This window comes from Durio zibethinus, chromosome 11 (genome assembly GCF_047325235.1).
Source record: "Durio zibethinus cultivar Kanyao isolate XHJ-2024 chromosome 11, ASM4732523v1, whole genome shotgun sequence".
In the NCBI taxonomy this organism is placed as follows: Eukaryota; Viridiplantae; Streptophyta; class Magnoliopsida; order Malvales; family Malvaceae; genus Durio; species Durio zibethinus.
In genome coordinates, this window is record NC_143172.1 from 17,380,105 (window position 1) to 17,452,193 (window position 72,089).

The following is a 72,089-nucleotide window of genomic DNA, read 5'->3' on the forward strand; positions in this document are numbered from 1 at the left end:
TAAAAGTTTTCTAATGAGAATCTTTAAAATTTTGGATGTGAAGCTATAAAGTTTTTGAAAGAGAACCTTTGAAATTTTGGATGTAAATCTATAAAATATTTTAAATGTGAATCTTTGAAATTTTGGATATGAATCCCTAAGTTTTTTTAATAAAACTTTTAGGTGTGAATCTTTAAAATTTTTGAATAAAAATCTTTAAATTTCAAATGTGAGCCTTGAAATCTTTGATGTGAATCCATAAACTTTTCAAACATGAACCCTTAAATTTTGGATATGAATCACTACTAAAAATCTTTTGAATGTGAATCTTTGAAACTTGCATATGAATTACAGTTTGTGAATCTTTAAATTCTTATGAATCTAAGTTTTTACAATTCTTGCGAATTTAAAAACTCTTTCGAAACTAAAATTTTTACAAATTTTAAATTCTTGCGAATCTGAAAATTTTTGCAAAACTGAAATTATTGTGAATCTTAAAATTATTTTGAATCTAAAACTTTGGCAAATTTGAATTCTTACAAATGTGAAAATCATGCGAATCTAAAAATTTTTATGAATCTAAAAATTTTTGTGAAACTAAAATTCTTACGAACCTAAAATTCTAAGAATCTTGTGAATCTGAAACCTCTACAAAACTTAGAATCTTACAAATCTAGAATCTCTGTGAAACTTAAAATCTTTATGAATCTGAAACCTTTGAGAATCTTGAATCATTTATAAACTTTTGAAATTTTTGCAAAACTTAGAATTCTCACAAATCTAAAAACCTTTGTGAATCTTGAATCTTTACGAGTTTTGGAATCATTACTAATTTTTGAATTTTTTACGAATCTTGGAGCCTTGGAATCTTTCAATTCTTGTTATAGAGTTTTGCATATCTTTGAAATTTCGTAAACCATTGAATTTCCAAATTGTGAATATTTCAATTTCAGGTTTAAAATTTTTTTTATTTTTCTAGACCCGAACAAAATGGATGTCTTTTTTCTTTGCACAATTCCTATTTCACAAAAATTGGGTAAAGAAGGGCAGTTGCAGACATCCCAATTTGTTCAAGAATTTTTTCAAAGCCGAAAATGGGTCTTCAACTGTGAAGTGGGCCAAATTGAAAATTTTTGGTCCCAAATAATTAAAAACCCAAAATTTTGATTTTAGTTTTAATTTTGGTTTAATTCAATTTTAGTTTTAATTTTGATTTTTGGTTTCTAATTTTAGTTTTTATTATTTTTAAAGTCAAAGGTTAAAATAATGTTAAAGTTTTTAAAAAAATTTTAAAAAAACCCAAAAAGATGGGATTTTTCACCAAGATTTAGATCCTGGAATCAATCCTTGAGGCTTAATGACCAGTGCACTTATGGAAAGTTTGGGGGCTTAAATCATGCAAAATCAAACCATAGAAAATTAATTGACAAACATCAAATCAAATAAAAATCAAAATTACAGATTCGGTGGAATTTTTTTCCAAATTAAAATAGCTTCAAACCCTATATTAAGGATTGAAATTTATGGTCAAAGGAGGAGGAATCACACAAAAATCATAAAGGAAGGAGAAAGAAATTTAAAAACAAAGGTTCAAATTTTTTGATTTGAGGGTCTTTTTATTCTCGGTTCTTTCTATAAAACTAAATGCTCAAATCATGATCAAACATTTAGATGGTTACTCAATTTAAAACTAAACATTTTAATTTGCACAAATAAGAATCAAACATTATTGACTTGTAACAATGTAAGATTTATTTCAACGAAAAATGGGATGTGCATGTTACGTGTCGTTAAATTGCCCATTTGTAAAAGCCATCACAAACAAACATGATGTGAAATTAATTTATCCAGGTGTAACGATAGACTAGCTAAGATTTTGACTATTTTTCTAGGCTTATTCTATTTTTATCCTGTTCTTCTTTATCTCTTCTGTCTGTAATAATGTTAAAGAGCTTGAGCTTTGGGTTTTATCATTTCTAAGCAAGTTTCTTCTTGTTTTTCACCATAAATTAGGAAAATTTTTTTATTGAAATAATATCTAAACATATGTTTTCTTCAAAAATTAGTTGATCCAGCAACATAAATTCAAGTTGGTATAAATTTTGGGTTTTTCTCATGCTCTAATTTTTTTTTAATATGTTCTTTAAAATATTATAATTGTAAGGTTTTTAGAGAAGAGTCTTATGATATAAACACATGTAAGTTAATTTTAGCTAGTTACCCTGTAGAATGGGACTTTGAAGGAAAACTCATTTTTTGTTGCTGCAATAAAAAGGTAGCTAGGTTGATTTCATGGACGAATAGCAATCTTGGTAAAAGATTTTATGGATGCCCACATTATCCAGTAAATTTACTAGTATTTCTTTGGTTTTTTGCTTGTATTTTTTTTATATTTTTTTAGTGCAATTACTGAAATTTGTTTGCTGATATTTTTTTAGTTTAGGGTACTGTTTATGGATTTTATTTATGGCATGATTCTAAAATTTCTAAAAGAGCAAAAAAGATTATTCTGAAGCTAAAAAAAAAAAAAGAGAAAAATTTTTATAGTCATGTTCAAAGTTTGAAACATGAATTTCAAAGTTGAAGGAAAATGTTGGTGAAGCTAATGTTATTGCAGAGAATATGCAAATAAGGAGAAAAATTATTTTTTTAGGTTGAAATTGAAAAAAAGTAATAAAATTGTTGGTAGTGGACATGGTAGAGATGGCAACTTTGATAAGGGTTGTTGTAGAATAATTGAACTTTGATAAGAGACTTGTTCTTTCACCAGTTATCTCATAAAGTCTCACTTCTTCATTTGCAAAACATCTGCCAGTAGATCTTGTTTGCCTTTTGGACTTCAGTTTTGCATTTTCAATAGAAACAAAAGCAACAACATTGACTGAATTTGAAACTAGATTTGTTGAAGTTAGATTTGAAATTGGATTTAAAGTTTATACAGATGCAGTTGTAATTGCAGATACAGTTGCAATTGCAAATGCAAAACCATTGATATTAGTCGAAACAGATGCAGATGCATAACTAGATTTGGATGCAAAAACATAAGCTAATGCAGAAGCACCATAAGCAGTAGCTGAAATAGTAACATGGTTACTTGGATCGTGTTCAGCTTCAATAGGATCTACAGTACTTGGTGTACCTTGATCCATGTTTTGGTATTTAGATCTAAGTATATGATAATCTTACTATCATGGAAAAAACAATAAAGTTGAGTTGATGGGTTATGGCATTTTAACAAAAAAAGATCCATAATAGTATAATGTTTATAATAATAAATAAAAACAAAATAGAATGAAATTACTTAATTGCCTATCATAGGACAATCTCTTTTGTTATGGCCTGGTTGATGACATAGTTTACATGTCATTATCATGCTCTTCTTAGATAGATTTATTGAATTATTGGGCTTCTTTTTCTTGGGCTCATCATGATCCTTTCTTCTACTAGTTTTGAGCCTACTTGGTATTTTCCTAAACTCTGAGGGCATAACATTATCTTCTGTCCTTAGTTTGGCTCAATCTTTTCTCCCAGGCATAGGTTGTAAAGTATTACTATAAGTGTACTGATACACCTTCTTATGGTACCAACTAGACACAAAATCTTTAATATTTTCACCTAAATCTCTAATTACACATATGGCATATGCACATGGGATACCAAAAAGTTGGTACATTCTACAACTACATGTTTTTTCTTCATGCAAACAATGAACCTATCTACGCCCATATCTATTTCATATCCATTATCTTTACTACATGCAACTATACATTGTGATGCTATAGCTGTATTTTTTCTATCACTTTTACAATGTTAAGGACCTATCATACCTCTCCACTTAGAGTATTCTTTTTTTTTCTTTCTAATGCTTATCATCAAAGACCTTTTTATGTCTTTAAATAAAGAAATCACCGATTTCTTTCTTGCATCTAGCAATGTCTCATTGAATGCTTCACATAAGTTGTTGTCAACCAACTCACATCTAAAATTCGTGTTGAAAAAGGCTCTACACCATTATTAAGGTAAGGCTTTTATTATGTTTATAGCTGTAATTTCACTTTTTTCCCACAATGTCCTCATGTTTTCTTCAAATTGTCTGACTGTTAAAGACTTAGCAATTGTCTAAAAAGCTTTTTTCATCTTTTTACCCCTATGTCTCCTCTTAGCCCAATTAACATATACATGCCTAGCATAAAATCTATGTTCAGCATCTGAAAGTAATTCTGAATTGCATTATCAAGGCCCAACAAGTGGTCTGAAAATAATTAATAATTAGTTAAAGTATTTAATGCATAATTTAATTTAAATCAGCATATAGATATTTGCCTTTTGTTGATCTGTCATGATTGTCCATTTTATACCATTTCCTAAAGACTCTAGGTCTGATTTCAACAAATCAAGAAACCATTTCCATGAAACTATACATTTCACTTCCACTAATGCCCAAGCCACTGAAAACATTTGATTGTTTCTATCTCTACCAACAACACATAGCAACTCACCCTTAGTCACACTGTTAAGCCAATAACCATCTAGTCCCAAAAAGGTTTACAACCACTCTCTAAACATTTTTTAAGTGCCTCGAAACATATATAATACCTTTCAAATACAGGTAAAAAACTTGGCAATGGCCTATGAACTTGCATCTTCATTATGCTGCCTTCATTAGTTTCTCTAATCACATCAGTATAACCCCATAAAAGTCCAAACTCATCCTTATAATTGGTAATAACTTTACCAACCACATCTTTTTTAATGATTCTTACCATGCGAATATTCACCCATGTATCAGGCTCTTTCCTAACTAACTCCTACATTTTTGCATTTTTAATAAAAAGATCCTTGATAATTTATTTGTGTACAACTCATCCAAAATAGCTTGACTCATCCTTGGGTTTTTGAAAACCTTATTGCATTCATGATTATTATTGTAAGTCTTCACTTGAAATTATTACAACTTTCTGTCATATGTTGCATAAATTATCTAAGGACATTGTTTTGCAGCACACTTACCTCTAACAAAATTTTCATGGTTATTTGCTCAAATGATACCACCTATTTATCCTAATAAACAATAGAACATAGCATATTTAAATTGTTTTGAATTCTCAAACAACATGCCTAACTTAATGTAAGGGGTTTTTATTTTGAGATCATACACTTGAAACTTACTTCTTATCCTAATAACATCATTAACCATTTCATCCTCATCACTAACAGGGTCACCATACTCATCAAAGTCATAGTACTTACTCTAATATCCCTCATCAACATCATTATTGATTGATGATTTTGAATCTAGTTCCATCCTATGAGTCATCCCCTTCATTACTATTTTTACTAGCTGCATCTTCAACTTTTACCCTAGCCACATCTTTATTTTCTATCCTTATTGCCTTTCCTACCCCAACCACATTTTCATTTCCTAACCCTGTTGGCTCAACATCATTTTCAATTTCTACTCTTGTTGCTTCAGCTATATCTTTATTATTTACCATTGCTTCCTTAACCACTTCTTCAATTCCTATCTTTTTATTCCTTACTACCTCATTTACATGTTGATTTTTTACCTTTTCATTCCTTACTCCATCAATTACATGTTGATTTTTTATCCTTTCATTCCCTACTACTTTAGCTACATTTTCTGTTTCAGGTCCTGTTAACAGCTCATGAGCTAAAATAGCTTCATTTATACTATGTACTATATACACATTAGCTACACCTAATCTACCATATACCTAATCATATTAAAAGTGCTTCTATCATCATTTACTACCGTCAGGCTATCAGTTATTTTTTTCATATTTTAAATACAATATCTCATTAAAATTCATATACCCAGGCTCATTACAAATGTCTAACAACTCATAGTAAGATATCTGATTAGAATCAACTGCCAAGTCCTCTACTATCTCATTTATATACATTAGATTACACCATTACCAATAAAAGCCCTTGCATAGTAAAATCATAGAACACAATAATCAAAACTCATATTGCAAAACGAAGAAAATTAAATTCTGTCATAATAAACCCTAAATTCTAACAACATTTGATAAATGCTATAAGAATCATTTTCAGCAAAAATTTATGTTCTAAGTGTTATAAGAAACCCTAAATCCCTGACAATGAAAATTGTAGTTAGTTTAACTGTGCATGTCCCTTACATTGTTATCTAATTTCTGTTATAAGCTTTTACTTTGTTATAAAATTTCTATTATAAGCTTTTACTTTGATATAACCAATGGTCTTTCTTTGAAATGCAAATTTTTTTTACATTAAGTCTTTTATGTGCACATCCTGGCTTAAAAGTTTAGCATATTTTTTCTTTGTTATTTTGTTCTTAGAATTAGAATTCACATGATTGACTTGATGCTGTTATTTGGTAATGTTTTTGGTAAGATAATTTATAAAGTGGACTTGAAGTTGTGATGATGCTTATACTTAAGCTTGATTTTCTTTCTAGTGATTTTGTAGTTGGTTTTATAGCTATCTTTACATAATTTGTTCTTAAACTGCTATAGTTGATAATTATATTGGACTTAGCTAAAAATTTGGAAGATGTCTTGAAAGTTAAGTTTTTTGTGTATATTTTTGGAATTTGTTTGGTCAAGTGGTGAGGTGGAGATTTAATTCCAACCTTTTGACATAATAGCTTACTTACTAAACAAAATTTAGGTTGTAAATATTTTCAATCATAAATTTAACCTTATTTATAATCCTAGTTGCCATGAATTGTTGGTTTCTTTTTTATTTTTATGAAACAACATTTATGTTTTATACTGATTAATTGGCTTCACTTATGCTATAAATTAAGGTAACAGTGATGGGTGATCACTTATGTTAGAACTAGTGAAAGCCTAAGTGATGGGCAAGAATCAAAAGGCTATAAAAATAATTAAACAATTATGATTAGCCACATATCAAAATATGCCTAAATAGCCAAAAACCCTAACTTTAAATTCAAGGAATTAAGAACAACAGTAGAAAACTTTAACTATAAATTCAAGCAATTAAGAACAACAACATAAAACCTTAACAATAAATTTGAGTAATTAAGAACAACAATAGAAATCCATAAATCAGAATATGCCTAAGAATGAAGAACTGCAAAAAACCCTGAACCATGAAGAACTTTGAAGAACAACAGAAAACCCTCAACTACAAAATGGCTAACTATGAAGACTAACAGAACCCAAAATATACATACATATTATTCACTATATTGTTCACCTTATACAAATTTTTGAAGCCTAAACGATTGAACCCTAAACAGAATCAATTCTTGAAGCGTAATCAGTTGAATCGAATGTTGGTTACCCTAAAATAGGCTATTGAATAATGTTTACTTCACAAAAATTAACAAACAAAATTGAATCAATGATTGAAATAACTTTTCTAGGTTATTAGGGTTAATAATGATCTAATTTGGGTTTAGGGATATTTTTACTTTTTCTAATTTCGGCTAAATGTAGATTTTTTTCCTAAACAACTTTTCATTTCTTTTTTTTTCCAAAATAGTAATAAAATATCCAAATTAGCATGGAATTTTTCTAATCTATTTATTTGTATTCTTTTTATGCATTATTACGGCATGTAACACACACATCTTATTTTTTATTGAAATAAATCCTACATTGTAACAAGTTAATAACATTTGATCCATATTTGTACAAATTAAAATGTTTAGTCACGAATTGAGCAACCACCCAAATGTTTGATCTTGATTTTAGCATTTAGCCTTTCCAAAATTTCTAGGCTTGTTTGATTTTTTTTTATTATTATTCTGAGGTTCTTCTATGATTGGTGTTTGGATTTCTATTTTTGGGTTTCAATTTTAGAATCTAAAAAGTTCTGAAAAAAGTTGTAATTTTTTTGGGTTTGGTGTTTGAATTTTGGAATTTCTAGGTTTTTTAGTTCGAATATTTGAATTTTCTGGTGAAAGTTTGAATTTTTCAGCAAAGTATACGATAGCCTAAGGGAATTCACGATGGCTAGAATTTGGGTTCATTGCATTTTCTAGAAAAGATTGAATTTTCTAATGGCCATTTGCATTTCCCAAAGCCAAAATTTGGGAATCTGGCCTACTATTTGAATTTTTTGGTGATAATCCTAGAAAGAAAGCAGAGTATTTCAAGTTAGAGAGAAAGAGAGGAAAATAGCCATTTAAGAAGAAAGTTTGATTTTCTTTTTTTGGTTTTATATAACACTGAAACAGCATCATTTTGGAAGAGTCTCAAGATTCGTGTGAACCCATCAAGACGCACATGCTGACCTGCTTACAACCTAACCTAAAGTGTAGGTTTTTTATTTTATTTTTTTATTTTGATTTCTCTTTTCTTCTTTGGTTTAGTTTTTTTTTTATTTTTTGTTTTTTTATTATTTAAATTGTTCATTAAATTTGAAAGCATGAGATGAAGAAAAAGAAATTTTGGTAAGATTATTTATGATGTTTATATATATATATATATATATAAATATTTCGCATGATTGTTAATTAATTGCATGATACTTTATTATAATTGCTTGATAATTTATATTATTTGCATGATATATTATATTATTACATGATATTTATATTATTTGCATAAAATTTTTTGTTTATTTTAATTGATTTTCCTCAAAATAAAAAGAATTTTCAAAAAAAATAAATTTTCAATCTTGCCAAACTATTACAGGTTTTAAATTTTAAATTAAATCTTACCAAACTATTGGAGAACTTAATAAATTTTCTTGAAAAAATATATTTTTTTAAAAATCCTACCAATATATTGGAAGATAATTCTTGACAAAAAATCTTACCAACATATTGGAAGATATTTTTTAAAATAAATTATTTTTATAAAAAATAGATTTGTGAATCTCCGATAACGGAATTACTAAAAGCGTTGCAAATAGCAATCTTTATGTAAATTCTTATATGAGAAAATCTTTTCTAAATTTTACCAATATATTGGTGAATTTAGATAAGAATTTTTGATATCAAGGTTCTAAATCTCATTTGTTATCACAAATAAGGTTTTAATTAAATAAATCTGATGACAGTGCCTTTTTGGAATGGGACACTAGTCTTTATTGATACTCCTGAGATAAGAAAATTATCTTAAATTACTCCAATAGTTACTAAACTATTGAAGCAATTTTAGGATCAATTTTTAATAATTAAATTATTTGGTAAAATTATAAAAATATTTTTAAGACTTGGATAACTTGAAATCAAACTGGTACCATCTTTTGGATGGGCGTTATGAAGGGGCTATAACCTTTCTCACCTGTAACCACATTATCATACCTAAATCTAGTTTAATATACTAGAATCTAATATTTAAGGACATCTAAGTCAAGACTCCTTTTTAAAATGAGACAGATTCAATTAGATGATCAATCACATCTAAACAAAAAAGATTGGTTGTGACATCTAAAGCTTAGATCTACTAATAGATCCATGAATCTATATATTATGACACCCCCAAATGATGTTGTACTCTCCTTATCCAAATCATTTTTTCAAGTTTTCAACTTAAATAAACCCCATTTTGATTTAAACTGCCCTTTCAAGATTTCGATTTGAACCCTTTTTTTTGTTGTCTTTTTATCTTTTTTTCTAAGCAAAGTACTTCTTCACGGCATTTGAACTTATGGGGTTGGGTAAATCATCTCCATCCATTTTTGTTAGAATTAATGCTCCACCTGAAAAAGCTCTTTTTCACAACATATGACCATTTCCAATTCGGGGTCCACTTTCCTCAGTTGTCATGCCGATTTAGTAGAATTCTTTTCAACACCAACTCTTTTTCTCAAAATTTATGAGGTGGATCTTCTTGTCATGACCTCTCATCATCTTTTTTTGATATAATTGACCATGGCATAATACTATCAGTCTCTTCTTTTTACTAAAATTTAATTGCTTATAGCACTTTTGGATCCATTCGACTTCTCTCAATCCACTTCCCTTAGGACTCTCAAATATGAGATTTTTACTTTTACCTGTAATATAACTTCTAACCCATAAACCAAAGAAAATGAGGTTGCCCCAGTAGATGTGCGTACTGACGTTCGATGGGCAAGTAAGGCAAAAGGCAACTTCTTATGCCAATCTCTATAAACCTCGATAATCTTCTCAAAAATCTTTTTAATATTCTTATTCGTAGCTTTTACTACCCCATTTATTTTTGGATGGTATGGTGCCAAGTTTGGGTACTTAATCTTAAACTAGGCACATATCTCTTTCATCATCTTACTGTTTAAATTTTTGGTATTATCTGAGATAAACCTCTCTGAAAGTCTATATTTACATATTATTTCCCTCTTTATAAACTTGCAAACCACCAATTGTGTCACATTTGCATATGAGGCAACTTTAACTCATTTTGTGAAGTAATCAATCTTCACAAAAATGAATCATTTTCATTTAATGCCTTTGGAGTAATAGGCCCAATAACATCATGCCCCACATAGAGAATGGCCAGAGTAGTGCTAAAACATATAACATAATGGGTAGAGCATGAATCTTGTCGGCATACATTTAACACTTGTGGCACTTTTGAGCATAGTCGATGCAGTCACTCTCCATTATTAACTAGTAGTACCCAACTCTTATGATTTTCATTGCTATTATATATCCATTAGCATGTGCCCCACATATCTTATCATATACATTCTCAATAATCTTTTTTGCCTCAATTGCGTTTACACATCGTAACAGAACATGATCTTTATTACTCTTATAAAGAACATCATTGTTTAGGAAAAATCTCATAGCCAATCTCCTTATGACTCTTTTATCATTCTCTATCACTTGATATGGATATTGTTCATGCCATAAGTATTGTAAGATATCATAATACTAAGGCTTTCCATATTCTTCCTCTTCCACATTAGTGCAATGTATCAGCATATCTTTGATATCTAATTTAATGGGCTGAATCTCAGTATTGTTATCAACTCGGATCATCACAGCTAAAGTAGCCAAAGTGTAGACACCTCATTTTATCCAGGGTTCTTTGTTAATCAAAACCAGCTCAAACTCAATTATAGGGATTTTTATTCATATTTATCATTTTTTTATTTTTTTTATTTTATGGTCTATCTATTGTTTATTTCCTTTCTTCATTATCTGATCAATTTAAAAAAGAGAAAAAGCTGAAAGATTGAGATTAGGATTGGTGATGATCAAAAAGCATAATTAGATGTTAATCTTTAGCTTCAGATGTTAATTAGAATCAAACTGAAACTCTATCAACATGGTTTTATATATATCATTGCAATTCATAGCAAAAGAGGACAACATCAAAGGTACAGAGATTAGGAAACAATTACAAAGAAAAATTCAAAAAGTTCAACCATCGAGCAAAATTGCCAAGTTCTTCAAATTTGAACCTCCTTCATTCCACCATTAAAGTACCATCTGCAACATACCACATTGCCATCTTTGCCAAAGCCAAACTTTCACCATTGCTGTCAGAGCCATCTTAGACCAATCCCCTGCAAATCCAGAAAGCACCATAATTATACGGAACTAAAAATCGTAAGCCACTAAGCAAACTATAAAAACCAGCCAGTCATTATTTATGCTGAAGTAATAAACCCTAAAATGCAAAACCAATCCCCAGCCAACCCGCACAGCACGAATCAACAGAAGGCACGACACAAACCAGCAGTGAAAAACACACAAAACAAAGAAAAAAACCCAAAAACAAATAAAAAAAATCAAAAATAAAAAGAAAAAAGTAGAAAATCAAAAGTAGAAAAAAGAACAGATAGATCAAAAACACAGCAAGCAGAGAGAAGGAAAATTTTAGAGTTTTGTTAAAAAGGAAAAAAATTCTCAAGAAAGTTTTTGGAAAATTTCTAGATTTCGACGAAATTTTTCGACATTGGTGAAATTTTTCGATGAGTTTTTCGACGTCGGTTGAATTTTTCGATAGGTTTCCCAAATTTTAGCTTAGATTTCACCACCGATTAAATTTTTCAGTGAACTTTTCGATGACCCAACCTAGATTTCGATGATAATTTTTAAAATCCAGTTGATATTCAACCGATGTTCCTCCAAGAAGAGAGAGAATGGAGAAAAAAGAATAAGAAAAAGAGAGAAAAAAAAAAAAAGAGAAGATCTAAAGTAGAAAGAAGAAATTTGGCTTTTTATAGGGCCCTAAAATGGCGTCATTTTGGAGTTAAGCGACTGCCCAGGATTCGTGCCTTTTCATTTGGGAGACCCAACCCATAGTGCAACTCGTTTTTGACTCGAGTTTGACCTGCACCTCAGCCAATCTTTCCAACTGAGCTAAGCCGCCAAGCCACATCATCCAAGTCGTTGTCTGTACCTGGAGCCAAGCCACGTCGAATTCCCAGTTGAGCTTTTTTTTTCGTATTTTATTTATTTTATTTATGTGTTTGTTTATTTTTAAGAGTATTTTTGCATGAATAAATTTAAAAAAGAATAGAAACAAATATAAAATAAAATTTTTAAAAAGCATTTTTGAGGAAAAGTTACAAGTATCAATTTTTTTTAAAAGTAAAATTTCTAAAAATACAAATTATCAAGAAAAGTATTTTGATGAAAAGTTGAAAGTATCAATTTTTCTTAAAAATAAAAATTATCAAGAAAAATATTTTAAGGAAAAGTTGAAAGTATCAATTTTTCTTGTATAAAAACAATGAGTTTTCATTTTATAAAATGAAAAGAAAATGATTTATATCAAAAGTGGAATAATTATTCCTCGTTTTTATTTTGTTTCTTTTTTTTCCTTTCTTTTCTTGAAAATTTTTTAATGTTAAATAATCTGACGATGGAGTCTCTACAAGTGAAATAGTAGTTTTCTGGTATACTTTTGATGTGAAGGGATTTTTTTTAATTTTCTACCAAAAGTATTGAAGTTAATTAAGAATAATTTTCAATAATTAATTATTTGGTAAAATTTTAAGGCTTATTGGATAACATAAAATTAAGCTGGTACCATCTTTCGATGGGCATTGTGAGGGTGTTATAACCTTCGTCACTCGTAACGAACTCCAAACCCTATTTTGATTTATAGACCCGAACCTATTCTTTCAGGAACCCTTAAGCTTATGTGTTCCTTGAAAGGATAGATTCCTTAGGTGACCAATCGTACCTAAATAAAAAAGCTTGGTGGCGACTCTTTAAAGTTAATGTCTAGCAATAGATCCTCGGATCTAGACATTATGATAGTTTGGTAACTTCACTGGGGACAAGCTGAGAGTCAGGTCAACAAATAAATCTGTGTTATCCAAAAAAGCCTAATAAAATAGAATTCTTAGTAAGGATTTTTTTTTTGTTTTTCTTTTTTTTCCATTCATTTTATTTATTTATGTTACAAATTATGACATTCATATGCATGTGCATGACATGAGTTCTATACCTGAACTCCATCCCTCTAGGAGGGAGTAAAGTTCTTATGCTTTCGTGAAGTTTTAATGCTTTTACAGTGGCTAGCGAAATACTCTCACTCAAATTGAACCTTTTTCGTTCGCAACCTGTAATGGGTAAAGATTAGGGTGTCTTATTAGTCTGTGATGGATAATGTTGTAAAGAGTAATTTGAGAACCTTTAGACTTTAGCTTTGAACCACATATAGTGTACACTTAAGAGGCCAACCCTAAGATAGAGCCTTTCCTACCTAATGATAGATATACCCTGAAACTAAGACACAAGAAGAAACAAGTTGTGTTTATCTAATCATTTTGATTATCTAATTTTGTGCATCATTTTCATTATTATATGTAACATTATGCATCTGCATCACTTTCATTTCATTCGTGAAACTAATCATGTTGTTTGTCTAATTTTATGCATTGCATTATTTCATTCTATGCATCATTGTCATGATCATGTTTTAACATTATCATTTGTATCATTCTCATTTCATCCATAAAGATCCACATTTCAATCATGCATCGACATATCATTATTTTTTTTATCAAAATTATGGTGCTCAAGGTTCAAGGATAGCTCTACCAAGTAATCTCACTCACCAATACAATATAAGAGCTCGAGCCAAACAAATGGAATAAGAAAATTCCAATCATCTCGAAAGGATAGAGAAAGCTCAAGAAAAGCTAGAAGAAAAGTTAAATAGGATTTTAGAGGCTCTGAACAAGTTAAATAAGAGAAAGAGTGTAGAGAAAAATACCAGCCAACAAGACCATCCCTCATAAGATGAGAATGACTCACTGTACCCTCTTAGTTTTGGACCACATCAAGTCCAACCCGCACAAAGTCTACCATCATATCAATTTATTTATCTTGTAGGGTACACATACCCTAAAATGCCATCAACTTCAAATTCGGGATAGTATCAAAGTTATGTAAATCCTACCTTTACTGAGAAAATAGTAGAGCCAATACCAGTCCCTAATTTGAATGATCCAGAAGAAAAAAAAATTTGAGGCCCAAAGAGAAAGAGACTTTAAAAGCCTCAAAAGCTTAACAAAAGATGAACTTGTTAGAGAAAAGGTTACGAGCCATATAAGGCATTGGTTTTTATGGTTCAATGGATGCTATTGGGCTCTGTTTGGTCTCGAATATTATTATTCCTCTGAAATTTAAAGTGCTAGAGTTCAAAAAATATGATGGTACAAAATGTCCGAAAACCCACATTGTCATGTACTATCAAAAAATGATTGCACATGCTAATAATGAGAAGCTATTGATGCATGTGTTTCAAGATAGCCTCACAGGCTTTACTGCTAGGTGGTATGTCCAGTTAGATAATACTCACATTCATTTTTGAAGCAATATGACCCATGCCTTCATTAATCAGTATAGGCATATTATAAATTTGGCCCCTTATCATCTTTCTTTACAGAATATAAAAAAGAAAGTGATTGAATCATTTAAAGAGTATACCCAGAGATAGAGGGATATCACTTCTCTGGTGCAGCCTCCTCTGACTGAGAAAAATATTATGGTGTTATTCGTTAGTACTTTAAAATCTTTTTATTATGAAAAGATGATAGGAAATGCCACAAAGAATTTTGTCGACATGGTAATTTTTGGTGAAATTATTGAAAATGCCATTAAAATGGTAAGTTAAAAAGAGGAAAAACGAAGAAAGTACCCGAAAAGAAAGAGACCAAAGCTCAAACCGTGAGCTTTAATAGATAATTTAGGGGATATCAACCCTATCCACAAGGTTATTCCCCATTCTATCCTGCTACGAACAATATCTCACCTTACCCATATCAACCATATCCATAACCAGCTTACTCACCAATTTACTAATCAATCTTTCAAGTACCTGCATATGATTCTAGTCATATCATTGCATCAGCTTCAAAACTTAACAACCAAGTAAGTAGTTTAAGGAGATATCGGGATAACCAAGAAAGAGCACAAATTGACCCTATCCCTATGACCTATACTGAGTTATTTCTAAAACTCATCAAGAACAATTTGGTTTCTCTAGTTATTCTAGAACTATTAAAGTCACCCTATCCAAAGTGGTATGATGCTAGTGCAACGTGTGATTATCACAATGGGAATATAGGTTATTCTATTGAAACCTACCTTGCTTTCAAACACAAAGTGCAAAGTTTGATCCAAAAAGACTTAGTGAGTTTCGATGAATTAGGGGGGCAAGATGTCAATAAAAATCCTTCACCTGATTGCATAGGGGCATGATTTTGGAAAAAGATGTCAAAGCTGGTTGGAAGATACATGTCATTTTAAGATTTCTTTTAAAGTAATGTTAGGATTTCATTTATGCAATAAGATTTCATTTGTTATCATTTTAATAAAAGGTAAGGATAATGCATTTCATTACATTTTCTCTTTCATTCAATCACTGTTCCATTCTTTATCACCTTTCATAATTTTTCATTCCTATTTTTAAACTTCAAACAATGAATGTTTAGATAATAATGCTAACAATAATTTTATGATTTAATTTTGAGAACTCATTCACATTGATTTAAGGAGATTATTTGAGCAAAAGAAGCCAGCTGCTAGCAGAAGTGAAATTAATATGACTCAAAAAAATGCAGTCGCTTATAAAAATTCATGAGCTTGTTCAATAGATGATATTCAAAGAAAGCATTCACATTTGAGATAAAAAATAGCCATCTTTCTTTTCGAAAAATCATTCATTGTTACCCCTTTGAACCTGTTATGATTTTTTTTTTAAAAGAATCCTGTCCAAGGATCACCCTTCATACTGAGAGATAATTTTTGAAAAAAGAGCCCAAAGATCATAAAAGGTTTCAAAAAAAAAAGAAAGAAAAAATGAATGTCATAACAAGTTGGGGTAAAATAATGAGAGTCCTTTTATGAAAAATGAAATGAAAAAGAAAGAAAAAGTGAAATGATGGGTCAAAATGCCAAATTCCATCATATGAAAAATGATCTTTTGGTTTTAAACCCTTTAAACATATATTTTGAGCCCATTGTATCCACTTCTTTCATGACTTCTCACTGTGGCCTACATTATAACCTTTAAAAGTTCATTTGGATCAAATACGAGTGCTCGAATTGAATGAACATATGTTGGACTAAGGCATGCTCGTGATGGAACAATAAAATCATGCTTGGTTGCTTTAAGGATTGATGTGAAAATGGGTGAAAGAGAAAAAAAAAAAGAAGAAAAAAAAGAATGAAAAAGATAAGAAAAGAAAGAAAAGAAAAAAGAGAAAAAATGGAAATAAGAGAAAATGAAAACTCAAATTGAAAACCTGAAAGGACGATTTGGGTAAAAAAAATCTTTAAGCTAAGAATGGGATAAACAATTCACATATATGAGAGATCAAAACATCTAAAGATCCCTCAAAGATTAAGGCAAAGTTTAAGGAGCTCAAAATGATTTTGACAATCAACGGAATGAGTTTTTGAAAAATCCTGGATTAATTGTTTGAATATTCATTGTTTGAATATCTCATTCAGCTCATGAGATACATCCAACTTGTTTTTCTCCTTATTTGCTTTTGTACCAAATTTTTTCCTCTTTGATTACTTTTCTCTCAATTCACCTTGTGCTCCCTTATTATTGCATCCTCGAAATAAATCGAGAAAATGTATGATTGCATTATATTTGTCATGATTTGAAATGATGATGAATGAATGACAATGTGCATAAAAAAATCTGGCATTCTTTTGAAAAAAAATCTGAGATGATAAAAAAAAAAAGAATAGATGCTAAAAACCTAAAAAATGATGATTTGAGAAGGTGTATGGTACGACCAAATGATTAATATGATCGACATAGCCTATCAATGGTGATCAAATGACAAACATAATGTGAATCAGAATACAGAGTTTATTCTAAAATGGCTAGTACTAAAAAGTCTATGAATGGTGGTGGAAATAGTGTGGGTCAATAGATAAAATTTATGCTAAAATTATTGAAGAGCCTGTAAGTGGTGATTAAATGATATAGGGCAATGGATGAAACTTGTGCTGAAATCGTTAGTGCTGAGAAGCCTATGAATGGTGATCGAGTGATAAAAATAATGATGATCAGTTGATGAAACATGTTTCAAAGTGTTGAGAAGCTAAACAAAGAGAAAATGTGAGATGATAGAGTCTTAAGAACCATATTCCCACATTTTGATTGAAATTTTATGACTTTGAAATTTGTATTACATGAATTACATTAGCACTATTTTTTTTGGAAAATGTTTAAAACTTTGGTTTGGATATGCATTTGCATCATGGCATTGTGAGAATATGGATTATTGCATTTGCATCATTGAGAAAACATTTGCATCTTTGATCATGACATTCATTATATGCATAATTTTAAATCACTTGAAAAAAAAATTGGAAATCTTTTAATGAGAATCTTTAAGACGTTTTCAAATGAAAATCTTTAAGACGTTTCCAAATGAGAATCTTTAAGATGTTTTCAAATGAGAATCTTTAAGTCTTAAATAAGGATCTTTAAGACATTTTCAAATGAGAATCTTTGAATTTCAAATTAAGATCTTTGAGGTGTGAAACCCTAATGTTTGTCGGATGTGAATCTTCAAACTAGAATGAAAAATTTTAAACTTTTAGATGTGAATCTTCAAAGTTCAAACTTTTTAGATGCGAATTCCAAATGTAAACCTTTGAACTTGAATGGATGAAAATCTCTAAAATTCAAATGAGAATCTTTAAATGTTACAAATGCGAATCTTGAGATCTTGTAAATTTGAATTCTTGTGAAACTAAAATTTTACAAATTAAATTTCAATAAATTCTTGCAAAGCTGAAAGGTTCTTGCGAATATGAACCTTTGAATGTTGAACTCAAATTGTGAATCTTTGAGTTTCCATTACAAAATTTCTTCAGACACAATCTATAACTCCTTTGGACACGATTGTCAAGGAGCATTTATTTTTCAAAGTTGTGATTGCCTCTGTTTAGAGGAACAATTTATTTTCTAAAGTTGCGGTTACCTCTGTTTAGAGGAGCAATATATTTTTCAAAATTATGGTTGCCTCTATTTAGAGGAGCATTTATTTTTCAAAGTCGTTGAGCTTCTATTTAAAGGAGCATTTATTTCTCAAAGTCATTGAGCCTCTACTTATATGAGCTTTGATCAAAATTTTAACCAAAAAAATAATAAAATAAAACAAAAAAAGCCAAAAAAAAAATCGAGTTGAGTCTTGAATGGGTGTCTACGTCTTTGCATAATTCTTGTTTTACAGAAAATGCACAAATAGGGGCAGCTATAGACACTCTATTTTATCTAGGGTTCTTTATCAATCAAGACCAGTTTAAACTCAATTGTAGGGATTTTTATTTATATTTATCATTTTTCTTTTATTTTATTTTATTTTATGGTCTATCTATTGTTTATTTTCTTTCTTTATTATCTGATTAATTTTAAAAAAAAAGTTGAAAGATTGAGATTAGGATTGGTGATGATCATAAAGCATAATTAGATGCTAATCTTTAGCTTTGGATGTTAATTAGAATTGAATTGAAACTCTATCAACATGGTTTTATATATATCATTGCAAGTCACGACAAAGGGGGACAGCATCAAAGGTACAAAGATTAGGAAACAATTATAGAGAAAAATCGCGAAAGCTCAACCATCGAGTGAAACTATCAAGTTCTCCAAATTTGAACCTTTTTTCTTCCACCACTAAAGTACCATCTACACCATACCACATTGCCATCTTTGCCAAAGCCAAACTTCCACAATTATTGCTAGAGCCATCTTAGACCAATCCCCTGCAAATCCAGAAAGCACTATAATTATACGGAACCAAAAATCATAAGCCACAGAGCAAACTACAGAAACTAGCCAATCATTGTTTACGTTGAAGTAATAAACCCCAAAACGCAAAACCAATCCCCAGCCAAATCGCATAGCACGAATCAAAAGAAGGCACGACACAAACCAGCAGTGAAAAACACACAGAATAAAAAAGAGAAACACAAAAATAGAGAGAGAAAATCAAAAACAAAAAAAAGTAGAAAATCATAAGTAGAAAAGAGAACAGATAGATCAAAAACACAGCAAGTAGAGAGAAGAAAAATTTTAGAGTTTTATTAAAGAGGAAAAAAATTTTCTAGAAAATTTTCAGGTTCCGAAGAAATTTTTCAACGCAGATGGAATTTTTCAGGGAGTTTTTCGATGTTGATTGAATTTTATGGTAGGTTTTCCAGAATCTGGCTCAAATTTCAGTGTTGGTTGAATTTTTTGACAGACCTTTTGGTGATCCAACCCAGATTCTGGTGATAATTTTTAGAATTTGATTGATATTCAATCGATGTTCATCCGGGTAGAGAGAGAAATGAAGAAAAGAAGGGGGAAGAGAGAAAAAAAAAAGGGAAAATCTGAAGTACAAAGAAAGAATTTGGCTTTTTATAAAACCCTAAAACAACGTCGTTTTGGAGTTAAGTGACTGTCCAAGATTCGCGCGTTTTCATTTGGGAGACCCGATCCATAGCGTAACCCACTTTTGACCCAACCAATCTTTCCAACCGAACCTAGTCACCAAGCCACATCATCCAAGCCATTGTCTGTACTTGGAGTCGAGCCGCGCAGAATTTCCAGCCGAGCTATTTTTTATATTTTTTTAGTATTTTTTTATTTTATTTATTTGTTTGTTTATTTTTAAGAGTATTTTTGCATGAATAAATTTAAAAAAGAATAGAAAAAATATAAAATAGAATTTTTAAAAAGCATTTTTGAGGAAAAGTTGAAAGTATCAATTTTTCTTAAAAATAAAATTTTCAAAAAAATAAATTTTGAGGAAAAGTTGAAAGTATCAATTTTCCTTAAAAATAAAGTTCCTAAAAAATATTTTTGAGGAAAATTTGAAAGTATCAATTTTTCTTAAAGTAAAATTTCTAAAAATACAAATTATCAAGAAAAATATTTTGAGGAAAAGTTGAAAGTATCAATTTTTCTTACATAAAAACATGAGTTTTCATTTTATAAAATGAAAAGAAAAGGATTTAAATCAAAAGTGGAATCATTATTCCTCTTTTTTATTTTTTTTTATTTTTTTTTCTTAAAAATTTTTTAATGTTAAATAATCCAACGATAGAGTCTTTGCAAGTGAAATAGTAATTTTCTGGTATACTCTTGAGGGGAAGGGATTTTTTTTAATTTTTTGTCAAAAGTATTGGAGTTAATTAAGAATAATTTTCAATAATTAATTACTTGATAAAATTTTTAAGGCTTATTGGATAACATGAAATTAAGCTGGTACCATCTTTCGATGGGCGTTGTGAGGGTGATATGACCTTCCTCACTCGTAATCGAACTCTCAAACCTTGTTTTGGTTGATAGACTTAAACTTATTCTTTCAGAGACCTTTAAGCTTAGGTGTTTCTTGAAAAGATAAATTCTTTAGGTGGCCGATCATACCTAAATAAAAAAGATTGGTGGTGACTCCTTAAAGTTAATATCTAGTGATAGATCCCCGGATCTAGACGTTATGACACAAGGCATCCCTAATCTGATTCTTTTCATAGGGCAAATGTTCGAATTGGATTATTTCAAACCCTTTGAGTAACTTTGAAATATACATATGATATGGGATAAGTTTTGAACCTCTTGCTTCTCATTCTCCTTTTAATTGATAAATGATCAAAGCTAAATCTACAGATACCTTCAATACCTTAATTTTTCTATCTATAGCAACTTGTAAACCATGACACAGGCCTCATATTCTACCACATTGTTAATGTAGTTGAAGTTCAACCTTACCATAATGGGATAATAATGTCCTTTAAAAGATATTAGGATTGCCCTAAGGCATTAATAGCTCTATTAAAATACATTTTCAAAACTTCTCGTTATCATCTTTTGCTTCTAATTCAAAGACAACCATTAAATCTTCATCTGAAAAATTAAAACTCATCGACTCATAGCTTTCAACAATACATTTGGCAAGAAATTCTACTATGACACTTCTTTTAATCGCTTTCTGGCTTATATATATAATGTTATATTCCAAAACATCACTTACAACCTTGCAATATTTCAAGATAATGAAGGCTTCTAAAAAATGTACTTGATTAGTTCTAATTTAGCTATAAACTAAGTGGTATGATAAAACATATACTGCTTCAGTGTTTTAGCTGTCCAAGCCAAAGCACAATACATTTTTTTTAGTGATGAATACTTATACTCTATTCTATAAATTTATTATTGAGGTAGTAAATAATTTGTTCTTTCCTATCAGATTTATCATACTGCCCTAGCGCACATCCTATTGACTTTTTATGTACAATCAAATATAGAATTAACAGTCTTCTAGGAAAAAATAATATCTACATTAGAGGATTTGACAAGTACAACTTAACTTTATCAAAACCCTCTTAACATTCTTCATTCCACTCACTAAGATTGTTCTTTCGAAGAAGTTTAAAAATAGGATTGCATTTGGAAGTAAATTGAAAAATGAACCAAGAGATGTAATTCAACCTGTCCAAAAAATCTCAAACTTCTTTAGATGTGCTTAGAGGATATTCTGGATAGCACATATCTTATCTAGATTAACTTCAATCCCTATTTCACTAACCATAAAGCCTAGTAGCTTCCCTGACTTAGCTTCAAATGTACACTTGGATAGATTTAGCTTGAATTGGAACTTTTTTAATCTCTTAAATAGTTTTTTGAGTTTGGCTATATAGTTTTCTCTTTTATAAGATTTCGTGATTATATCATCCATATACACTTCGATCTTTTTGTGCATCATATCGTGGAAAAGTATCACCATAACCTTTTGATAAGTTGTTTCAATATTTTTTAATCCAAAAGGCATTATTTTGTAACAAAAGTTACCCTACATTATTATAAAAGTAGTCTTCTCTATATCATCTTAAGCTATTTTTATTTTATTATATCTTGAGAATCTATCTATGAAAGAAAACACTGAGTGTCTGGCCTTATTATCCACTAATGTGTCGATGTGAGGCAAAGAAAAATTATCCTTTAGGCTAGCTTTGTTCAAATTGTGGTAATCAATGCACATTCATACCTTTCCATCTTTTTTAGAGATAAGTACTATGTTAGCTACCCACTTTGGATATTTGGTCACTTATAGAAAGCCTGCATCAAACTACTTATTTATCTCTTCTTTAATCTACAACAGCATTTCAAGCTTCATATGCCATAACTTTTGTTAGACTAGCCTACATTCTGGCTTCAAGGGTAACTTATTCTCTACTATTTTAATGCTAAACCCAGGCATATCCTGATAGGACCAAGCAAATACATCTACAAACTCTCAAAGCAAATTTTATAACCTTTGTCTATCAGTCAATGGAAGCTATATGCCAACCTTAACCTCATTCTTATTCTTGTCATCCTTTAAATTTATCCATTTCATGATTTTCTTATAAGGTTTAATAGATTTATTCTATGTTCAATTAGTCTTATTAGGTTTAGAGACAAAGCATATTCTTCAAAGTCATGTTTAATGTCAAGTTTATTAGCATTAATTGAATTTTCAAAACTAAATCCTTGATTGTTATCATGATTATTTTCATATTTATTTGAGGACTTGAAATTGAATGAAAGGGGAAGTATTGACGAAACACTTTGGCTTGAAAAAAATGGAAATTGAAAACAATAGAAAAATGAATGAAAATGCATATCTTATTCTTTTATTGGAATAATAAATGATAAGTGGCCTATATATGAAAGAACATCCCAATGCTTTTGGGCATAAACAATTAGGAGTTATAATTACATTGGATAAGTATTAAGGACAATAGACATTTCGATGACACTTCAAATCTTTAGCTCAAAACGTGGCAAACATAGATGAACAAACGTTTCTTCCTCCTAGCCACTTTTCTCTTCTTTGTTTATCACTTGGATGGGCAGTTCAGCAAAAGCTTCTTTCATTCTTAATTTCTCCTTAACAGCTTATTCTAAAGTCAGATACATGTACCCTCTTACTCTAAAAGTTTCATAAAGATGTAAAATGACCATCGGCATAACTTTTACCTTCCTTCTTCCTCTTTTATTGTCTCAAATTCTTTTTATCTCTTATCCATCTATCTCATATCCCAAATCTAATCTCTCACTATTATCTATTATCATTAATGGCTCCCTCATTTTTTATAGATTTTTACCTAACCCAGCTTTAGGTTACCAATCTTTATTGATAATCTAATTGACCATAATATCAGTGAAACTCGATTGGTATAATTTAGCCTCTTCACTTATAATATTAACAATCTCGCAGGATCGCTAAGAGTACTCCAATGATTCTTATGTAGTTTCTACATAAGGAGCATTCATAAGCTAAGTCACCAATAGATTTTTTTCTCCAGCCATAATCATGAGTTGACCATCTATATTAAACTTGATCTTCTAGTATAAAGAAAAAGAAATAGCACCTACCATATGGATCCAAAGTCTTTTTAATAAATAGCTATAAGAAGAGAAAACATCCATAATCTAAAATTTTACATTGAATATACAATGTCCAATCTATAAAGGCATCTTAATATCCCCCAATACCTCATGTCTGGTTACATCAAAAGCTCAGACAATCATATGGCTGCTCTTTATGTGAGACATATTAGTGGGCAACCTTGTAAGGGTGGATATAGACATGACATTGATGATAGAGCTATTGTCAATAAGAACCTTAGCTATAGATGGCTATTGCATTTGACAAAACCTTTATGCTTCATTTTCTTTCATGAGAAATCTCATAATCACTAAAGGCAATGTAAGGTGGCACCATCAAATTTCTCGTCAAATGATCTAAATACTACACTAATACATTATGCACCACATAAGGTCGGTTTAACACCTTTAACAAGGTGTTACGATGTGATTCAAAATTTAATAGCAGTGATAACAAAGAGATTTTAGTCGGCATCTTATTTAACTATTCAACCATAGAATATTCACTATATTTTACTAGCTTCAAAAATTTGTAAGCTTTCTTTTTTTACACTAACCTTTGACAATCTATTAAAGGAATTAGTTTCGGCTCAGCTAGTTTTTCCACTACTATTGCCTTCTTTTTGCTTACCTTTTTTGACATCTTTAAAGTATAACATTTTCCACTACAAGTTATGCCACCCATACTAGTTATATTAGAAACATTTGGATGAGGTATGGCCTTTTTTTGCCCTTAAACTATCACTTCACAACCATTTTCCATGACACAGCCTTCTCATCTTTATAAAGGAAATAACTTAGGACCTTGAATGTTACTAGTTTAGGGATAAGCTTACCTATGATCGACTTTGGCTTCTCACCATAATAAATGGTTATTAGTTTTGGCACCTATTTTGATTTATCCTCCATAGACACCTTAGCTCTTTTAAAAGCTTTCTTTTTTCTTATAAAGCTCAATTTAATATGAATCCATCAACTCTTATACCTTTTCATAGAATTGCTTACAAATTTTAATAGAATGGCTTGAAACCCTATTATGTACTTGCATTTTTTATTTGGGACACATCTTTCAAGATAAATGCATGAGTCCATTGATTGTACCAATCTCATATAAAAATTTAAACAATTGACTGTATGGAGTCTTAATCTCCTCTATTATTTTTTTCATATAACATTCCCTGTCCTCATTCAAAGTATTTACTGTATGGTTGGACAAATGATTGTTACTGATATTAGATGTTGTTCTCCCACTTATATCAATATTAATCAACCTATCATTTATTAGACCTTACACATTGTATTTCTAGACGGTGTAATTCTTAGTGGAATGATCAACAATTTTGAAGTGGTAATCACAATGAACAATAAAATCATACCACTTGGGATAAGGTAACTTAAATGAATCTATACGAAGATAAGTAATTAAATGATTTTTTTAGAGTTCTTATTACAACTCAATATAGCTCATAGAAATGGAATTGAAGGTGGGTTTTTCTTAGTTGTTTCATGGTTCCCTTTAACCACCTATTAGGTTTGATGGGTGTATAGGGGGCCTTGTAGTAGGTGGATTGTTAGGATGGTACATATTGCTGGGTGGTCTAAATGTTGATTGATAAATGTATGGTTATGGAACTGTTTGATATGGGAAAGATGTAGTATTGTTTATAGTGGGGTAGTATGTGTGATAGATAGGTTGTGGATAAAGGGTATAGTTCTCAATTTACTATTTTTCGAAACTCACAGCTTAAGTTTCATTCTAATTCTATTTAGGCATTCTCTTAGCAACAGAGGACTTTTTTCCTTTAAGCTTGCCATTTTTAATAGCAATTTTAATGATAACACCCAAGATCACCATATCAATAAAGTTTTTAGTCAATTTCTTATCATTTTCTCATAGTATGACGACTTCAAAGTGCTCATAAATAAAATAGTTATCTCTTTTTCAGTCAATGATGGTTAAACCTAAGAAACTATGTCCTTCCACCTTAGGCATGCTCCTTAAAAGATTTCATGGCCTTCTTTTTTATACTATGTAAAGAAAGGTAATTAGGAGCCAAATCTATGATATGACAATATTGATTGATAAAAGCACGGACCAACTCCTTTCACAAATGAATGCGGGTTCTATCCAACTAGATGTACTACTTTTTAGCAGAACCAGTCAAGCTACTTAAAACACATGAATGAGCAATTTCTCATTACTAGCATAAGCTGTCATCTTCATAGTACATTGTAACATGTGTGATGGGATATTTCATATTGTCATACTTTTCAAACTCTGGCACCTTGAATTTTGGTAGTATAACCACATCTAGAACCAAACAAAGCCCAGCAACATCCATGAAACCATAAAAATTAACACCCTCCACAGCTCATGATCTCTCCTCGAGCATGGTTATCTTGTGATCAACTTTTGAGTCTTTCAAAGACTTGATCATTTTTAATTTTAGCTTCTTCTTTGGGTCATCCAAATTAAGAACTTAGACTAGTTCAACTACCTTTTCAATGAAAATAAGGTTAATATAGCTTCAGACATTTTTTTGGCTTAGTACATATGGCATTCATGAATAAGTATACCTTACAGGAAATGCGAATTGTTATGGTGAAATGCTTTGAATGGACTGGACCTGATGTGGGTCATAATCAAAAGGATATACAAGGTCAGCAACATATTACAAATAATTGTCTTTAAGGCCAACATCTTTTTTTACTACTTTTTCTTTATTCAACTTGCCCAATACTTCAAGGATTTTGTTTAACTCCTCTTTAATTTTCTTTTGAACCCTTTCAATTTCTCAACACTACTTGCATTGTTTTGCTTTATTCTTTTGGTTAGAGCTTGAGTATTATACTGATGTTGAGTTTATTGAACTATCTATGAACTTTGTGTACCATAATCTTAAATTAGTTGACTTATTTATGAACTAATATGATCGTAAATTAGTTATGAATTACTGCAATGCATGAAAAAAAAAAAAGAGAAAAATATATGCCCCTTAAAGATTTTTAATAAAAATGAACTTTCATTTATTCCACAAAAGTCTAATTTACACTGAGTTTATTATTCTCCACTTGTAAAAATGTTTAATTTGCTTATATTGATATTTGACTTTCTCAATGAAGTTCAACAGCCACTATCCATGCTCTTTTATTGGTGTGACTAATGTTCTAAGTGCCTTAGCCTCTTTAACCATTTTTCCTACTTTGATCACTGCCTTGTTTATCTAAGTCATAAGGTACTCTATGTACTTTTACCTTTTCAATTTTTTTTTACCAAACTATGCTCGGTAGGATAACTCCATATGCTCTTTTGTGAGTGCCATGATGTGATCTATTTTTTCATTCAACTTCTACTTTAATGTCTGAATATACCCTCTAAGCATCTCATTCTCTTTTTAGGTTTCAACACATTCGTCCTCCATCTGGGAATAGCCTCTCTTCAATTTTTTATTCTCACAAGTTAAATCAATGATATTTATTTTTTTTGCCTTCACTTGGATATGTAGCCTCTTTTGCTTTTGATGCAACCCCATTAATTCATTAAGGGCAATGACACATTCCTTAATAATCTTTTAAGCCTTTCTTGTAGCTTTAATTTCTTATGTTGATGTAGTTTAGCCAAAGCATTAACCATTATATCACACTCATTGGAGATCTTGTGAACTCTAACTTTTAAGTTTTCTACTTTATTTTTTCATTACTCTCTCTTCTTGAAACCTTCAAATCTTTTACTTTATCTTATCTTTCTCAGTTTCAAATTTTTTTTTTGCAAATTCTAACTCTGAGTTTATCTTATCCAATTCTTAGTTCACAGGCTAGTGATGATCTTTGAGAGTAAACATAACCTCTTTGCCCTTTTTAGCTCTCCACACTAAATATGCATGAGTAACTTTATTGGTAAATGATCTGAGACTCACTTTCTTGGGCTTTTTCTATGCCTTGATCATATTATCCACCTTTTGCAACATTTTTTACTTATTATATAAAAAATCTAATTGAGTGAACTTGTGTGTCATAGGAACAAATTACTTAGTCCTAAACTACCTTCGTACTATAAGTGATGCATAACTTGTTGCTCTCTATAAACCTAAAAATGAGACCCCAATCTCATCTTCATATTGATACAACATCAGTTCATGATTCATTCATGGAACTAACCATTTCACCTTAGTGCAAGTTAAACCTTGTAGTAGGACTATCCATTCCTTCTTAAAGTTAGGCTTTAGTCATTCACTCTATCAAAACTCTTTAATTAAGGCTTGATTATGGAAGTAAAATTTCAAAATTATATTCTTCTTGTACTCAAAGTGACTCTTCATCCACAAATACAATAATGGCACACATCTAACAAAGCGCCCTTTCTCTTTTTGATGACAATAGTTCATGGATGTAATTATTTCAGCTAAGATTGCAAGTGAGGGGTTGCAACCTTTTTTTCCACATGCCAGAAAAACTCAATCACTTCTATCTCAATATGACCCAAGATTCTGGAAAAGACCACCATGCCGTATATAGCCAAAGCAAATATATCCAACCTTTGATCATTATTCAGATGCTTTATGATGAAATCGTGAAAAAATTCCCAAGGCAAACAGATATTATCATTTCTTTCTTGTAATTATACATTCACATCTTCTTTTTTACCTCTCAAAAGATTAGTTAGTTTATTGCAAAATGTTGGTCTCTACCTTTTGATATATATCTTATATGGGGATTAGAGATGCAAACCCATCAATGTAGAATACTCATCTATAATCGACATCATGTCAACCTTATTAAAGATAAAGCATCTATATGAAAGATCTTAGAGTCGTACAATTACTTTAATGAGAGAATTTTCAACTACCATTGAAAAGAGATATGTAATATGGCCATACTTCTCACAAAAGGTTGACTATTTAGATTGACCCATATTCTTCCATATATCTAACAAGTTTTCAAATCATTTTGTTTAAGAAGCAAATGACCTTTTTTAAGCAAGGTAGAGACATAGCCAAATGGTAGACAATGCCCCTCTTATTGTTGCTTTTTTTTTTATTTTACTTTCAAATCATTGGGTGACTCACACTCAAAGAACATAGATAAGGGGCAAACTAGACATTCAATGGATTCCATGAAAACTTTTGTTAAAAATATCTTTAAGGCAAGTATGCTATGCAATCTGTATAAATGTGTTATGAATATGCAAGACAAGAAAAAAAACCAAAAAAATAAAGAAATTGATTAATTATTTCAATATAAAAAAAATAAAATACACGGAATATAATAACAACATGATACTAACTCAAGGTCAATTCTAAATGGTAAAAGGAACATGGCTCTACCTATGGGTTAGGCTCATAAAGTTAACTATATGTGGTTTGAGTTATTTCTAAAAATTTTCAAATTGTTTCTCACATCATTGTCCATCACAGACTAGTAATGCACCCCAATCCTCACCCATTATAGGCTGTAAGTGGAATTGGTTCAATTTGAGTGAGATTTTTTAGCTAACCCATACGAAGACATGAAATCTCATGAAGGCATAGATACTTCACTCCTTCCTAAGGAACAAAGCTCGAGTGTAGAGCTCATATTATGTAATACAAGTGAATGAGAAATATGATTTTAAAAGATAAATAAATAAAACACAAACAAGAAGAAAAATTCTTAAATTTATTAAGTTAGACTTGGATAATAAGAAATCATTTACTAACCTAACACTTGTCTTGTCCCTAGAGGAGTTGTCAAACTATTATAACATATAGATCTATGAACCTATCACTAAACATCGATTTAAGAAGTTACCACCAATCTTTTTTTTTTAAGTGCGACTAGCCACCTAACTAAATCTATCACATTTTAAAGAGAAGTCTCAAGTTTGACTTAGGTATCTTTAAATGGTATATTCTAGTTCACGAAACTATATTTTAGGTTCAAGAGTACGATTACGCGTGAAAAAGATTATAGCATCCTCACAGCGCCCATTCAAAGAATGGTACCAATTTAATTTCAAATTATCCAAGCCTTAAAATATATTTATGATTTACCAAATAATTTAATATTAAAAATTTTTCTTAAATTACTCCGATATGTTGGTAATAAATTAAGAATATTTTCTTACCTCAAGAGTATTCAAGGAGACTATTTGTCATACTTTGAAGTGGCTCCGTTATCGAATTCATTTAATTTTCGTAAAAAAAACGTTTTATTTTGTGATAACAAATGAAATTTAGAATCTTAGTATCAAAAATTTTTATCTAAATTCTCTAATATATTGGTAAATTTTAGAAAAAGATTTTCTCACCTAAAAATTTACATAAAAATTGTTATTTGTAATACTTTTAGAAATTTCATCATCAGATATTTAAAATCTAATTTATAAAAAAATAATTTATTTTTAGAAATATCTTTCAATATGATGGTAAGATTTTCTATTAAAGATTTTCTTCAAATATGTTAGTAGAATTTGATGAAAACTATTTCCTTTTTTTGTTTTCGAATTTGATGAAGTTATCTAATATATTGGTAAAACTTTATTTTAAAAATAAAATTACAAGCTTTCCAATATGTTGTTAAGGTTATTTTTATTTAAATATGTTTTTACATAAGTATTTAAAATAAATAAATATATAATAAATAAAATAAACATAAAAAAATAAAAATATTAGAATTCGACTTGGCTTGGTGGCTTGAAGGCACGACGCAGCTTCAGGCATAAAAGATAGTTGATCGACTCGGCTTGTACAGCTCGATTTGGCTTGAGAAGGGTTATTGGAATCGAGTTGTGAGTTGGGTTACGTGCGGGTCAGGTCAGGTAATGGCAAAACTTGTGGATTCTGAGGCTTTAAAACTCTCAAAATGATGTCATTTTTGCATAGATATAAAAGCCTTAATTTTCATTTTTCTTTAAAACCCCTCTACACACTTTCTCTCTTTTTTTTTTGTTTTGCTTTTCTCGTTAGGATAAAGAATACGATGACTAACCGATTGAATTTTCATTTGATTCTAAAAAATGCCATCGATAGTTGGGTTTTTCACCCAAAAAATCGTTAAAAAATTTAAATCTTCGTCAAAAAATTCAACAAAATCTTAAAATTTCAAAAAAATCCAAAAAATCGTTAAAAAAACACCAAATCGATCCTCCTAGGCTTTTGGAATCCTTCAAAACCTTGCATAAATTAGAACAAATTCTCACAATTCTCATATTTTTTAAATAATTCCTCAAAAATCCTACTACTAGAAACAAGTTCTAATGTGATTTTTCAATATGATTTTGGTATTCTCTCCATCTGTGCTTGCTGTATATTGGAATAATTTATATAAGACTTTTCATAAGTAATTTTAGAGATTTTATTAAATAACAAAGATCAAATATATCATAACTAGATTCGATCATATTTATTACTTAATTTATTGTTTAAAAATTTAGTTTGATTGTCGTTACTATGCTCTGTAATTTGTTTTCCTTTTTTACTCATATTTGATTCTTGGGATTGAATCCCATGAGTCAAATCAAAATCTTTTGATTTGTTTTTTTTTATTATTATTTTTATTTAGTTTTTATTAAAATAACAAAAATAATAAACAAAAAAAAACTATCAATGAAAAAAATTTATATGCCGGGCTCAAAACCCAATTATTACTAAATTAATTTTAAAAATTCAATAAACATTTCCAAAGCTCAATAATTTGACGAAACCCAAATTGAAAATGATCATTCGATTATAAATTCTTCACAAAATAAGATGTCTGAGAAAAAATTTAAAGAAGCATGAGAAGTACTTGTTTGCATTTTACCTAACCGCTAGGTCGATGGAAGGCACCACAGGAAAGCATGATCAAGTTTAACTTTGATGGGGCCTTGGACGTACGTAAAGGACTGGGAGGAATAGGACTCGTGGCACGGGAGTCAAAAGGTGTCATCCTTGGAGCGGTAAGCAAACAGTATCTAGACATATGTGACCCTGCAATTATTGAAGCACTGGCCATGGTGGAAGTAGCAAAGCTGGCAACAGGGATGTAAACTGATTGAACTAGAGGGTGATGCACGGGAAATCATCAACCAAGTAAAGAGGAAGGGGAACAGAAACCTGTCCTATGTAGGTGCACTTATAGAGGAGGCTGAACGTAGACTGCATAGTTTCACGTCATGGGAAAGCATGTATGTCAGCAGAGAAGGAAATAAGGCCTCCCACTGCATGGCAAAATTAGCTCTAGGAGGAGAGGACACGAGGATATGGGTTGAGGATTTTCCAAATATTTTAATTGTTACCTGTGAACAAGATAGATTTGGCTTTGAGTGATGAAGTCCTATTTTATTTTATTTAAAAAAATTGATAATTTTAATTAAAGTTATAATTGTTTTTCTGAAATTACAAATAAAAAAATTTATAATCATAATAATCAAATAAATCAATCAATCAATTAACTAAAAATAATTAAATAAATTTAATATAAAATTAAAATAAATTCACTTAAAATGGGATTTGAACTTAACCTTTAAAAATTTTTTGAAAATAAAAACCACGTCATTACCATCCGATGAGACCAAGAAATGAGAATACAATCACCACCCTAGTCGTTCCGCACCGAATCTCTTGCTTATCTCCAACATAAGTCAGAGTACCCCGCAGCCGAAAATGCCAGCATTCCGCTTCCCTTGATTTTTTTTTTTATTTCTCATTTATTTTATCGGTGTCAGTTTTTGTCGATCGAGAGAATGGGGAATACGTCTTGCGTATTTTGTGCGTGCGTCGAGCAGGCGAATATAGGCGTGGTGGAGAGGTGGGGCCGTTTCGAGAAGTTGGCGGAGCCTGGCCTCCACTTATTTAACCCCTTCGCCGGTCAGTGGCTCGCCGGCATCCTCTCCACCAGAATCTCCTCCCTCGATGTCCGCATCGAAACCAAAACCAAGGTATCTATTTACTTTGTTGACCAGTTCCATTCCACACCTGATTCCTTTAATTTTTAACCCTACATGAATATGCCTTACTAATAGAATTGAATTCAATTGATCGTAAAACGTTTTGGTAAGTTCTTTGAATTTTTTTATATGTTTGTTGGTGAGTGATGACATGATAGCGGTGTCGGTTTCAACTTCATTCAGGGAAAAGAAAAAGGAATGATTTGGGCGCTGAAAAAATTGAATTTCATAATTAGTGGTGGTTATAATTCAACTGTGTTTAGATTGATTTTATTGCTTTATCAGAAGAAGATCGGTAAGTATATATATGGTAATGTTACATTTGGTAGGACAATGTGTTTGTGCAATTGCTTTGCTCGATTCAATACCGAGTGTTGAAGGCACAAGCTGATGATGCTTTTTATGAGCTGCAAAATCCCAAAGAACAGATCCAGGCTTATGTGTTTGATGGTAATTTTCCTTGGTTTTCTTTATGCATATCGGCCTATATATTTGCTATTCATTTTTGAGTTATTCCCCTACCCCTCCCTTTGCTTTTGTTTTCTTTCTGTATACTAATGCATCTGATTTGTTGTGGTAGTGGTTCGAGCTGTAGTTCCAAGAATGAATTTGGATGATCTCTTTGAACAAAAAGGGGACGTTGCTAAAGCTGTTCTCGAGGAACTTGAGAAGGTAATACAGTCCATTAGTTTTCTCCCATTTGTTTCAATTATCTGCGTAAGACATATAAGATACAAATTTTGGTTTAGAAACTGTTGAGCTGGTAAACCAGAGAAGATTCACTGATTTGTCAGTCTTGGACTTGTTTCTTTCAATTTGATGTGTCAAAAAAATAGACAATTAATGAAATACTGTATTTACTCTGCTTTGTAGTAGGAAGGATGGATTTGGTTTGTTTTGTGGTCTTGTTTTTTGGCCTGCATTTTCCCAGAACATGAATGCATAAAGAGGGGGAGCAAAATATGAGATTTTGAATGCTGCATGATAAATTATGATTATTTTCTATCTAATTGCACTAGAGTGGTTATGTTTCTATCTGAATTAGTTTTTTACCTTTTGTCACTCTTATGTGCTTCCTCTGTATCTTGTATGAGACTTTGCATGTCATATACAGAATATGAAATTATTTATCAGGTGATGGGAGAATATGGATATAGCATTGAGCACATACTGATGGTTGACATTATACCTGATACTGCTGTGCGCATGGCAATGAATGAGATAAATGCAGGTAATGATATTTTACTTATCCAAAATTTTCTTACTACATCAAGTCATCTCTTTTGGTTCTTTTTCTTTTCAATACAATCATATGAAATTTTGTTAAAGATGGAAAATTACTACCTAAACTCCAGTTTCTGTGATAATCATGTCTGTCTTCTTACCTCTAATTGCACAAATTAAGCTATGTATGTAAATGATGCAAACTAGAGCATGGTGCCAAGTAATTCAATAACCATTTTAACTTGAGTCAGCATTCTCTTGAGAGCCATTCATTGGCAGTTGAAGAAATACTAAACTTTGCAATTATTTTGTGTTACAGCTCAAAGACTTCAGCTTGCCAGTGTGTACAAAGGGGAAGCAGAGAAGATACTCCAAATTAAAAGAGCAGAAGCTGAAGCTGAGTCCAAGTACCTGGGTGGGATTGGTGTGGCGAGGCAGCGCCAGGCAATCACAGATGGCTTGAGAGAGAACATCTTGAATTTCTCTCACAAGGTGGAAGGCACCTCAGCCAAGGAGGTGATGGACCTTATCATGATCACACAGTACTTTGATACAATCAAGGACCTCGGGAATTCCTCAAAGAACACTACTGTTTTTATTCCCCATGGACCTGGTCATGTTAGAGATATTGGTGAGCAGATACGGAATGGGCTGATGGAGGCAGCTAGTGCTCAAGTAAATGTTGAATAAATATCATAATAAGAAAACGGTTGTTTTGAATTGTAAGAGAAGACAATCAAATAGGTTGGTCTTTGTGGCAACAGTTATACAGTGCTGTTACTTTATCAGTGAGGCAATAAAATTGGATGATATAGATCAGTATAAAATGATTTTGTAATTTGATGTGAATGCTATATATGTTTTTTATTTTTTAATATTTGAAACTATCATGATTCTAATTTTGAAATTAAAAATTTAACACTTAACTAATAAAACACTTTATTAACAGATCATAAAACTGTCTGTAACTGTTGGCAAGGCAAGAATGCTATATTTTCAATTTCGTCTGTTTTAACCATCGTTAACCCTCTTTTATTATAATCAGAACTGCCTATTTTTTTATCCAACAAAAATATTCAGAGACATGTTTTTGAACGGCATTGATATTTAAGTACACATTAGAAAAAAAAAACATTCGCAAACACCTGAAATAAAACATCATTCTTTAGACAAAGTTAGGGTTCAAGGCGGTAAGCACGAAGGAACCGAATCACTATTGGCTTTACTTACATACACCCCATAGAAATATACGGAAGTATAAGATAAGTTCCATCTTCAAAATATTGAAAATCATTTTCAAGGACTAATCTGTTAGAAATAGAGAATGAAATTACTCCTCAAATTGACTGTTCAATAGTACGTTTGAGTCGGTGGGTATGCTCCACTAACCCTATGATAGCCACTAGCACTGGCCTGCATGCAACAGGAATGAACAATGATTAGTTAGTCAAAGTAGCATTTGGAATGAACAATGATTAATTAAAGTAACATTTTTCATTCTTTAGGAAGGTAAATTATGGAAGATAGTAAAAAAAAAAAAGAAGGTATCACTGAAAAGCGTCATAAATTTAAACAACGTAGAGAGAAAGAGGCACCTCGTATCTAGCATAGCTCGAGTGGTTTGGAACATAGGGGCGTGAAAAAGCTGATCCTACAGTGACACAAAAAAGGTTACCTGATGATTAGAGACCAATAACAAGATTCCAAATCCCAACACGAGAAAAGTAACATAAACATAACTATCAGTTTCAAATTCCATTAAGAATAAACATAATTTCAGAGTATTATCAATTTCTTCATTCAAAAGAGAAGGAAAAATGATTCCAAAACCAAAACAAGGTCTAGTACCATTCGGATTAGACAAACTTCCAAAGCTCAAGTACTTATTTAAGGCATTACTCTAATTAGACTTCCGTAATTACTAGTGTTTCCCTTCATGATTCTCTTTAAGAAAAACCAAAAAAAAAAAAACAAAAAAGGCACAAAATGCTTTAAAATTTTCTGAAAAATAGGTATAATACATGAGACCATTTTTCACAAGAAATGTTTAAGGTCTAAAGCAGAACTTGGAAACGGCATTCATGTTGAAACCCCCACATCCAAAGAGTTTTGCCTCCTTCCACACAGGCGTGTGTATTACATATATAATCACATACGTATCAATGATTCAGGAGGGGGGTGGCAATCAATTGTGTGTTTTTGTCAACAAAAGGTAGAGTTCCTTGTTGCTTTGACAAAAATATATTAAACAAATAGAAACATTGAGAGTAAGGATGCATGGGGGGTTAAACAGAGGGAAAATACTTAGAAAGAAAAAGAAATATAAGATTGGTGATGCTACCTGCCTCGTGAGCAGGCCCTTGATTGCCTGGACCGTTATATTCACCAGTTCTGCATTATAATCACATAGCAAAGAAATAAAGAATAAACTCCGAAATCAGATAAAGACAAGTAAGATGCACAAGAAAAACCTTCTCGCTAGATAATCGTCTACAACAAAGCTTTGCTTTCTTGAAGAAGCCTCAAGAAATCCTGCATGAGGTAGGGCATCTTTCCCAATTGCAGGTTTGAAGTACTTAGCAGGAGGTTGTCTTTCATAGTGAGTATCTAGTTTAAGATAATCTGCATAAGTTGGCCTTTGATGTCGAAAAGCAGGTGTGACACATCCTGCAAGATATCGGTCCTTGTGCTTCACAGGCTGCACGAATCCCGCATGGGGTTCCTAAATAGAACCATTTTAAGTGATCAAACACATATGACATCACAAGATACGTGTGCAAATATGCAAATTACCAAATCAGAAGACAGCCTTTTGGATCCAGAAATAGCAACATAAGCCGAGCCTGGATACCCGCTTGTGGATGCAGCATATGCCTCTTTAAATAATATTCTATGTGCAACGGAATCTGCACCCCTGCTAGGTCTCTTCCTTAAGTGAGATCTGCTCTTTGAACTTATAGAAGAATGACTAGGTCGACCTTGTGATCTACCTGTGAATTAAGGCAGATTAAATTATTCAGCGACTCCCTCTATTAGAATATCTATATTTAGTAGCACAAAAAGCAAATACAACAGAATTACCTTCAAGTTTCTTTGACAGCCTCTTTCTATGCAAACGGTTCCTTTGTCTCTTTCTATTCTTTCTCTTGTCATCAGTTTTCTCAAGCTTGGTAGACAGTCCAGCTCCAGCATCATGAACTTCAGGGGCAATCCTTTGGTGTTCATTGTTTTCATCTTCTATGGTATGCTTTGAATTCAAAGGATCCTGATTATTTTTATGAGCAACTCCTGCTACCTTCTCTTTGGTCCCTCTAATCTTAGACTTGTATATAACAGTCTGTGCTTTCATATCACTCCCTTTTTTAGCCCCTTCAGACCTGGCATGGCCTTTCATCTTCCACCAACAAGTGCTTCTATGTCTTTTACCAAGTTTCAACCCTCCACAAGAGCTCTTTTGCGGGCACCCTCCAACAAGGGGCCTTGCAATATCAGCTTTAACCTGATACACAAATTAACCCTAAGAGATGCTATTCTAGAGATAAAGAAAATGAACGAGACATCCAATGAAATCACCTTTACATTTCCTCCAAACTGCAATTTATTCATCCCTCCCACACAAGCTACTGCATTCTCACGGGAAGTGAAAGAAATGAATCCAAAATCCTTGCCTTTACTGCAAAAATTCCGGGATATTTTAACCTTTTTAGTCTCCCCATACTGTTCACAGATCTCTTTAAGTTTCTGTACATCCCAAGACTTTGGTATCCCCTCGACATAAATAGTTTTCACCTACAGCAGGAGAGCCAAAATTTCTATCATTTTGCCTTATGAGATGATAAGCATTCTAGTTTAAATGAAAATTGTAATTTAAAAAGCTAAGAACAGATTTCCTATCCTTGATATCAACAAATATTCTCTCTCACATTATTTTCTTCTAACAAAAAGAACAATTGGGAAAGCCCATATAGTAAAGATTTTGAACAATAATTTTACAAATTCAACACATCTATCTCATAACATGATTGTATAAGTTCTATATTGAGCAGCTTACATTCACCTCTGTCACCATATTGACCAAAAAAGAAACTGATTTGGCTCCTTAGTGTGAAAGTTAGCTTTTCTCTTTATCAGCCCAACACAGTTCTTTTCCTTTATAAGCTTTATGTTTTAATCAATGCCATTTTTCAATAACCAAAAATTCCTTTGCAGTCACCTCTTATAGCGGGCTTTCCTGCTTCTTTTGATAAATGAAATTTTAGCTGATCCAAAAAAAATCCAAGCAGTCAACTGGAAAAAGGAAAAGCCCACAAACACTCACAACCTCATACTTCCAATGTAATATAACAAAAAGTAATAACATAAATGGATTCCCAACCTGTAATTGAACTTCCTCTCTTGAATGCATTGGAGTGCGAGCAAAGGCAACTTTAGCACTTTTTGCATTGCCAAAAACTGCATCTGGCTTCCTTAAACGATGGAATGCAGCCTTTGCATCAGAGCAAGTGTTGAATCTCAATAAAGCAAAACCTTTAATCTTTCCCTCATTCTTAGGATCATTTGGTACTTGTATCTCATCAAGGTCTTCAATTCCATAACCATTCAACTTCCGAAGCACCTAGAAAGAGACAGAAAAGGAGCAAAAGTCATATTAAGAATTTAAGGTCACCATTGCTTGCAGTAGATGAGAATTTTGGGCAGACACAGGACTTGATTCGCCTTGTATACATGCACTACGTGATCCAAACAAGCACCCATAAAAGAAAACTGAAAGTGCATGTAGAGTTCTTTTGCCTACATCCTCTTTGGTCCATGTTTTACAAATATTTCCCAGATAAAGTATATCACGGTCTCGGCTAATTGATAACTTAGCATGCCTCCCTCTCACCTACACGTATCAGGGAAAGAAGAAAGAGAAAAAGAAAAACAATGTCAGTTAGTCATTAATAATAGAAAGGTGATAGATTTTATTAAGGTCAGATGAAAATGAAAGTTGTATTTAACCTCTATCCCATCCTTGTAATCAGAAAGAACTTTCTTAGTTTGCTCAACAGTAGCAAATTGAATAAAAGCAAATCCTTTACTTTTATTTGTGATTGGATGCCTCACAATCCTTGCAATTTGGACTTTCCCAAACTTTCCAAATATTTCAAACAAGTCTTGTTCAACTGTATCTTTATGCAGACCTCCAACATGTATTTCCAGTTGCTTTTCTTTCTTTGGCTCAGTTAGAGAATCATGGTTAAATACCGGAGGCACTTCATTCACATCACTAACTTCAATGTCTTCATTCTGATCCCGGTCATCTCTGCTCTCCTGCATTTTTTCCCCATCATCATCCTCCTTATTGATGTAACTGTCATCAATTTGCCCATCAAATTTCATGACTCTAATTCTAGCAGTAGAAGGCTCCCCTTCAACTGATTCCTGTTCTGCACCAACAAAAGTCAAAATATATTTGACATTAAAAATGCGCAAAATCATCACCATTCAAAGGGGAAAGAAATCAAAAATGAAAAAAAACTTCCTCTCAGAGGGGAGAGAGAGCGAGAGGAGAGGGAGAACAGTATCCACAGACCAGAAATATACAGCACGCTTAATGAGCAAGTATGAAAAAGATTATTGAAGCAATTGTGATCTTTACTAGGAATAGTATATTTCTGGAACCCAACATTCCAACATCCTATAAATCATAATAAACCAGGATTTCAATACGATGACATGAATGGAATTTTTTAAGGCATTAAAGAACTTTCATGAACAGAAGATAACTAAAAAGTCAGTGGTGAACACTAGTTTCGGGTGAGTACACAAACCGTGCAAGAAAGCAATGAAAGAAAGGAGAAACTAACCTAAGATAGTGCACAAAACACTGAAAATAATAAGCTGATCTCTCCCTTGCTGGAGAATGCTCAAAAGATACATCCATAATATGGCAGCTTCATTTGAGTTTGTCATTTTTACCAACATAACTGCTTCCTTCACTTTCTAGCAACATGTACATTGAGTCCATATTCTAAATTATATCAAGAGACATAACAATACCAGTGTTTAGGTTGTAAAATATCTGGACTGTCATATTTATTTTGACAGCTTATAGGTCCAATGCCCCTTTTCCACCATTTTTAGTCACCCTAACGTGCGCAAATTGCAATCTAAACAGCAATTTGAAAATGAACTAAGAATACTTAATATGCGAATTAAGGAAAGCAATGGTAAGTCAATAGCTAAAGCCGAATTAAAATGAAAATTTTGCGAGACGATGATCAGTCAAGTACCTGCATTTGCATGAACCTCGGCTTCCTCACCATTCTCAATTTCATTCCCTGAATCCATATCAGTAACTTCGATGTTCGAATTGAAATTTCGTCCCCTAACACTCCCTTCCTCGAGTGTCTCCTCAAATTTACTACACTTCAAACTAGCATCCAAATTATCGGATTTCTCACCACCTTCCAAACCATTTACAGCAATTGTTTCAATATTCGATTTATTTTCAACAATATTTCCATCATTAAAATTCGATTCATTTTCAACAGCGTAACCGCCGTTGTTTATTTGATCCTGTTGAATTATTGTGTCCATTTCCATGACAGCACTTACCACATTCTCGACTTCTTCAAACTCCTCTTTAAAACAATCAATCTCCCGATCAATGTCCTTCACTCTCTCGTTACCAGCCTTAGCAGCCTCCACAACATTCTCTGAAGATCCCGGATCCTTCATTTCGACCTCCACCTCGTCTTCCTCGCTCGATCGGACGACTCGCCGTTTAGCTCTGGCCTTCTTCCGACGCATGATCAACTAAATATTGAAACTCCTCTGAACTCCTCTTTTTTTTTTTTCACCAAATTCTTACGGTAATTTAAAGGGAAAAAGTAGAAGTGGGTTTATTAATAATGGGGGGATTGGACGCTCCTGGACAAACAAGAAGCAAAGCAGATAAAAACCAGAGCAAAGAGAAGGGATTTTCCCGAGGCCCAACCACCCCAAGATCATTTGCTTTTTATGGGCCTATGGCCATTAAATTGCTTGCTGTTGTGACCCAATTCCACCAGCCATGGGCTGTAGATTAGGCCCGTTTTATGCATATAACTCACCAGAAGTTTTGGGGGCATGGCGAGTTGGTTTTTCAAGCTAAACGAAGCACAGCCCTTTTAATTTGGACGTTGGAGATATGTTCGACCATATTCTTTCGGGAGGAAAGATATACTCCACAATTAATTGTATGTAAGCATAACCAAAACTTCCCTTAAGTAATTAGTAGCAATATTTTTTGTACTTTTTAATTGGTTGGTAAAGATTGGCCAAAAAATTGAAGAGATAATCAATAAAATAAAGCAATTTTTACTCGTACTTGATAGAAAAGAAAAATAGAAGAGTTTATCGCTTTTCTACCAACAAAATCAATGCAATATACAAAAAATCAGTCCCCTTTGGTTTTTGGCTCCCATTTTGAGAAAAAATCAGAATTGCATTAATCATGATTTGAAAGGTAATGATGAAGCAATTTTATACTATAAACAAAAATCGTCTTTCAAATGACCGATAGAAAATAAGGGTTACGAGCTAAATGATGGAGATCGGCCATATTTTCTTTATTTATAATTAGATTTGATAATTTTAATATGATATAAAATACCATATTAATAAAAAAAATCATACTGATAAGAAGGTATCATATTAAAAATATGTTATACTATAATAAAAATCATCTTTGAAGTTGACAAGTTTGAGAAAAAAAAATGAGAGGTATGAGCTAAATAATAGAAATTGACAATATTTTATCTCTAATTATAATTAAATTTGATGAATTTAGAAGTAAAATGATAATATGATATAAAAATAATATAAAATATATATATATATATATGAAAGTGATGTATTTAAAATTTTGATAAAAATCTTATATATTTGGCAAAATCTAAAAAATACATTACTTGTTTAACGTGTTGATTTAAAAAAAAAAAATTATTTAAAAGATATTTGAATTGAAACTAATATGATAGAGAAACATCAAATATATTTCATACTTAACATATCTAAACAAAATACACTACACCTAAGCTAGAATCGATACATCCTCTAATAACATTATATTTTCTTTGTTCTTTTTTTTGTCTTTTTTTAGATATATCAAAATTATGTCTTTTTTTCTTTTTTAAGTATCCAAAACTTTTACTTTTTATATTTTAGTTTTTTATTTTTTTACATTAAAAATTATGAAACCTTAATTATCAGAATCAGATCGAACTATCGGTTCGATTGATTGAATCAATGAACCAATACTAAAATTGATCTGATTCTATAATGAAATAATTTTGTAATTAAATCGCTTTAAATTGTTATAAGCTAGCAGTTTATATAATAAATTAATAAATCGGATGATTTTTTAAATAGATTGGTTCAATATCAATTAATAAATTTAGGCAAATTAAGAAAAAAAAAAAAGCCTTTCAAGTATTCAAAATAATATAATTAAATCTTTATACTACTATTTCATCTAGATAAGCCCCTTCACTTTTATTTTCTACTATCAAAACCTTTATATCTTTATATTAATGATATATTGACATATTTTGAGACATATGAATAATGACAGTTTAAAAAAAACTTACACATATGTAAAAATAAGCAATTTAAAAAAAATGACCTGACAAAAAAATTATTAATTGCTACTATAATTAAAAGTAATTATAAAATTAATAATATATAAAATTAATTAAAAAATGAAAATGTTAATAAAAAATGATTAATTATTTGACCATAATAATAAATAATTAATAAAAAAATGTATATATTTACAATTAATAAAAAAATTTTACATTCATATAAGAATATAAAAATGATTTTAATTTCTTTATTACTTATTTTTATATAAATATAAATATTTCCTTTTTATTAATTTTATATATAGATATTTTTAATTACATAAAGATTAATTATTATATATTAATTAATAATATTTATATTTTAATAAATATAAATAATTATTATTTATAATTTATTATATTTATTAAAATATAAATATTATTTCTAACTATTAAAATATAAAATATGATTTTAATAAAATTTTAGGTAATTTTATTTCTAATTAGTAATTAATTATTCTATAAATTTTATATTTTAAAAATTATAATTTATGATATACCTTAAAAATTTATAATTTTATGATTGAATTATTAAATTATAACTTAAGCTAAAAGTTTAAATTTTAAAATTTCAAAATATTTATATTTTTTATAATATTTTTTATTGAACCGACAATTGATCCGATTTATCCGGTGATTGAATCATTAACCTAATAACCTGAAACTTTAAATAGTTTAATGTCTAATTTGATTTTGATGATTATGCATGAAACTTAATTTTATAAAAAAATTTTAATTTAAATATTAAATATATTAAAATTAAAATTCTTGTTTTAAATTTTATGAAATTTAATACTATTTAAACAAATTAATGACAAATGTCTGCCCAACTGAGTGCTATCAGAACTTGGGGGGCAAGATGCACTAACCCCACAAGGCCCAAACCCTATAGTTTCAGGTAAGATTTGGCTGTTACTAGAGATATTAATAAAGGGAAAAAGAGTAATCATAACAAATTAACAATTACTACTTTGTTTTTTGTATAAACAAAGTTTGGAGTAATTAAATCTGTAAACGGTTAAGCAGAAATTACCTCCACTACAGCCGGCAAAAGCAATATTTGCAAGTCCAATCGTAGCAAAAGTCAAAATAAAAAATAAAATAAAAAGGCAATGTGGAAGGGTTTGGGCCATGAAACGTGGACCAATGTGACAAACTGTTTGCTTTGAAAATTTAAATAAAATAATATACTACTATTTCTGGTAGTGGCAAGCTTAAGGTGTGGCTAGCTTTGAACCGTAACAAAAAATGTAATCATGAAATTAGGAGAATAAAGATTAGGAGATTATAATTAGCTTCTGTAATGAGTATAAAATATGAATCATGATTATCATTATTAGTAGGTAAGATGGTTGGGAGATAGGTTGGAACTAGTACTACTATTTTGTATCCTTTTGGTGAGAGCTAAGTTTAAACTTTAAGCTCACATCCAAATTATTAAGGGCAGTGATCCCTATTCCTATATCCAGCTGAGATTAGAATAATCTGCCCTAACCTCTAGACCTTGGCCAGCACTTATTTTCTTTTAATTATAAGGTTAATTTTAAATTATACTCTAACTCAAAGGTGATTTTAAGTTTAACCTTCTTTTCCTTGCCTATCTCCATTTATCAAGAACTGACAAAATGGATTTATTAACTCTCAACTAATGTTTAAACAAATATTAATAAAGGTTCACTTAGGCAGCATGATAAATGCTAAGTCATAAATAATATTATAATGTAATGAAAATGGTTAATGAGTTAATTTTTTCTGAATTTTATTCTTTTCATGATTTTGTATTTATAAAAAAAAATCATGATTTGATATTTTTGTTAAGTATTTTATATTGTTGACTAATGGTATTAGATAAAATGATGAGGTGATAAATATTTTTTTGTTCTTGCAATGACATGATAAATATAAATTAATAAAAATATATATCATCTCACAATTTTACTCGCTAAATTTTTATCACATCATCATATTATTTATAAAATTAGTGTTAGAACAAATGATGTGACAATATAAAACTTAAAGTATTAAATGATAATTTTTTTTGTAAGTATAAAATCGTAAAAGATAATATAATTCAAGGATCAAATTATATACATATTAACCTTAATGAGAATTCCTTCTATAACATTATCAAACGAATCATAAGTAAATGGAAATGAAAGTTCTAACAAAAACAAGAAAAAGAAAGGGTAAAGCAGTACTAAAATTATCAAAGTTAAATTTTTTTTATATATTATCAATCTTTGGTATAAAATAAAACCCGATTCTCCAAATCCTCTCACAAGATCAATCAAAAGTGTACCCACAAAATTTTCCACTCTTTTCATCTTATAGATGCAATTAATGGGAACCATCATGTTCTTATTAGATTTCTGACCTATTTGCACTCTATGCTATTGAATTGTTTTTACTTTTTACATTTTAGGTAGAAAAAGTAGGCTTCCATAATAGCATTCATTGACAATAAGACCTTACAGAGAAGATTACGGGAAAGAGGAAGCGCCAGAAAGCAATGAATAATCATACCAATGGCAATCCAAATCAACATCCTCTCACATGTCTTACATTACAATCACATGGGTCAGCTTCACATCCAAAAATAATCAAGGCTGTATAAGTGAAAAAGTGAGGGAAAAAGATGATATAAGAAAGAATGTTGATCATGGAGTAGCATTGAGAGTGTCAAGATTCTTGTAGGAAAGAGGGTCCTGTCCTATACTAATGATTATACCTTTCTTCCCCCTTTAACAAAGAAAATTAGTGGAATGAATAAGGCATACCATACGGGTGAAAAAACCTCCTTTCGAGTTGGTGAGCAGTCAGCATTACTTGGCCTTGCCGACAGGTCCCCCGTCCCTCCCCAAATTAATGTAGCAAGACAAAAAGGGTGAAGAAATCTACACTTACTCTGCCGCTGTCCGCTGACTTTAGTTGACCCAAAAGAAGTAATTTCAACATTTTGTTATAACATGCTGAATACATGCTAAGGTCAGTAGACAAATCTAAAGCAAATGCCTGAAGAGCGAGCAAGAGGGCATGCCCTTCATCTGGTGCCAAGTTCAAAATATTTTATAGAGTTTCCTGTCAAAAGATGAACTGCAGAAAGTTTTCTGGGATTGCCAATCAAGGGTGTATCATGAAGAGTGAAAGAATAATAACAAACTAAAGCATAAGGCAATTTTGCAACTATTGGAAAATAGTGTCATAACCAACCAAATACCTCATAAGCTATATTTAAGCTTTATTATGAACTAACCTTTTCACCTATTACTGGTACTTTTACAATAACCATAGGATATACCTGCATGTGACATTTGCATTACATTTGAATGCTTAAAACCTGCCAGAAACTGTAGTCCCATAATTCACTTCCAAGTTCCTGCAAAAGTTTTTCGACAAAAGAAAAAAGAAAATAATGATTAAGATGATGAATAAAATCTCAGTCCACTATGCATATGCTTAGCCTCAGCAAGTCCTTTTTTTCTTCTCTTTTTCCAAAAAAAAAAAAAATAATAATAATAATAATAAATCCTTTTGTTATTCATTAGGAGTCAGACGTGGCATTAGGATCACCTTATGCTTTCAACCATAACTTTTATATGCATATGTACGTTTATGCATATATGTATTAATTTGAAATTTTGTCATTTTCCTCTTCTAGTAAACTATTGTCCCATATAATAAAGGATCCATAGCATCTTGCATCACCCTAGGATGCATGCGCCCATGACAGCCAAAATAATAAACTAAGTTTTGTTATAAGAAAATAACAGGAATATTTCTAATACCACCAACCTTCTGAGTTAGTCAAAAATGCTTACAGAAATGTAGAACCTGCAAAATCAGGTCAAGATCGTTGCAATATCCCAATCAGCCATCTTGTGTGCCTCCTGAAGCCGACAAAAATCTTTGCTTCCACTTTGCTCAAAACTTTGTAGCAGCTATCCTAACCAATAATCCCGCAAAAATTCAGCTTTCAATCTTGACATGAAAAGTTAGAAAAAAAGGGCCCAGTCTGAGAGTAAGAATGTCACTATAATTGGAATGTTTAAAAGACAAGCTACCGAAGATGATGGGATTAAGCCTGCCAAAACCAATAAAAAACTAACAGATAAACAGAGAGAGGGAAAAAGCCCCTTACTCCTACTTTTCCTTGACTATACAACCAAAGATGATGGGATTAAGCCTGCCCAATAAAAAACTAACAGATAAACAGAGAGAGAGAGGGAAAAAGCTCCTTGCTCCTTACTTGTCCTTGATTATGACAACCAAAGCACTGAGACATACATCCACTCCTCATGGTGGGGCTCCACATTGGCAAAAGCAGACAACCCAGGCTACACAGTTGAGTCATATCAGCAAGAAGTGCTCTTTGGCAACAAAGATATGCTCCCAAGTTCATCTGAGGTTGACCCATTAAGGTGGAAATCAAAATCTGTTTCACCACAAGCTCAACTGGTCCAAGCAAACCCATATCTGCAGCAACAAAAATACTTTTAAAAGTTCTTAACAAATTCTATTTGCACTCTTTTGCAATTATCAACTTTCTAATCAAGTAAACTGCAGAAATTCCACATCCCACAAGGTATCTTTTTGCAGCATGCATAGACCAAACACATTTTTGTCACTTATTTCCATCAACAAACAGTCAATTTACAACAGGAGATATTAATTCCTGGTTTTTCAAAATGCAGTAATATTACAAACTGATGCTCTAAGCAAGAGCTGGTTTCACAAGATTCCTTATCCTTTTGGATTAGATATACAACACCATCTCTGGTTTAAATTAAATAAGGAAAAAATATGAAGAAATGTCAATATCACAATAAGGACACAAATTTGAGCATTGTTGTTACTATTTGCTATGCTAGGCATTGGCACACTAAGTTTGCGAGAGATGAGGCAATAAAATGGATCAGCATCCTTCCAGGGATTTACTGATGTATATGATATAATGTAACAATATGAATATGGTTAGGTCACCCTAGTATTAATTCTAGTTTGGTTTATTAGATCTTGAACCTGAAAGTTCATGATCTTTTTCACTTGTTTTATGTTGGCTGCATTTCATGTGCACATAAGACAGAAGATGGGTCCAGCAAAATATAAAATAAACCAAAATACATGAAGCTAGTTGAAATCCCTATTAATTTCATCTTCAGTCGAAGGTTGAGAAACACAAGTCGGATAACTTATCACAGTTTATTCCATAGAAAGACATTGTAATTCTTTATTTGAGATTCAAGTGAATGTAAAAATAAAAATGAAGCTCACCAGCTTCAAAAATCATGAAATCTCTCAAATCTCTGCTTTGTTCGTGATGAACTCCTTGAAGGTTGTTACACTTCATTGACAGTTTAGCAAATAATGTGTTTATCATATAGACCAAGAAAGAGTAGAAAATGTTGGGATGACGTGACTAGAATATTAGTTCTAGACAAACAACTTAGAGAGCACATCATAATTAGAATAAAACGTTTACCTTTAGGAGCGGATCAATTATGAAGACAAAAAATTTTCTAGCCCTCAATTCGCTGATATTTTAACTATTGCTAAAATTTTCTTTATGAGAATTCTTAAATTGTAAAATCTTAGTGTAGTCCACTTATTTTTCACATTTTTCAGATTAAGCTTCTTTCATGAAAGTATGGATAAATAACTGTCCTACAAGTATTTAAACTATGATGAGAGGGCAAAAAAGACATAGATACATGTGCACAGTGCGTGCAACACATACTAGTACAATTTAACACCTATTTTTTGTGGCTCTTTATTTAATTGAAATTCTTAACAGTTTCATAAGCAAATCATAAATTTTTTGAAGCTAGGCATTTCTGGTTATGAAAATAGTACGCCTAAAGAAATGCTAATATTAAAATAATTGATACTTTATATTAGTGCACTTGATACGCAAAACCTAGGCCGCAGCTATATATCTGCAAGACTGCAACATAAAATTATCTATTGAAAGATACTAAGACTTCAGCCATTTTTCTGTAACTAATCCCTATTCTTCCTTTCAAAATTATTTTTCTTTTTACATATACATTCAAGAAGAAGAATATACACATTTATTTTGCCACCATATATAGACATCCAAAACAGAGACTAAACTTAAAGTACAATGCTTAATACATGCCAAATAGGTCTGCAATAAACTCATTCAGAAAACTTTTATAATTGACAAACCAAATAAATTGATTATTCATTCCAATCATGCAAATACGAAATTCTAATAAATATTCTGTGGCTACATCACTATCTATATATTTCCTGATTTTCAATTAGAACATAATTAAAGATGGATAAAGATAAAAGACAGTGGAGAAAGAATTAGATCAAATCCTTAAGTTTACAATTCTACAGGAGTTAAAAGGAAAGCATTACACTTATGGTGCATCTGCAAAGACTTCATTGATGATTTCATCCTCACTGCCAATCATAAACAGCTCTGCATCCTTTTCTTCCTCATTGGAGAAATCCCTCCTGCCAACCTTTGAATGAGCAGCAATGAAAATCATCTTCTGAGCCCTTTCAAGGCCTATCCGTGAGTGTCTGTGGACACAAATCCACTTCATCAGAGACCAGTTACATTTAAACCCACATGACGTTGCATGTAGGAAGATAAGCCTCACTGCAATATTTCCTAATGACTTGTATTCACTAAGACAAGTTTCCCATACTAGCCTACTGCTCTGGGGATTAGCAATTTTCATTTTTCCAGTCACAGGGTCTCGCTGTTTAACCTGAACAGCTTGGGCATAGAGTGGCTCTAACCCTTCCGATCTCCATTTCATGAGCTCCATCAGTGCAACATGTGCTTCTTCCCTGGTAACCAAACGAGTTATGAGCTTATCAACATCCTTCTCCTGCTCATGATTCAGGCATTTGAATGGTGGAAGATATTTTCCGCTGGTGTCTTGTCTCAAGTAAAGCGGATCAAGTATAAACGCAGCCGACCATGCAGGGTGGTAATTCTTTCTAAATCTCTTTTCAACAATTTTCTCAACAGGTGCTTCAGCAAGGTTGAACTTGGTGCACCATTCCTTCACTTTTACTCTCAACTCCTCCCAAAGAGGGAGGCATTGCCCAATCAATGGCCTCTCCACCTCAATCTCACGAGCCATACCTCTGATCAACTTCACCAGTGAATAAACTGCCTCCAAATCATTCCAAAACCCCTCATTTTGGACAATCCCGGCCACTTCCCTTGCCACTGGATCCTCAACACAAATCACCTTGAAAGAATCGTCTAATACAACCATCTGAAGAACTCGGGAACATCTCAGTATGTCCTCCAACGTAGCAAAAACATGTGCAATATTACTGCTGCAATCGCATTTGTTGGAAAGAACCCTTATCAACCCAGCACACTGAAGCTCCTGCATCCTATACTTTTGAAAGCTGCTTCTAACTTGCGAGTCCTTATTTACAAAATTCGCAAGCTTTAAAGAATTCTCAGTGACAGTCCTGAAAAGGAGAAGCTCTTTGCTAAAATCCTTTATCAAACTAACAAACCCTTGAAGTTGACAAGATAAATTAACCATCCAATGATTCTGAATCTCCAAATTCCTCAATGCCTTCGCCTTATACTTATCTGAAACTATTCCTACGCACTTCTGCATACCACTTCCACAAATCCCCATCACTGTCTCCCTCAAAACCTCCTCCGCATACTTGGAAGTCACTGATCCACCGGTAAAGACCACCTTCTGGTACACGCTGCTCCCATTTGGAAGATTGACACTAAATTGAACCAAATTCTCCTCCGCACAACCTGAGCTGCTATTACTACTACTAGCATAACTACTGCAACAACAACAACAACTTTTTCTCTTCCAACCATCAGAAGCAACCTGAATGAACATTGCATCCCTAATTCTAGCCTCGGATTCCCTCTCGGCCTCGTGAAACTTATTATCAAGCCGCGTGCCCAAGAGGTCCCTCCTTGAAACGGCAGGCATCCCAACCTGGTTAAGGAAAGCCCGAAACTTTGGGTGCTCGAGGCTAGAAAACGAAACCGACCCACAAGACTCATAGAACCAATCAGCTAATAAATCGAGTGCAGAATCAACCTGGCCCTTGCTTAAAGCTGGACCAGGAGAAGTTTTAGGACTCTTAAGCTTCTTAACACTATCTTCCAACATTGCTAAGGCACCTAAATCTTCTTTCCCACCAGATAAAACCAAGTGCTGCTGAGTCAACCCAGCATTATTGTTATTACCATGGCTCGAGTAACCCAGAAAACGAGTCGAATCAACTATAGCCAAGGAGTTGTTATTATTATCGTTACTGTTATTACTTACTTGATTTTGTAAAGGAGAGACGATAGCTGCTGAAGGACTTCGCTTTCGATGATTATGATGATGATAAGAAACAGAAGGGGAAGGCAATGAAGATATAGGTAAAGGAGACAGCGAGGAATTGGGTATCAAAACGGCGCTGAAATTGGGGCAAGTGCCGCGTTTTAAGTGCTCGGAAGCCGTTCTGGAAGGGTTGGATGCGGAGAAGACGGCGTCGCACAAGGAACACTTGAGTTTAACGGCTTTGGGGAGGTTAGTGTCCGGGTTTCGAACAAGAATCGGTTCCAGGTGGGCCCAATACCAGGCTCCTTTGCCCTTGGTGGCCTTGGTTCGAACCGTGATGAGTCCCTCATACCGCTTATTCACGGCTTTCGTAGCTGGGTCTTCTGTGGAAGAAGATGGGTCTGTTGGCGGTAGAGAGTTTGTTGAAGCCATAATGAGTTTTTAAAGCCGTTTTTGGTTTTAGGAAACAAATTGGTTTCTTTGGTTATTGTATGCTCATGGTGAAGACTGAAGAAATAGGAGAGTGACAAGTGACAAGGAAAGAAGTGGAGTTCTGAAGGAGAAAGGAACAAGGTAGGGGTATAAATGAAGGAGAAGGAAAGAGAAAGGAACAATAGGTAAGAGAAGTGGGGGGAAGGGGGGCTATGAATGATTATTTGTGACGTCAAACTATTCAATTTATTTAGTTTAAAATAGAATTAAAGATATCATTCACAATTATGTCAAATTCAAATCTCAAATATTGGAAGTTAATATAATCTTGCTATAAAAAATTGTTGGTTAAAGAACTTGGTCTTTTCCCCATAAAAGAAAATTATTACAATAGAATAAAACTAAATTAATAAAAATATTTTTTTAGCTTAACATTAAAAAATATGTAATTATATTTAAATTTTAAATTTTGATAAATATGAATCTTAATTTTTAACATATGTAATTTATTCTCTTATTTTTAATTTACGATTTTTTTTTATAAAAATAAAATCATATTCTCTCTAATTTTCAATTTTCAATTTTAAAGATTAATTTCCTAAATGATTAAACCAAAACTTATATACTACTATTCTACGAATATACTTTTTTTGTTATATGAAAATGAAGAAAAAGTTATTTTTTAACTTCAAATGAATCCTTCTACTATGAGTTTATGATAATGAAATTATTTTTATTTTTTTTATTTACTAAAATTGTAAGGAGAAGTCCATGAGCTGTTTGGGGGAAGCGAGAAGAGGACGAAGACTGTCACCTGGGCTGACATCACAAATGGTCGGGTCCGGATTTCATACGACAGTTGAAGGACTTGGCTGCTAGCTTTGCTTCCTTAGCACATCCGTGCGAATCACTTCATCAACCCGCACATGGAAAATGTTTCTCTCTTTATGTTTCTCCCATTCATTCCCCTCCTTATTTTTGTTACCCCTTTTGTCCTTCAATTTTTCGGTCTTTAATTCAAGTCGTTCTCTTTTTTTTTTTTTTTTACAGTGCAATCATGGTATATCTTTAAAATTTGTCCAAGCTTAACTTGTTCACAGTAAATTTTAAAGATACCCTCTTCAAATCAATTTAATGCATTCATAATTTTATTTTTAATATACTTTCGGTAAAAATTAGACCTTAATTGACAAAAAATGAGGATGACTCATTGTTGGTTTTGAGTTTTACTTTTTTTATCTTAAGATAAATTTTTTAAAGAATTAATTTTTATATGTAATAGCGATCTATTTATATTAGTATAAGTTTCATAATTTTTTTTACTTATGAATCAAAATAGATAAAATTTAAAATTTTATTTTAATTCAAATTAATTATAAATTTAATTTTTATCTAAAAAATAAAAAAAAATGTAAAACTTTAGCCTTATTTGATAAATCGTTGAAAATTTTCATTGCATTGAAAATGAGAAATTTTTAACATTTTAATTTTTTTAATGCCTTTGATAACACATTTTAAAATTCTCTTAACATAATTTTTTAGTCACAAAGTATTGAATAAGATAAGTAGATATTGACCAAAATGTTCAATAATTCAAAAAAAAATTTTGAATTATTATCTTCTAAAAACACTACTTCATTATGTTAATGAAAATAAAAGTAAAAAATATAAAATTGATAAATTTTGAAAATTCAATATTTAAACAGTTATCAGCATAATATATTTATATTCAACATTTAATTTTTCAGAAAAATACCAAACAATTTTTATATTTAAATTCAATACTTATAAATTAGTATTAAAAATTAAATATTTAAATTTTTAACCTTTAATATTTATAGTTTATCAAACAGAATCTTATATTAATATAAATGGATCTACTCCTATATACTTAATATTATAATAATTTGTTTATTTAGTTAGTGATATATTTATTTATCTTATTAAAAGAGTTTGATTCAAATCTTTCTTTTTTTTTTTTTTTTTACAAACTCAAATCTTGTTTCTCTTTCTTTTTATTGTCACTGGTGTCTACTGAATCATGATTTGAAATTAAAACTCTCAATAAATGTCTTCCACTTGTCAAGCTAGTTCTTTTGTTTTGTTAGGGTCGTTGATTATGTCATTTGAAGTTCACGAGCATAATAGCCGATTCTTTTTTATCTCTTTTATTTTATTCCTTTTTCTTTCTATAAGTTAGTTTAATAAATACTATTACTATTAATATTAGGTTTAAATTTTACCGTATTTTTAATATAATGTGATTAAATTTATTATATTATCAGATAAATTTAATTTTTTTAATTATAATTATAATAATTATTTTTTATTTTATTAAAATTTAAAGTTACTGTTCATTAAAATGAAATCTAAACAACCATAATTACTTAAAGTCTTATACAAGAGGGGGGAGCCCAAAGATCGATGCCATTTAAAAAACTATAATTTGTTTCTCTTCTCATACTTTAATCATTCTGTTCAATTGTTAATGAAGAGAATTTAAAACGGCCATATTTAGAGACAAACACGTGTCCAATATTAATTAAATAAACTTTTATATAATCAATCAATGTCGAGGAGGCACATGTGGGCTATGCCTCACAAGTCAAGTCTAATTGGGTGCAAAGCTAGGATGCACTCGACCCAGATTTTAAAACTCAATGGTTGAAGCTCGATTGGTCTGAGTTTCATTTTTTATGTTTAAGTTTGGAGTATATTTTACTACAGTCATTCGAGATTAATTTGATTAGGTTTGATAAAATTATAAAAATAAATATCAAATATTATATTTTTATTATATTCATGAATCTTTCAGATATTAAAATGCAAACTCAATTTGTTATTTGTTTGGTATTATTTACACCAATTGTCTTTTTTTTTTTTTTATTTGGAACCATTCAGCATAATCTTTAACATAAAATTGTGCTAACCATTAATTATGAGAGATTGGTTAAACCCTAAAGCTACTTTATTTTGAGTTTGAGCAATTCAACAGTAGAAGACAAAGGAAATGAACACCATGTGCATAGTTAAACATAAAAATGATTGGCAAAATTACCAAATTTAATCGTACTTTTTCCAAGGGGGAATAGGGATGAAATAATTATTTCAATTGTTGTTTTTTCTTAATAATAAATACAAAGAATCCAAGACCTTTTTTTTTCATAAGAGACATCAAGTTTGATACAAAACTACACCTATGGTCGGTAGGTGGATAAGAAAAAAAAGTCAAAAAAGTAGTATCTTTGCTTGGATATTTGAGAGGGTGATGGCTCATTTTCACCTTAAAGCAAATGGCGCTGTCCTTTTGGGCCACCCCCAACCTTCTCTCAAAGACTTTTTACATTTGTCATTTGGTCCTACACTTCTACGCTCTCCCATTGGGTAGTTTTTGCAATTGACAAGAAATACACTTTGGACACAAAGGACCCATTCAATTTGATCCTTTGCCTTCTCATCATAGCCATTAAGATTCCTAATTTTGAAGGCAAAATGTTCATCCTTACCTTGTAAATTTTACTCTCTATCTTTGTCGATGTTAATAAAGTATACAATCATCTTTGTTTCTCCTCCTCCACTTTTTCTTTTTTATTTTTTCTCATCCTTTTATTCTATAGTCTAATAATTATGCATAGTTGTTTTATTAAAATTGAGTTGATATATTAAGATGTATGAGTAAACTTTGTTTTACATACAAATAATTTTTACATATGAAAAATATTGACAAGCCATTCAAACTTTGAATTCTAAGACTCTTAAAAAAATATAATAGCCTTGAAATTTGGTGCGAATAAAATTACATAAAATAATCAACAAATTAATAGATAAATTTCAAAAGATACTAAAACTAAAAGAGTTACGAGATACAAGCAATTGATAAATAGTTATAAAGATGATATGCAAAGGGAGATAGTCGTAAAAGATAATTCAAATGGATCAAAAAATAAAGATATATTTAATGATAATTTTTTATAAGTTAATGTTTAGTATAAGGTTATTATTTTAAAAATTATGATGATTTACATATTATGATGAAAATCACCATATTTTGTAACCATTTAGTAATTTTATATGATGGTGATTTTGAATTATCAAAATTAATTAGATCACTATATTTGGATGATGATTTAATTCCTATCGAAAGAATTGAAAAGCTTTTATTATCGATGTAAAGTGATATGTAAAATTAATAATAGTCTTTAATATGTAAATTAAAAATTTTCATCTTAAAATTAATTGTTATTATTTAATATTATAATTTTTATATTTTCAAACTAATATTTATTGTAACAAGTTCAAAATATTTTGTATAAATTTTTTAATTTTGTAAATTTATTTAAAATATAATCTTTTGATTTTAATATATTAGTTTTGTTTTTAATTCAAATATTTTTTACATAATTTATATTATAAAATTTATTTTCCTATCAATAAATATAATTTTAATTTAATAATTTAATAATATTTATTATGAAGTAAATAAAATATTACTAATATTTTATATATAAATGATTATTTTTAAATAATATTGAAATCATTAACTTGTTTAGTTATTATAATGTGTATAATTATTTTGATACTTTCAAACAAAATAATATTCGATTTTTAGTAATACTAAATATAGAGATATTTAATTAGTAAAAATTAATGATTTTTAATCAAATAAAATGATTAAACATCACCAGTGACAAGATCAACTTAAAAATAAAATTACATTGATAATTAAATTATCATGATAATCTTGAAAATAATATCATATACTACATGAGAAAAATGTGTTAATGTGATATTTATAGAAAGAAATTCGTAATTAAATTTTTTTTTTTAATTTGACAAAAGCAATTTTAAAAAAAATTGTAATCAACCTTGATACGCACTCATTAACCGAACCTTTTATAAATTTGCATGAAATTAATTAATTTCATGATGAGTTACAAAAAGGACCACCAAGAAAACAAAAGAAAAGAAAGCAGTTAGCAAATGAAGAGGGAAAATGACGGGTAATGCAATTAAAGCAACCAACTGTTTTTTTTTTCTCAAGTTGTGGTATGTGGGGGTAAAATTTAAAGAAACCTAAAAATAATTTTCCATCATTATCAATCGTTGTTTTTTAAAGCCTTGAAGAAATCATTAATTTTTAGGTATATGTGCTCGCACATGTTTTTAGTTCTCAACATCGAATATGGTTGGAATCCAACCACTGAATCTGATTTTCTTTCTTCTTTTGCTAATATTAATATGAAAATAGTGGCATTACTTTTGGACTGGCTTAATCTCTACGTTATTTGAGTACTACTTGTCTTTGGATTTGAAAATAAAATAAAATAAAAATTCCACAAACAACTTTCTTTTACAACCAATGAAGAAAAAGAAATCTAAAAGAAGTCAAACCAAATGGCTGCAGGCTTCCAAATTCTAATTAAATCAAACTTTGTTTTCTCAGGCAATGATGTTTAATTTTTGCTTTTTAACATAAAAATTATCCAAAATAACCAAAAATAAATAAAGAAAAGGATGAGTATGTCTTAAAATGTTGATATGAAAGTCTGAATTTAATCAGCAATTTTGGTTACTATAGATTAGAATTTGTAATTTTATAAACGATTGATAATGATGTTAAACTTATTCAATAAGTAGCCTTTGTGCTGATAACATGATATGATGATAAGAATTTTTTTACCATGTGGCACATATAACTAAAAAAGAAAAACTTCTAGTAAAAGTTTGAAAATTTTATTGTAAAATTTTTTTAAAATAATAATTATTGTTTAATTAAAATAAAAAAATGATATTTTTATTGATATGTGTCATATGATCTTAAAATTATTTCACCTCAACATGCCCATGTCATCTAAATCAAAGACAAAATCTTAACATGATTATCAATTATTTTTAAATTAACTTTTAAAAAAGTGGAAGATTAAATTCACTAAAATTGAAAGTAAATGAATTAAAACAATGGAATTAAGATAATAAAGGGACCAAATTCAAACTTCAACAAAAATGTTAATAATATTATTTGTGAGGGAAATTGTACCCCAAGAATTTCATTTACTCTTCTCAATAATATATATATATATAAAGAAAAAATAAAAATGTTGAGCACATGGCTAAAAGAATAAAAATAAGATAAAAAGATAAAAAAAAATTATCGAACAAAAATTCAATAATCATTTTAAGAAACATTTTATTACAATCAATCAAATACTGAATTTTTTTATTTCAGATCGATTGAGCCTTCAAAAATCAATTTTTACTCAATTAAACTCTTAGACATCTATTTTCACCTCAATTGAGTCCTTTAATTAGATGAAAATTGATATTGATGGTTAATAGATTTTTATCTAATAATGACTCAATTAATAAAAATATATGTTTGCAGTCTAATTGATTATAATAAAATAATAAAAATTTGGATATTATTAAATTTTTGTTAAATGACTTTTTGACTCCTTAACCCAAAAAAAATAAAAATAAAAATAAAAACAAAAAGGAGAGCATGGATAATTAATTTTACATTTTAGCTTTCATTTTTGGGCCAAAATTTTAATTAGAAAGAAAAGCGACTATAATTTTTCATTCTTCTTTCGAACCTCATCCTTGTATTCAAAAGAAAAGAGTGCATCCCGTCTGGCCCATAATTTCTCTGTAAGGTTGGGTCAAATTGGCCTTATCTTTTTTGGGCATAAAAAAAATTAGGGATAAAGTAGGTATTTGATTGTGTAAATAGTTCATATTTACCATTAATATTTTAATTGATATAATTTCATCACTGTAGTTTTAAATTTTGAGCAAATTTATCATCTTAATTCAAAAGTTGAAGCAATTAAAGAATATTTAGTAGAAAATTTTGTAACAAAATGTTTTATAATTCAAAAAATTTGAGAAAAAAATGTTAGAGAAAAAATGTCAAACCATATGAAAAAAGTATATGTGATATTATATATAATAGAAAATGTTATTATAGATAACAAAAAATGTTATGATGAAATAAAAATAAAAATAAAATAAAATTTAATTATGTGAAATTATATTTAATAAAAATATCATGATAAAGAAAGAAATAAAATTAGAAAAATATTTTAGATTTTAGCTTCATAATTGTTTTTCCTATAATATCAATTTTTAAAATTATTTTTTGAACTATAAAAAAGTTTTTAACAGAATTTTATATTTAATATTTTTAGTTGCTACAAAATTTAAGATATAATGATAAATTAACTCAAAAATTAAAATTATGATAATAAAATCACACCAATTAAAATATTGATGGTAAATTTTACTGAAAAAACACAATAAAAATTTGATGATAGAAAATAATTTTACTGAAAAGTTTTTAAAATATAAAATATTTAAATGACGATATCATCTTTAGTGAAAACATTTATTCTAATGCATGTGATGGCATAAGTCTCAGTCACGACTAAATAGAATATTATACCAAGTTGTCCCAAAGACTTTTCTCACTACATTTAATAATTGTTTCCTAACAAAAATTATTGTATTCATCACTACAATTGCCTAAATGTGAAGCACACCAACTATTGTCTCAAAATGATTTATTAATACCAATTTCAATAAAATTTTTTCTTTGGCTTTAGATTGAAAGGTAAGAATTACGCCTCGTTAACAACTAAAAACACCTAGTCCCACTATTAAATGAAGAAAACTATTATTACTCACTTAAATTTTAACATTTAATTTTATATTTCTTTTTAATAATTATGAGGGTTAAATATATATTTGGTCCATGAACTTTATATTTTTTACCACATTGGTATCTAAAGAATTTTACAACCACATTGATTCCTGAACTTTCAAATCCGTTATCATGTTGGTACTTCGAATTAACACCTTTAGTCAACTTTGCTGATACAATATGAATATCTAATAAAATATTAACATGTATAAAAAAAGTTAAGTCAACGTTACAATATCAATGCCACGTTATCTTTAAAACAAAATTCATAAAAAATTCAAAAAGTTCTAAAAAATTCTAAAATATTTTTAAAAATTAAAAAAAATTTAAAATAATTTAAAGCAATTTTTATAAAATTAAAAAATTCAAAAAAATCTAAAAATTTTGAAATAATTTTTAAAAATTCTAAAAATTTTATAAAAATTGTAAATTTTCTAAAATAATTTCAAAAAATATTAAAAAATTCAAAAATTTAAAAATTTCTGAAAAAATTTAAAAATTCTAAAAGCTTTTAAAACTTTTTAAAAATTTTCAAAATGTAAAAATTAAAAAAATTCTAGAATATTTTTAAAAACTCAAAAATAATAAAGAAAACTTGAAATTTTTCAAAAAATTTTCAAAATTTTAAAAAATCCAAGAAATTTAAAAGAATGAAAAAAAATGATGTTTTTAATAAAATTTAAAATTTTGTTAAAATTAAAAAAAAGTAACAAAAACATAAAAAGACTAAAATAAAAAAAAAATCTAAAGTTTTTTCATATTTTTTAATCTTACAATTTCAAAATTTTATATATTTGTGAAATTTTAAAATTTTATGAATTTTTTTATTTTTTAGATATTTTTAATTTTAAAGAATGTTTCAAAAATTTTAAATTATTCAATTTTTAAAAATTTTTTAAAATGTTTATATTTTTTCTTATTTTTAGTTTTTTAAGTTTTTTTTTATTTTTTTAAACTTTAAGAAAATTTAATTTTTATACATTTTAATTTTTTTTATTTTTAAAAAATTTTCAAAATTAAATTTTTTGTTCAAAAATGATATTTTTATAATTTATAAAAAATATTTCATATTTTTAATTTTTTTATAAATTTTAAAAAAATTTTAAAATTTTTTAAAATTTTTTACAATTTTTTAGATTTGTTTTATTTTTTTAGAATTTTCAATTTTTTTTGAGAAATTTTAGATTTTTTTGAATATTTAAAAACTTTTTAGAATTTTTATAAAAAATTTTAGTATTTTTTATAATTTTTTGAAATTAAAATTTTTTTATAAATTTAAAAAGTTTTAGAAATATTTTAAGAATTTTTTTCATAACTTTTGAAAATTTTTAGCATTGTTTTAAATCTTTTTAAGTTTTTAACATTTTTTGAAGTTTTTAAAATTTTTAGAAATTATTAAAATTTTTAGAATTTATAAAAACTTTTTAAATATGTTTTTGAGAATTTTCTTAAATTTTGAAAAATTTTAGAATTTTTTATTTTTTGAAAAATTTTAGAATTTTTTATTTTTTTAAACTAAAATTTATTTTATAAATTTTGACAATATTTTTAAATTTTTTTTCAAAATTTTTAAAATTTTTTAGAATTGTTTAAAATTTTGTTAAAGTTCTTAAAAATTTTAGAAATTTTTAGAATTTTGAAAAAAGTTTAAAAATTTTTTAGAATTTTTAATATTTTTTGAGATTTTTTATAAAATTTTTGAATTAAAATTTTTTTTGTAACTTTTCGTATTCTAACGTAGTATTGATGATGTGGCATTGACTGAATTATTTTGAAAACATCTTTTTAAATGTGGATGCCACATCTCAAAACTGACTAATGACGTTAGTCGTAAGTACTAACGTTATAACAGATTTGAAATTTCAATTACCAATATTGTTGTAAAATTCTTTAGATACTAATATGACAAAAAATATAAAGTTTAAGGGTCAAACATGTATTTGACGCTAATTCTGAAAATATGAGCTGTTAACTAAATCACAAACTAACCAAACTAAACAAAATTAAGAGATTCCCAATAAACATCATATTTACATAAAATAGATAAGTAAATAATTATAGCTATAAAACAACATATATTCTCATATTTATATTATAATAATGTTATAATAACATATATTCTCATATTTATTTTATAACAACAACTATAACTTTAATTGCATATTGAAGTCAAATATTACCTATTTCTTACAACACAACCTGATTTTTGCATTTATGTTTGAAATCAAAAGAATCAAGGTTTTAATTTTTATGTGTATAAGAAAAAAAAATAGAAGTTTTTAAAGATGAACATGGAACTCTTATATACTTAACATTTTTTATAAAGTTACATGTTTCCTTTTGACTCAATCTGTTTACAATTTACAGAAAAATAGTTATTTGTATTCCCATTTGTTTATATCCAATTCCTAACGTTATTCACTCCATGCAAACATTTAACTTTACAACAAAGTAACTAACAAAAAAAAAAAACCTACAATATGAATAGAGAAAAAAGATGTGAACCTAGTCATCCAAAAATAGTTATAAGCAAAACCAAATGAAAATCTTATTGAAAAAAAATGAAACCATTAACATAACAAAATAGAACTTAAAACATGCAAAAAAAGAAAAAAAGAATTCCACATATTTCCATAAAAAGAAAAGATAATTTAATTAATAAATAATTATAAATAAAAAAATTTAATGATGTCAAAAAAACTCAATAACTCTAATTAACAATAACTTCCAAAATTTTAAAAAAATAAAGAAATAAATAAAAAATTAAAGCAATTTCATCTCACGAATTATGAGTTCTTCGAAAGATCTAACCTTTAAAGCTTTTACTAAAAACCAAAAGCAAAATCAACCCAAATTATATATTTTTCACAAAATCATAAAGAAAAAAAAATTATCTTATGATAAAGAAAAAAAATTTACCCTTAAAAGAACATGTACAATATTAGAACAAAATTCCAAGTTCATGAAGCTTATAATAAAAAAGATAAAAAATTTTATTAAAAAACACCAATTATAAACAAAAATAATAAAAAATAATTGAAATAAACAATTTCTAAAAGCTTGAGAAAATGCATAAGGGTTTTATAAGGGGAGAAAAACCAAATAGCGTAGGAGGGAGAAGAGTTAAGGAACAAGAAAGAAGATAGAAGAGTTATCAACAACAACTAGTAGCTGTGACCTAAAAATGAAAGTTACATCTACGTTTTATGAAAAAATAAAAGGGTGAGCAAAGATTAGGCTTTTCTCTCATTTTCTCTTTTCGTTTATCTTTATCTATTATTTTTTTCTTCCTTATAAGCTTTTGCATAAATATCTATTCTTTTCCTTCTCTTGAGTAAAATTCTAGGAAAATTTTTTTGGTTTTTTAGTATTTAATCTATATAACCATATATAAAAAAGATCTCTGAAGGGATCTGAAAATGCCACATGCCCTTTTTTTTTAATAGTAAGTGTGTTTTATTGGTTAGCATTTCTATTTCATTTTTTTGTTGTTTTATGTTTGACTCTATTACAAGATGAAACAGTTTCTTTGACACCTGTTTTCTTTGCTATTTTTGTTTTTGACAAGTGTAGCTCTTATCTATTTTCAAAGCTTTTTCGTTTTGTTTCTATTTGTGTTTGAAACAAAGTTGTTGTGGCATGCAAGACAAACTTCTTTTCTGTATGAGTTTTTCTTTTTTTTTTTATTTTTGCTTTTTTTAAGCTATTTTTAAGTAGAAATTTTTTTCTTTTATTCTTTTATTAAATGCAGGTTTTTGTTTTTTATGGGTTTCATTGTCATTGCTTTTGTGTTGCACATTGTAATTTTGTTTAATAGAGTTTTATTATTGAATCGATTTTTGGGTTTTATAGTTGAGAGTTTTGCATGTCGTTGTGAATGTGTTTTTTTTTTTTTAATTTTGTTTTTTTGCGTGTTGTTATCTTGGATGAAAATGAGTTTTGTTATTTTCATTAGCTCTGTTTTTTACTTTGGACATTTTTTGTATGAATTTAAATAGTCAAGAAAGTAACTGTTAAATTTTTATGTTATTAGGAGTTGTTCAGAGTTTCAGCATGAAGTATACAGGTTTGATATGTACTATTTAAAAGCTTTGAAGTTTTTGTTATGTGATGTTGTCAAGCATTATGGGTGTGCTTGAAATGCTCAGTTTATTGTCCTACTTTTAATGTGATTTATGTGTATGGTTAATGAAGAAAAGTTGTTTATAACCAAAGAATGAAGTTCAGCAAGTTGAAAATGGCTTAAGAAAGCTATTGTGTTCATAGAATTAGTAAACATATATAGATTAAAAATTAAGTCTATTGAGTTTATTATTGTTAATTGAATTAATTATGAGTAACATGTTAGTATTTCATGGATTTACAATACCTACAACTATCAAACACAAATTTGCAAGAATCTAAAATTAGAAAAAAAAAAAAAAAACCTTTCAGGGTCTTGTCTAATTTTTAGTTCTACTTAAGTGGCTTAATTTGAACTATCGATAGAATATGAAAAAGGTTTTTATTCTTTAGTAAACACCTCAACAAACTCATGCGGACATTTCTCTACCCGAGGATAATGTTTTAAATAAACATTAAGATGTTAACTCATTTTTCTTTTCTTTGCTGATTCCTTTTAATGAAATTTCCCATGTTGCACTAAGTTACTTATGGATGTATACATGCAATTCGGGGACACTTTGGGGTGAACACGTTTGTTTCCTTAGAAATTTACAACTATAAAATAAATAGTTAAGACTAGAATAAATACATTGATGAAAAAGGTAGCAACTTTCTTGAAGAAATTATGAAATTTGTATGGTATATGTCTTGTAACATTCTCTGATAAGAGAATGAAGTTTGTTCCAGAATTTTATCAGAGGTGTTGAAAAATGTTTTCATTGCTACTAGAAATATTAGCATTATGTATTTACAGTATTATGATATTTATGATATCAGAAGTGTATTTTTTTTTTATAGAGTATTACTAGATAATTTGGCAAGGAATTGCCAAGCCATTGCTAGGTAACTTGATAAAAACCTAGGAAAATTAATAGCTCATTGTAATAACAACTTGATTATATAATAATGTTGAAAGAAAAACTGATTATATTAACTTTAAGTAACAAAAAGCTTTGAGAACATTATCATTTTTTACTAAATAACTATCATTCCACATTTTATGCTATTTTTACTGCTTCTATATGAGGCAGTTCATGATTTCCTTTCTTTAGAATACTTTCTTCATTTTGACATTTTAACACAGAAGCTCATATTTTTTCCAAACATTGAAACAAAAAAAAAGAAAAGGAAAGAAAAAAAATTTAAGATTTCAAATGTTGTTAAAGCCTTTTGTTTTAATACTAATAAATTATAAAATTGAGGAATTTACTATATAACCAATAGGATAGCAGCTTAGGTTACAACCATGATTGTCTAAGGGTAAAAGGATAGTTTTTTTTTTTGAACCAACAAGTTACCTAAGGTTTTATAGGACCATTATTCCATTTTAATTAAGATTATTTATTTAACGATAATGTTCTCAAAGTTTGTAGTTTTGCATTAAAAGTAAGTTATATATATAAAATGTGAATTTGTATTAATATGACTTTAAACTAAATGTGATGTAAAAGGGAAGTTATTTTTTTTATGTGATATTATGGACCATTGTGGATGTACCTAAAATATTAAGTCCATTCTTTTGTTTATAGTATGACTTTATGTGTATGACTATTGTAGAGAACTTCCTCAAGACAATAAAAACTCAAGAAAATAGTAAAAAGAAATTGAATGTCATGTATAAGGTTCCATTTTTGTAAATGGCTATTCTAGGCATTTGAGGTGAAAAAGGAATTAATTATGGTATAAACATAGAGTGATATAATAGAATGCTATCTATAACTTTTCATGACATTCTATGAAAAACAAAGAAATTAACTTGCATTAATTAATAAAGTTACTTATTAAGGTTTATGTCTAGAAGTAAAAACAAGTTAGTCTATATCAAATGGAAAAACATAATGTGTTTTGTCTTCATGTTAATCCTTATTGAAATTTACGGCTCTCCAACATGGATAGAAAATCGTTAATTTATGCATTACATGTGCAAAAGATTTTAAAACAAAGTGAACTAAGCTAGCAAAATCAATATTCTATTTTTACTTCAGTTAAGACTTAATGATCAGTAACAACTTATTTGTGAAGTGAATACAAATTTTAGAAAATATTGAAAACAAATTTATGAGTTCATATATAACTATAAATTTATTGAATTTTGGTGATAACTGTTGAACTCCAACTCAATTAAGTTATCAAACCAAGATTATCTCTTTACACATTTGAAACTGTAAAAACATTCTTCCATGGGTAATATGCTAATAAAGATATACTTTAATTCAAAGTTAATTGATATGGATTATGAACAATGAAAACAAAAAGAAATAAAAGTAAAAAATTCACAACTATTGTACATATAGTTCAATGTCCTTCATTTTGTAACTATCTTTCATTGTTTTCACTTGGCAAAAATACCCAAATCTTACCCCTACCAAGATTCTCCAATAGCTTTTTAGTCCCTTTAACATTTATTTGTATAAGTTTTTGTAAGTAGACACATGTACCAATAGCAATCATTAAATTGTGACATTTATTAATGAATCTATTTATTTATATTTGTACAGGTAAAAGCTATGAAAACAGCTTGGTATTTTTTATCTTTGTTTTCAATTATGTACTTAGTTTGATTTTTTATTTCTTTCTTGTTATTAGTTATAAAATATATATATATATATTTGTAGGTTTAGTTCCATGTATTACGTTCTTTAAGTGTAAGGTAACTTTTAAGTTGCACTGTTTTGTTCTTTTATTGTTTTTGCTTTATCTGAGTGATTTTTTTTCGATTGTGTCATGTTATTTATTTGGTTTTCTTTTTCTTTTTTGTATGTGTTGATTGATTATAAAAGTTGGGTGAAATTATGTTTGGTTATTTTGGGTTTTGTTCTTTTTTCCTGTTTTGGCTTTTGTTAGTTATGGATGTTTTGTATCTATATTAGTAAAAGGTATGTGTTTACATATAGTATTTAGTGATGGATTTTATTAGTAGAGGAAGAAAGAATAGAATTAAAATATTAGAAATGTTACGATTTACAAGATTGATGAGGCAGCATAATATTTGTATAAGTAGTTTTCCTTTATTTAGTGTTGATAGATTTGAACATGATAGATATGTTTATGAAAGTAGAACGAGCAGATCTTTAGGTTTAGTTAGTAATTCAATTCGATGTGTGAGTAATGGAAGAGAGCATGGTGATGTTAGTTTTGATAATATTAATGTAGATCGAGATAGTTCATTTGTTGGTAATGTTAGTATAATAAGATCTTCAATTTTAGTTCTTGATTTAACCCGCTCTATTAGCCATGTATCTGAACAAGTTCTTGTTACTTACCAATACAAGAATATATATCAATCTCATGTATTACTTTATTCCTCTATCAATGCTGTTGAAAAATTATAGACTGTTAAAGTTAAAACATACAAATCTATTATCACAAAAGATTCAATTGTTATGTTTCAAAGAAAAGAAAGCTCATATTGGAGTTGGATAATTCTGCAAGTTTTTCTATTTGTACTTAAAATTCAAGATTGACCTAACATTGTCTGATAGTAATGTTCATTTAATATGTCAATCTTTATATCTACAGATATTATAATAATAATTAACTTATATTTGAATTGATTTTTTTCTCTGGTTTGTGTAGGTGTTATAATTCTATGATAACTTCTTTGGAAGAGGTAGAACATTTCAATTTTTATAACAAGGAGACAAGTCCAACCAATTGTTTAAATAAGTATTATTGCATTTATGTAATTTATTTATTTGTGCTGTAATTATTATTTTTTCCTTTATTTCTCCGATATTTGAAATATTTTTTCTTTAAAATGATGTGTTTTGAACCTTTAGTTTTGGTGGCCCTAAGTTGTTTGTCCGTTTTATGATTTATCATGTGGTACAAATAGATGATTGATCTTTCAAAAAAAATACTAAAATTTACATTTATGCTTTATTGTCAAGAAGGGATCGTTTGTCGACCTTTTTTTAAGAAGATTCCATAATAAAAAGATGAATTGTTGAGCTATGATGAAGGTTAAAGAAGTACAAATTTCAAAAAAAATATTAAGGTTTATAATTTTATATTTCAGTTTACCTCAACAGGAGGTAAAATAGACAATAGTGTCAATAATAGAGTAGTTCTTGAAATTTTTAAGACTTTTGGTTAGAATCATCATAGAATTGGGTCTTTTCTTCCTCTTCTTGGTGAGAATGCTAAGTTTGCTTAGTTATACATAAATGATACCGAGAATGAGATTTCGAATAGGATGTCTATATTTAGGAATTGTAATGAAGGTTCAAGAATTGATTTGACTATTGTGGATGGTTTAATCAAATTGCTTGATTTAGACAATGAAATTGTTAAAGTTTTTAGGTCAGTTAGAGATAGGTTTAATGCTTTTGATTATATTCTTCTGAGGTTAAAGTTACTTGGTACAAGGAAAGAAAGAGACAGAGCTTATGTTTCTCTAACTAGAAATAAGGTTGTTGCATTGATAGTTGAAGATATTGGTGAGTATGATAGGCATCGAGATATAATTGTTGATAATAGATTTGATAGTTTGAAGAGAATTAGTGATCTTCATCTTTCTTTTACGGCTTTACAATATCTTTTGTTATTTGTTTAGTGTCAATATGGTTATAATGTTGATATTAAGTATGTTAAATCCACAAAGAAGAAAAGAGGTAAGTGAAAAAACTAGACAATCTGTGAGTATTATGCAAATATTCTTTGGAATAGAATAAACTCTAGTACTACTTTATTGCAATGAGGTAGATAATTTCAATAATTTGCTATCGATGCTTATGCAAGTGTTGAGAAAATGTGACTACAATTTATAAAGGATAATAAAAAAAACTATTAGGTCTGAAATGTAAAGATGTTAGAGATTCAGTTATGAGAGGTGAGCTTTAGGATAATTTTGTTAGTAAAAGAGTGATATTACCACCAAGTTTTACAACTGATTTTAGATATTTATTTTAGAACTATCAAGATGCCATGACAATTTGTAGGTTTTATGGTTATCCTGATTTATTTATAACAATTACATGTAATGCTTGATGGCCAAAAATCCAAGAAACATTGACTTTAATTCTAGGTTAACGAGCTGATGATCATCCTAACATTTGTATCATGAGTTTTCAGTATTAAGCTACGTTATTTTATGGATGACTTAACCAAAAGCAATTATTTTGGTCATGTTATGGTAGGTTAGTTCTTTTTTTTTTTTTCTATTTTTATTAATGTTATCATTTGTTTATTTCTTTTTGCGAGGAATAATCGATTAATTTTTTTAAATAATGTTTTATGCAATTACTTATACGATCAAGTTTCAAAAGTGTGGTTTAGCTTATATTCATATTTTTTAATGGTTACATCCTGATATGAAATGTCAAACTGCTACTGAGATTGATGGGATTATATAGGCTAAAATTTTTAATAAAAATTTGGATCTTATTAGATACAATGCTTTTACCAATTTTATGATTCATGATATATGAGGTTCTGCATTTCCTTATATGCCATGTATGTTTAAAGGTCGATGTTCTAAGTTCTTTCCTAAAACATTTCAGTCATAGACTACAATTAATAAAAATAGATTTTCACTGTATAAAATGAGGGAAATAATTGTGTTAGAAAACATTGTCGTTAGAAATAAAATTGAATTAGATAATCTTTTCGTTGTTCTGCACAACGTAAATTTAGTTGTCAAATATGATGCTCATGTTAATGTCAAAGTTTGTAGTAAAACTAGAGTTATAAAATATTTATTCATATACATAAACAAAGGACCAGATCGATCAAGGGTTGTTCTTGAAAGTGTTTCATCTTTTAAAAATAAAGTTAATCATCAACATTTTATTGAAATTAATAAAGTAAAAACTTATCTTGATTGTAAGTATCAATCAGCTTATGAAATGAGTTGGAGAATTTTTACTTTTTGGATACATCATAGAGAGTCAGCAGGTCAAATTACCTATACATTTACCTAATAAACAATATTTATATTTCATAAATAATGAAGATTTGTCTTCTGTTATTAGAAGACCTCATGTTCAAAAACAATGTTGACTCAATAGATTTATACAAATTAAGTGCATGAAGATGCTATGATTTTACAATATGCTAATTTTCCTAAAAAATGGGTTTGAAATAGTAAAAATCAAAGAATGGCAGCTAAGAAAACAAGAAAAATCTATAAGTGGAATCATATGTACATTTTGCATTTGGTGAGCTATATTTTTTTAAGGATATTGTTAAACAATATTAAATGAGCAAAAAATTTTAAGAAAATTATAACAGTGGATGGCATTAGTTATTGTACCTTTTAAGCTGCATGTCATGCTTTAGGTTTGTTAGGTGATAATTGAGAATGGAATGATACCTTGCTTCAAGTTTCTCAATGGGCATCAGGTGAAGAACTTAGGTAACTTTTTATTATGATTTTTATGTTTTGTCATGTTGAAAATCCTATAAGTTCTTGAGAACAAAATCAAAAAATTTATGACTAAAGATATTGAATATAGATTAAAAGTTACATTTGGATAGTTTGATTATTTTATTCTAGTCGATGAATTGAAAATATATATTTTAATTACTCATGAACAAATTTTTAACAGGAATTGCAATTCTTTATCTAAGTATAAATTGCTTTTACCAACTAAAAAGAATTTGTATGGTATTAATGATAGATTGATTCATGAAGAATTGAATTATGATTTGGTTTAGCTTCAACATGAATATTTACAATTATTATGTATTTTGAATCAAGAGTATATGCAAATTTAAGAATCTGTAAAGTTATCAGTTGATGAAAATAAAGGTGAAATATTTTTTGTTTATGATCATGGAGGAATACGAAAAATATATTTATAAAATACACTTATTTATGGTGTTAAGTCAACAGAAAGGATTGTTTTAGTAATAACGTCATCAGGTATTGTTTCTTTACTACTTTCAGAGGATAAAATAACACATTCTCGATGTAAAATTCCTTTGATTATTAATAAATGTTCTACATGGCAAATAAAAAAAAAACATAGCTTGGTCGATTGATACAAAGGACGAGTTTGATTCTTTGGGATAAAACTTCTATGGTTCGTAGAAATTGCTTTGAGGCTTTAGATAAGTTGATAAGGGATGTACTTATAGAATATGTTTCTGTTTCTATGGAAAAATCATTTGAAGGTAAAACAATCATTTTAGGTGGAGATTTTAGGACCTGTTGTCCAAACAAAAACAAAGACTAATATTTTGAATGTTTCGATAAATCAATCAAGGCTTTGACTGAATTGTAAGATATTTTATTTAAGAACAAATATGAAATTATATAGCCAAAACCTGAATCAAGCAATGCAAAACAAGATTGTGGAATTTGCTCAATGGTTACTTGATATAGGTGTTGGCAAGATCGAATCTATAGTATTTGAAATAAGGAAGAAGTAGCTTACCTAAAAATTTCTCAAGATTTGTTAGTCTATTTTGTTGACAACCTAATAGCCAATATAGTATCTGCAGTATACTCTGATTTTTATACCAACTTTTTTCGATCCTTACTACCTCAAACAAAAAGTAATTGTTACTTTATATAATGAAAGTGTAGATTTGATTAATTCTTATATTCTTGATTTGGTTCTAGGTAAAATAAAAACATACTTAATCAATGATTACATTTTAAGAGACTCGAACCATGTTGTCAATCAAGATTTACTTTATCCTACTCAATTTTTGAATTTTCTAATTTTTTTTATATTCTTAACCATCAATTACATTTGAAAATTGGTGTTGTAATTATATTTTTAAGAAATATAAACCAATATTTAGGTTTATGCAATGGTACCAAACTTTTAGTTATGTAATTAGTTTCAAATGTTATTAAGGGTGAAGTATTAATGGAAACTCATGCTAATGATAAAGTTTTTATTCCTAGAATTATTTTGATTGTTAAAAATCATAAATGGCCTTTTGTTTTAAATTAAAAGCAATTTCTTATGAGATTATGTTATGGAATGACCATTAATAAAAGTCAAGGACAAACATTAGACATTGTTGATCGTTATTTACCTAAGTCTATTTTTGTACATGGTCAACTGTATGTAACTTTTTCAAGAGTAACATCTAGAAAACGTTTGAAGGTTTTGATTCATAATGAACATGAAATAGCCAAAGATGAGACAAAAAATATTGTTTTCAAAATGGTTTTCCAAAATTTAAATTTGACTCTGTGATCTTTTTTCTTTTTCATTGATTTTTTTGACTTTTCCTTGCAAGTTGATCAGCTATTTTATTTAACTTACCTTCTATGATTGATCTTTTGTTTTTTTTTTTACTTTTTTTTATTTGTCTTATACAAAATAGCACAGTTTATTTCAGTTATTCTTTTTCCTGCATTCTATTTTTGAAACATTAGCTAACAAATTTTCAATGACATTAAGCGTACTATTTCATTTATCTTTATAATTTTATAATTAATGTTTTTTTTCTTTATTTCTTTTTTGTTATTCCTATGCAGAATACTATACTTTATTTCAACTAATCTTAATTTTATTTTCAGATTCCACAAAATGAGCTATCAATTTTTCAATAAACTTGATCCTTTCAAGACTTTGAAAGATGTTAAATTTAGAATATGTATACTTTGAAAATGTGTTAATCTTGTTTAATCAAATAACAATCTTAGTCTTGAATTTGTAGCCACAGATGCTCAGGTTAGTGGAATGTTAACAAAATTTTGCTTTCTGTTAGAATTTTAGCTAATGTAACATATATGAATATATTCCATTTAATTTAATTTAATTTTTTTTGTAGAAGAATGCAATGCACTTCTACATAAGATGATTTGATACACCTTTATTTGATTCAATCTAAAAAAAGGTTCTTTGTATTCAATGACGTGATTCTAGCTGTAAAATTACAAGTATAATTATAATGTTGTTCCCAATTTATTTAATATTTGTCTGACCAGAGTAAGTCAAGTTAAAGAAA

At 29.3% G+C, this 72,089-nt stretch overlaps 3 protein-coding genes across 13 annotated transcripts; 1 reads left to right on the forward strand and 2 right to left on the reverse strand.

The window, feature by feature from the left end:
- Positions 1-32,264: 32,264 nt before the first annotated feature.
- LOC111289465 (protein PPLZ12) lies at positions 32,265-34,805 on the forward strand. The gene is made up of 5 exons (XM_022880537.2): positions 32,265-32,697; positions 33,036-33,156; positions 33,287-33,378; positions 33,841-33,937; positions 34,250-34,805. The coding sequence occupies exons 1-5, from the start codon at positions 32,503-32,505 to the stop codon at positions 34,618-34,620; spliced, it is 876 nt and encodes a 291-aa protein (XP_022736272.2). The 5' UTR covers positions 32,265-32,502; the 3' UTR covers positions 34,621-34,805.
- Positions 34,806-35,076: 271 nt separating this feature from the next.
- Positions 35,077-40,905, reverse strand: LOC111289463 (uncharacterized). Of its 7 annotated transcripts, XM_089768124.1 has the most exons (13): positions 40,531-40,663; positions 40,206-40,379; positions 39,780-39,911; positions 38,932-39,359; positions 38,726-38,815; positions 38,306-38,545; positions 37,504-37,719; positions 37,012-37,429; positions 36,724-36,920; positions 36,402-36,652; positions 36,276-36,321; positions 35,526-35,581; positions 35,077-35,343 (listed from the first exon to the last, which is right to left on the reverse strand). In XM_089768124.1, the coding sequence occupies exons 2-13, from the start codon at positions 40,261-40,263 to the stop codon at positions 35,268-35,270; spliced, it is 2,208 nt and encodes a 735-aa protein (XP_089624250.1). In that variant the 5' UTR covers positions 40,264-40,379; positions 40,531-40,663; the 3' UTR covers positions 35,077-35,267. The 7 variants fall into 7 exon arrangements, with proteins under 7 accessions (XP_089624250.1, XP_089624251.1, XP_089624247.1 ...); XM_089768125.1 differs by having other exon boundaries at positions 39,780-39,915; positions 40,206-40,855; XM_089768121.1 differs by having other exon boundaries at positions 40,206-40,815.
- Positions 40,906-45,065: 4,160 nt separating this feature from the next.
- LOC111290587 (uncharacterized) lies at positions 45,066-51,551 on the reverse strand. Of its 5 annotated transcripts, none has more exons than XM_022881954.2 (4): positions 48,963-51,551; positions 46,825-47,051; positions 46,397-46,521; positions 45,066-45,954 (listed from the first exon to the last, which is right to left on the reverse strand). In XM_022881954.2, the coding sequence occupies exon 1, from the start codon at positions 51,311-51,313 to the stop codon at positions 48,965-48,967; it is 2,349 nt and encodes a 782-aa protein (XP_022737689.2). In that variant the 5' UTR covers positions 51,314-51,551; the 3' UTR covers positions 45,066-45,954; positions 46,397-46,521; positions 46,825-47,051; positions 48,963-48,964. The 5 variants fall into 5 exon arrangements, with proteins under 5 accessions (XP_022737689.2, XP_022737691.2, XP_089624253.1 ...); XM_022881956.2 differs by having other exon boundaries at positions 46,397-46,516; positions 48,963-51,532; XM_089768127.1 differs by having other exon boundaries at positions 46,371-46,521; positions 48,963-51,532.
- Positions 51,552-72,089: the final 20,538 nt, after the last annotated feature.

What these genes read in the sequence shown, in the direction of transcription:
- LOC111289465 (XM_022880537.2), top strand. Translation starts at nt 32,503, where the DNA reads ATGGGGAATACGTCTTGCGTATTTTGTGCGTGCGTCGAGCAGGCGAAT. An exon ending in GCATCGAAACCAAAACCAAG is followed by an intron (nt 32,698 to 33,035) that starts GTATCTATTTAC and finishes TACATTTGGTAG; the next exon opens with GACAATGTGTTTGTGCAATT. An exon ending in CCAGGCTTATGTGTTTGATG is followed by an intron (nt 33,157 to 33,286) that starts GTAATTTTCCTT and finishes TTGTTGTGGTAG; the next exon opens with TGGTTCGAGCTGTAGTTCCA.
- LOC111289463 (XM_089768121.1), bottom strand. Translation starts at nt 40,725, where the DNA reads ATGCGTCGGAAGAAGGCCAGAGCTAAACGGCGAGTCGTCCGATCGAGC. An exon ending in GCTGTCAAAGAAACTTGAAG is followed by an intron (nt 36,921 to 37,011) that starts GTAATTCTGTTG and finishes CTTAATTCACAG; the next exon opens with GTAGATCACAAGGTCGACCT. An exon ending in ATCAAGGGCCTGCTCACGAG is followed by an intron (nt 35,582 to 36,275) that starts GCAGGTAGCATC and finishes GTGTCACTGTAG; the next exon opens with GATCAGCTTTTTCACGCCCC.
- LOC111290587 (XM_022881954.2), bottom strand. Translation starts at nt 51,313, where the DNA reads ATGGCTTCAACAAACTCTCTACCGCCAACAGACCCATCTTCTTCCACA.